Raw genomic sequence first — 72,089 nt, 5'->3', positions numbered from 1 at the left:
GGGCCCTATTTTTTCCCCCAAGGACAATACATATGATCTTCATTTTGGCCATATGTTCACAAAGGTATGTCTGCTCATCCCACTAAGAACACAACAATCATTTAATTGTCCTTCCAGTACACATAGCAGAAAAGAGCAATTGTTGATGTGCAGCAAATGCCAGATAGCTGATGCCCTTCTGCAGAACCACCAGCATCCCAGGAAACCAGGATACAAAAGAGGGGGATTACCCTCATTCAATCCATAGATGACAGAACTTTATTTTAAACCTTAAATCAATAGTTTAAATAGAAGTAGATTTCATGTGACAGGACAGAGGAAGATTTGAGGCTTTACATTTTTCAGATGTGCACTTTTGCTGTTCAGTTCAGTTCAGTCGATCAGTCGTGTCCGACTCTCTGCGACCCCAAGAATTGTAGTATGCCAGGCCTCCCTGTCCATCATCAACTCCCAGAGTTCACCCAGACTCATGTCCATCGAGTCAGTGAAGCAATCCAGCCATCTCATCCTCTGTCGTCCCCTTCTCCTCCTACCCTCAATCCCTTACAGCATCAGAGTCTTTTCCAATGAGTCAACTCTTCGTATGAGGTGGCCAAAGTACTAGAGTTTCAGCTTTAGCATCATTCCTTCCAAAGAAACCCCAGGGTTGATCTCCTTCAGAATGGCCTGGTTGGATCTCCTTGCAGTCCAAAGGACTCTCAAGAGTCTTCTCCAACACCACAGTTCAAAAGCATCAATTCTTCGGAGCTCAGCCTTCTTCAGAGTCCAACTCTCACATCCATACATGACCACTGGAAAAACCACAGCCTTGACTAGACGAACCTTTGTTGGCAAAGTAATGTCTCTGCTTTTGAATATGCTGTCCAGGGTGCTCATAACTTTCCTTACAAAGAGTAAGCGTCTTTTAATTTGATGGCTGCAGTCACCATCTGCAGTGATCTTGGAGCCCAAAAAATAAAGTCTGACACTGTTTCCACTGTTTCCCCATCTATTTCCCATGAAGTTATGGGACCGGATGCCATGATCTTCATTTTCTGAATGTTGAGCTTTAAGCTAACTTTTTCACTCTCCACTTTCACTTTCATCAACAGGCTTTTTAGTGCCTCTTCACTTTCTGCCATAAGAGTGGTGTCATCTGCATATCTGAGGTTATTGATATTTCTCCCGGCAATCTTCCAGCTTGTGTTTCTTCCAGCCCAGCATTTCTCATGATGTACTCTGCATATAAGTTAAATAAGCTGGGTGACAATATACAGCCTTGACGTACTCCTTTTCCTATTTGGAACCAGTCTGTTGTTCCATGTCCAGTTCTAACTGTTGCTTCCTGACCCGCATACAAATTTCTCAAGAGGCAGATCAGGTGGTCTGGTATTCCCATCTCTTTCAGAATTTTCCACAGTTTATTGTGATTCAAACAGTCAAAGGCTTTGGCATAGTCAATAAAACAGAAATAGGTGTTTTTCTGGACCTCTCTTGCTTTATCCATGACCAAGTGGATGTTGGCATTTTGATCTCTGGTTCCTCTGCCTTTTCTAAAACCAGCTTGAACATCAGGAAGTTCATGGTTCACATATTGCTGAAGCCTGGCTTGGAGAATTTTGGGGATTACTTTACTAGCATGTGAGATGAGTGCTTTTGTGCGGTAGTTTGAGCATTCTTTGGCATTGCCTTTCTTTGGGATTGAATGAAAACTGACCTTTTCCAATCCTGTGGCCACTGCTGAGTTTTCCAAATTTTCTGGCATATTGAGTGCAGCACTTTCACAGCATCATCTTTCAGGATTTGAAAGAGCTCAACTGGAATTCCATCACCTCCACTAGCTTTGTTCGTAGTGATGTTTCTAAGGCCCACTTGACTTCACATTCCAGGATGTCTGGCTCTAGGTCAGTGATCACACCGTGGTGATTATCTGGGTCGTGAAATTCTTTTTTGTACAGTTCTCCGGCTTCAGTCAAAGGCCAAAGCCTTTGACTGTGTGGATCACAATAAACTGTGGAAAATTCTGAAAGAGATGGGAATACCAGACCACCTGATCTGCCTCTTGAGAAATTTGTATGCAGGTCAGGAAGCAACAGTTAGAACTGGACATGGAACAACAGACTGGTTCCAAATAGGAAAAGGAGTACGTCAAGGCTGTATATTGTCACCCTGCTTATTTAACTTCTATGCACAGTACGTCATGAGAAACGCTGTAGTGGAAGAAACACAAGCTGGAATCAAGATTTCCAGGAGAAATATCAATAACCTCAGATATGCAGATGACATCACCCTTATGGCAGAAAGTGAAGAGGCACTAAAAAGCTTCTTGATGAAAGTGAAAGGGGTTATTGAAAAAGTTGACTTAAATCTCAACATTCAGAAAACGAAGATCATGGCATCTGGTCCCACCATGTCATGGGAAATAGATGGGGAAACAGTGGAAGCAGTGTCAGATTTTATTTTTCTGGGCTCCAAGATCACTGCAGATGGTGACTGCAGCCATCAAATTAGAAGACGCTTACTCCTTGGAAGGAAAGTTATGACCAACATAGATAGCATATTCAAAAGCAGAGACATTACTTTGCCAACAAAGGTTCGTCTAGTCAAGGCTGTGGTTTTTCCAGTGGTCATGTATGGATGTGAGAGTTGGACTGTGAAGAAGGCTGAGCTCCGAAGAATTGATGCTTTTGAACTGTGGTGTTGGAGAAGACTCTTGAGAGCCCCTTGGACTGCAAGGAGATCCAACCAGGCCATTCTGAAGGAGATCAGCCCTGGGATTTCTTTGGAAGGAATGATGCTCAAGCTAAAACTCCAGTACTTTGGCCCCCTGATGTGGAGAGTTGACTCATTGGTAAAGACTCTGATGCTAGGAGGGATTAGGGGCAAGAGGAGAAGGGGATGACAGAGGATGAGATGGCTGGATGGCATCACTGACTCGATGGACGTGAGTTTGAGTGAACTTCTGGAGTTGGTGATGGACAGGGAGGCCTGGCGTGCTACGATTCATTGGGTCTCAAAGAGTAGGACATGACTGAGCAAGTGATCTGATCTGATCTGTGTATTCTTGCTATCTCTTTTTAATATCTTCTGTTTATATTAGGTCCATACCATTTCTGTCCTTTATCGAGCCCATCTTTGCATGAAATGTTCCCTTGGTATCTCTAATTTTCTTGCAGAGATCTCTAGTGTTTCCTATTCTGTTGTTTTCCTCTATTTCTTTGCATTGATTGCTGAAGAAGGTTTTCTTATCTCTTCTTGCTATTCTTTGGAACTCTGCATTCAGATGCTTATATCTTTCCTTTTCTCCTTTGCTTTTCACTTCTCTTCCTTTCACAGCTATTTGTAAGGCCTCCCCAGTCAGCCATTTTGCTTTTTTGCATTTCTTTTCCATGGACATGGTCTTCATCCCTGTCTCCTGTACAGTGTCACGAACCTCAGTCCATAGTTCGTCAGGCACTCTATCTATGAGATCTAGGCCCTTAAATCTATTTCTCACTTTCACTCTATAATTTTAAGGGATTTGATTTAGGTCATTCCTGAATGGTCTAGTGGTTTTCCCTACTTTCTTCAATTTAAGTCTGAATTTGACAATAAGGAGTTCATGGTCTGAGCCACAGTCAGCTCCTGGTCTTGCTTTTGCTGACTGTATACAGCGTCTCCATCTTTGGCTGCAAAGAATATAATCCATCTGATTTCGGTGTTGACCATCTGGTGATGCCCATGTATAGAGTCTTGTCTTGTGTTGTTGGAAGAGGGTGTTTGTTATGACCAGTGCATTTTCTTGGCAAAACTCTATTAGTCTTTGCCCTGCTTCATTCCGTATTCCAAGGCCAAATTTGCCTGTTACTCCACGTGTTTCTTCCTACTTTTGCATTCCAGTTCCCTATAATGAAAAGGGCATCTTTTTGGGTGTTAGTTCTAAAAGGTCTTGTAGGTCTTCATAGAACTGTTCAACTTGTGCTTCTTCATTGTTACTGTTTGGGGTATAGACTTGGATTACTGTGATATTGAATGGTTTGCCTTGGAAACGAACAGAGATCATTCTGTCATATTTGAGATTGCATCCAAGTTCTGCATTTCGGACTCTTTTGTTGACCATGATGGCTACTCCATTTCTTTTGAGGGATTCCTGCCCGCAGTAGTAGATATAATGGTCATCTGAGTTAAATTCACCCATTCTAGTCCATTTCAGTTCGCTGATTCCTAGAATGTCGACATTCACTCTTGCCATCTCTTGTTTGATCACCTCCAGTTTGCCTTGATTCATGGACCTGACATTCCAGGTTCCTATGCAATATTGCTCTTTACAGCATCGGACCTTGCTTCTATCACCAGTCACATCCACAGCTGGGTATTCTTTTTGCTTTGAGTCCATCCCTTCATTGTTTCTGGAGTTATTTCTCCACTGATCTCCAGGTGCATATTGGGCACCTACTGACCTAGGGAGTTACTCTTTCAGTATCCTATCATTTCGCCTTTTCATACTGTTCATGGGGTTTTCAAGGCAAGAATACTGAAGTGGTTTGTTATTCCCTTCTCCAATGAACCACATTCTGTCAGGTCTCTCCACCATGACCAGTCCGTATTGGGTTGCCCCACAGGCATGGCTTAGTTTCATTGAGTTAGACAAGGCTGTGGTCCTAGTGTGATTAGATTGACTAGTTTTCTGTGAGTATGGTTTCAGTGTGTCTGCCCTCTGATGCCCTCTTGCAACACCACCTGTCTTACTTGGGTTTCTCTTGCCTTGGGCATGGGGTATCTGTACTGACTGTTAAAAAGTTATATGTAAATTCAAGAAGAAAGGGATTAGGAGTTTCTTAGTAGAGAGTAATCCCAGTTTCCTGGAGATTTAATGAGATGTGGCTCACAGAAATTTCTGGCTCCATCTGCTGTTAATTGAAAAGTTGGTAACACTCTTGTTGTGCTTCAGTGTGAATTTCCTGAATGTGAACCTAGCCATATTAAATATGAGCCTGACGGCTGTTGTCTTATCACTATCATGGTATTTATCAGACATGGAAATAGCTTCTTTTATATTGGCCTGGATGACAAGCCTATGCATTCATTACATGGGAACAAGGCAACACCCACACTTTCATATCAGCCAAATTTTTGTTTGTGATGACATTCAGCTCATAATGGCACATGTAAAGATATTTGGTACCCAGATTACTCTCCAAGGTAGCAGGTCATTGCTATTGTATCTAATCCGTACTGTCTTGTTTTATGCCTTTGGGATCCAGGCTCTGACTTGGGAATTCAGATCTTTGCTTTTCCGTGCTGACAATAAGAAGGCCATTGCCATCCAAAATTCAGACCGTTACACATAGTCCCTCTTTTTTTTCAGGAAACTTCACTCAAGCTGGTTTCTCATGGCTGACCCCCACTCATCCTCCTGTCCAGGACCTGCAAACCTGCAGATTCCTGTTACCACAACCAAAGCATGCCCAGGCAATTGGCGATGTCTTAAACAGGTCACCTAGCTCACAAAATTTCAGTGTTTCCTTGTTCCAATACAAACATTGTAAAGTCTACAGATTTAATACAACTCTCACAATTATTAGTAAGTACAGTAGCTGAAAAAGTCAGCATAGGGATAAAAGATTTGAGCAACAAAAGAAAAATATTAATCTAATTTACATAGAATCTACCTTCAGAACCCAGACAGTAAAACTGTACATCTCACAGGTTTTGATGTGTAATATTTTTATTGTTCTTTGGTCTTAAGCTTTTTTTTTTTCAGCATATTTTCTCTTTTGACTAATAAATTCCCCAGAAGTAGGTTTGTAAACCAAGTATATGGAAATTTAAGCACTTACTTTCTTGTTATTAACTTTAGGTTAGTGATGCTATTGTCAGAGAATGTGAACAGAGTTTATAAGCTACCTGTTCATTGAAAAGTATTGGGACTTTATGTCTTAGAACATAGCCATTTATATATTTGATTCTTATATGCTTGAGGAGCTCATGTACTTCCTAATTTTTAGATGTAGAATTTTATACAGACCCAAATAATTTTCTCAGGTTCATTGAGCTTTGCTTGACAAAATTATAATATATTTAAAGTGTAAAACATGATGATTTGATGTACATACATATTGTGAAAGTCTTCCCACAACTGAGTTGATTAACAGGTACATCACCTCACATTTTGATCTTTTTATGTAAGAGAGCTAAGTTCTACTATCTTAGCGAATTTCAATTATGCAATACAGTATTCTCAACTCAAGTCACCATACACTGCCTTAGATCCTTAGACTTTATTTATCTTATAATTCAAAGGTTGTATCCTTTTACCAACTTCTCATTCCTCCATCCCGTAGTTACTGGTAACCGCCGTTTTATACTCTGTTGCTAATAACTTTTGCTATGAACTTGACTTTAAAAGAAAAATATTCCACATATGAGTAATACCATTCAGTATTTGTCTTGTTTTTGTCTGGCTGATTTAGCATAATGCTCTCTGTGCTTACCTATGCTGTCACAAATGGAAGGATTTTCTTCTTTTTAAAGGCTGAATATGTTCCATTATATGTATTTTGTTATGATTTTTTTTAAAAGTTTGCCCTTGTTAAGTGGAGCATGAGGTGAGCTGATGTTCAACAATAGACCAGGAGAGAAAATGAAATAGAAGTCTACTACTCACAGGTCCTGGAGGTATTTGGCAAGCCTAGAGGGACCACGAAGAAGGCAATGGCAACCCACTCCAGTACTCTTGCCTGGAAAATCCCATGGGTGGAGGAGCCTGGTAGGCTGCAGTCCATGGAGTGGCGAAGAGTTGGACACGACTGAGTGACTTCCCTTTCACTTTTCACTTTCATGCATTGGAGAAGGAAATGGCAGCCCACTCGAGTGTTCTTGCCTGAAGAATCCCAGGGACAGTGGAGCCTGGTGGGTTGCCGTCTATGGGGTCGCACAGAGTTGGACACGACTGAAGTGACTCAGCAGTAGAAGCCAGTATTCTTGCCTGGAGAATCCCAGGGACAGAGGAGCCTAGTGGACTGCCATCTATGGGTTCGCACAGAGTTGGACAGGACTGAAGTGACTTAGCAGCAGCATCAGCAGCAGAGGGACCACATCAGGAGGTCAAGGTAGAGTGCAGACAGAGAGACAGATGTGGGGTACATGCCTTTATTAGGGTCTTTGGGTGGCATGCTTTGGGGTTCCCAGGTTAAGGCTGACTGGTCAATTAGAACCAAGAGAGTGGGAGTCTGAAAAGCCCCTCTAGGGTCATATTAAGGGGAAAACTAGAGGAAGGTTTTTCCAGTAGTCATGTACGGATGTGAAAGCTGGATGATAAAAAAGGCTGAATACCGAAGAATTGATACTTTCTAACTGTGATGTTGGAGAAGACTCTTGAGAGTCCCTTGGATTGCAAGGAGATCAAACCAGTCAATCTTAAAGGAAATCAACCTTGAATATTCATTGGAAGGACTGATGCTGAAGTTGAATCTCAAATATTTTGGTCACCTGATGCAAAGAGCTGACTCACTGAAAAAGACCCTGATGCTGGGAAAGATTGAAGGCACTAGGAGAAGCGGGTGACAGAGGATGAGATGGTTGAATGGCATCACCGACTCAATGGACATGAGTTTGAGCAAACTCCAGGAGATAGTGAAGGACAGGGAAGCCTGGCGTGCTGTAGTCCACCGGGTGGCAAAGAGTCGGACATGACTGAGTGACTGAACAACAACAAAGGGGAAGGCACTGGGAAGCAAGCAAACAGAACTGTTGATCCCAGGCATTGCTGGAGAAGTCATATTAGGAATTTATATATGACTCCATGGGCTGCAAATCAGGACATGTGCTTTCATGGGTTTAAGGTTACTGCAGGCCCTGTGGTCAAACAAAATTTAGATTTTCATTTTCTTGATGATGTCAGGTTGAGGAACTTTTAAAATACCTGTTTTCTTTGGAAAAATGTATATTCAGGTTCTTTGCCTATTTTTTATTGGTTGTTATTTTTGCTTATGAGTTGTATGAGTTCTTTGTATATTTTGGATAATAACTTCTTATTAAATATATCCTTTGCAAACGTTTTCTCCAATTCCATAGGCTGTATGTTCATTTAGTTGATGGTTTCATTTGCTACTTAGCAGCTTTTTAGTTGATGTAGTCCCAGTTGTTTATTTTTGCTTTTGTTGCCTTTGCTTTTGGCACCATTGCTGTTATTCAGTGACTAAGTTGTGTCCAACTCTTTGCAACCCCGTGAGCTGCAGCATACCAGGTTTCCCTGTCCTTCACTATCTCTCAGAGTTTGCTCAGATCATGTCCATTGAGTTGGTGATGCTATCTCATCCTCTGCTGCCCTCTTCTCCTTTTGTTTTCAATCTTTCCCAGCATCAGAATCTTTTTCAGTGAGTTAGCTCTTCACATTAGGTGGCCAAAGTATTGGAGCTTTAGCTTCAGCATTAGTCCTTCCAGTGAATATACCAGATGAATTTCCTTTAGAATTGACTGGTTTGATCTCCCTGCTGTCCAAGGGACTCTCAAGAGTCTTCTCAAGCACCACAATTCAAAGACATCAATTCTTCAGTGCTCAGGCTTCTTTAAAGGTCCAACTCTCACATGTATACATGACTACTGGAAAAACCATAGCTTTGACAATATGGGCCTTTGTTGGCAAAGTGATGTCTCTGCTTTTTAATACACTGTCTAGATTTGCCATAGCATTCCTTTCAAGGAGCGAGAGTCTTTTAAATTCATGGCTATAGTCACTGTCCTCATTGATTGGCAGCCCAAGAAAATAAAATCTGTCACTGCTTCCACTTTTTCCCTAATCTATCTGACATGAAGTGATGGCACCAGATTCTGTGATCTTAGTTTTTTGAATGTTGAGTTTTTAGCCTGTTTTTTCACTCTCTTCTTTCACCCTCATCAAGAAGCTCTTTATTTCCTCCTCGCTTTCTGCCATTAGAGTGATATCATCCACATATCTGAAGTTAGTGATATTTTTACCAGCAATATATTAAAAGAAATTATTGCCAATACCAATGTTAAGGTGCTTATCCCTGTTTTATTCTGTGGTTTTAATAGTTTTAGGTCTTACATCCAAATTTTTAATCAATTTTGAGTTGATTTTTATGTGCAGTGTAATATAGAAACCTAGTTTCATTCTTTTGCATGTAGATATCCCAGCACCATTTATTGAAGAGACTATCCTTTCCCCATCGTATATTCTTGGTGCCTTCATCAAAAATTAATTAACCATATATGCATGAGATTACTACTGGGATTTCTATTCTATTCCACTGATCTATGTGTCTATTTTTAGGCCAATGCCACACTGTTTTGATTACTAAATCTTTGTAATGTAGTTTGAAGTCAGGAAGTGTGATGACTCCAGCTTTGTTCTTTCTCAAGTTTGCTTTGACTACTCAAAGTGTTTTGTGGCTTTACATAAATTTCAGGATTGTTTGTTGTATTCCTATGAAAATTCCAATGAAATTTTGATAGGGATTTCACAGGATCTATTGACTATTTTGGGTAGCATGGATATTTTAACATTAATAATTCTTCCAATCTATGAATATGGATTATCATCCTATTTATTTCTGTCTTAAATTCCTTTCATCAATGTCATAATTTTTTTCACAATTCCACAATTGAGATTTTTTAATGTAAATATTATAAAAGTGATTCATACAATAAAAATACAGACTCATAATAGGTAATATAAGATGGAAAGTAAAAATCCTCCTTTCCATTCCTTTAATCTTCTAGCATCACAACTATAAACACAACAGTTTCTGTAAAATATTCTTTAAAATATATTGGAATATATATATTCTAACAAGTCACAAGGCTTGGTTTCTTCTGTATTGGTTTGTTTTACATAGTGTTGAGATAGATTTTAAAATATTAAGTATCATTACTTTTAGAGTAGTAATGAAAGAATTTTATAATAAATTATAGTTAACGTTGGGTTGCCAAAAAGTCCTATTTTCTTCACATTTTATGTTTTCTCTTCCTCATTAAAATTATATTGCTCAAAATATATCTGACTCCTATTCATCACCAAGATTCTATAGTCTTGTGTTGCAAGTGCAATACATATATAATTCAGCTCAGTTCAGTTCAGTCGCTCAGTCATATCCGACTCTTTGCTACCCCATGAATCGCAGCACGCCAGGCCTCCCTGTCCATCACCAACTCCCAGAGTTCACTCAAACTCATGTCCATCGAGTCGGTGACGCCATCCAGCCATCTCATCCTCTGTCATTCCCTTCTCCTTATGCCCCCAATCCCTCCCAGCATCAGAGTCTTTTCCAATGAGTCAGCTCTTTGCATGAGGTGGCCAAAGTACTGGACCTTCAGCTTTAGCATCATTCCCTCCAAAGAACACCCAGGGCTGATCTCCTTTAGGATGGACTGGTTGGATCTCCTTGCAGTCCAAGGGACTCTCAAGAGTCTTCTCCAACACCACAGTTCAAAAGCATCAATTCTTCAGTGCTAAGCTTTCTTCACAGTCTGATTCTCCCATCAATACATGACCACTGGAAAAACCATAGCCTTAACTAGATGGAACTTTGGTGGCAAAGTAATGTCTCTGCTTTTCGATATGCTATCTAGGTTGGTCATAACTTTCCTTCCAAGGAGTAAGCGTCTTTTAATTTCATGGCTGCAGTCACCATCCGCAGTGATTTTGGAGCCCAAAAAAATAAAGTCTGACACTGTTTCCACTGTTTGCCCATCTATTTGCCATGAAGTGATGGGACCAAATGCCATGATCTTCGTTTTCTGAATGTTGAGCTTTAAGCCAACTTTTTCACTCTCCACTTTCACTTTCATCAAGAGGCTTCTTAGTTCCTCTTCACTTTCTGCCATAAGGGTGGTGTCATCTGCACATCTGAGGTTATTGAGATTTCTCCTGGCAATCTTGATTCCAGCTTGTGCTTCTTCCAGTCCAGCGTTTCTCATGATGTACTCTGCATAGAAGTTAAATAAGCAGGGTGACAATATACAGCCATGATGTACTCCTTTTCCTATTTGGAGCCAGTCTGTTGTTCCATGTCCAGTTCGAACTGTTGCTTCTTGACCTACATATAGGTTTCTCAAGAGGCAGGTCAGGTGGTCTGGTATTCCCATTTCTTTCAGAATTTTCCGCAGTTTCTTGTGATCCACACAGTCAAAGGCTTTGGCATAGTCAATAAAGCAGAAATAGATGTTTTTCTGGAACTCTCTTGCTTTTTCCATGATCCAGCGGATGTTGGCAATTTGATCTCCGGTTCCTCTGCCTTTTCTAAAACCAGCTTGAACATCTGGAAGTTCACAGTTCACATATTGCTGAAGCCTGGCTTGGAGAATTTTGAGCATTACTTTAGTAGCATGTGAGATGAGTGCAATTGTGCGGTAGTTTGAGCATTCTTTGGCATTGCGTTTCTTTGGAATTGGAATGAAAACTGACCTTTTCCAGTCCTGTGGCCACTGCTGGGTTTTCCAAATTTCCTGGCATATTGAGTGCAGCACTATCACAGCATCATCTTCCAGGGTTTGAAGTAGCTCAACTGGAATTCCATCACCTCCACTAACTTTGTTCATAGTGATGCTTTCTAAGGCCCACTTGACTTCACATTCCAGAATGTCTGGCTCTAGGTGAGTGATCATACCATCGTGATTATCTGGGTCATGAAGATCTTTTTTGTACAGTTCTTCTGTGTATTCCTGCCACCTCTTCTTAATATCTTCTGCTTCTGTTAGGTCCATACCACTTCTGTCCTTTATCGAGCCCATCTTTGCATGAAATGCTCCCTTGGTATCTCTAATTTTCTTGAAGAGATCTCTAGTCTTTCATATATATATGTATATATATTATGTATGTTATCATATATATATTATGTATGTTATCAACTGCTTAATTATATATAATTAAGCAGTTGATAACATACGGAGCTTGAGCACAAATAAAGCCCACATAGGACATCTGTGTAATGTATATACTAACAGGTTGATTTTGTCATTGTTACATTTGACAGCAAGAAAAAATTAATTTGTTTCTGTTCATTGCTGTGATTAAACCAAGAGTTGGTTTTCTTTCAGCTTCAAAAAGTGGATATTCTGAATGCTTTTTATTTGCAGCATGTGATGGAATAAATTTCCAAGAACATGGTAATACTGTACCCTTAATTAGAAATTTGGCAAAACTCAAAATTATACCACCCAGTATTAAACTACTAAGGAGGATTAGGTAAGAAGCAATTACTCAAATATAAAAGGCTAAAGTGTCCATTCTTTAAGGTGCTACTTCTACATTTGCCTGAACTATGTAAAGGGATATGAAGAGGCCAATAGATGTCAGCAGATTATATGTTACTTTTTTCCAGTCTTTGATAAGTGATTTGTTTTTTTAAGTTCATTTGACATAGTGTGAACACTAGCCATGAGTACTGTGATATACCACAATGTAGAGATTATTTTTTTCTCTGTTGGCATTTAGTAAACCAACCCCTGTGCCATACAAAATTAATCTCTTCAATGGGGTAAAATCAAGACTAGTTGGTATAGTACAGTAATGTTGATGGCCACAATCAAGAGTTTATTTAGGGGAAAAATAATCAAGAGCTGTGATGCTATAAATTTCACAACTATTAAGGTAAAGGAAATGTTCCATTGAACTCCATACTCAGTTAAATGTTACTGAGATCCTACAGATCTTATAATAATTAATCATCCCATTCCTAGGAAGACTAATGGCCATAGTACAGTGACTTCGTAAAATAAAATCTGGACCCTTTGTATATTTTCTTCTAATCTTTGGAGAAATCATTGCAGTCCTCAAAAGAAATCTTCCTATTTGAAAATCCATTGCTCCTATTCCATAGACACCAATTTTGGGAAGTCTTCTAGGAAAACATGGGAAGTCTATAGCCAAAATGGCAACAGCAGTAAATGCACTGTCAATTACATGAAAACAAGAGATGCCTGGAATGTATTCTGAGTCCAGACTGACTTTCAAGAATTTTTCAAGAATTTTCCAGACAAGCATTCTGACATATCAAATTTTCTTGCAGTATATTTTATAGAACAGCCCGGCCCCAAAGATAATTACAAGATGCTCAAGGAGAACAAATGTAGAGAAAGTGGTCAAAATTGTTACCAGGGGAACTATCAAGAAAGCAAAGTCAATGAAGAATCAAGGTCTCCAAGTGTGTGAGGAAAAAGATAAGTGCTGTGAGAAAATGATCCCGAGCCCTCTGCACAGGATAAGGAGTGTAGGCAAGCCCAAGCCCTCAATGATTTCCAGCATGCTTGTTCCATTGTGGTCACTGACAAAAGATTACTTCATCTGCTTTTGAGAATTTTTCTTCTTCTCCAGGGTTTCAAAATACTTTGTCCACCAGAGAGCCCCCAATTCTGGATCCTCATGTCCCTGATGAGTCAGGGATGCCCTGCGCTGAATGTGTGCTCTGCCCCAGGAGAGGAGCTGTGGGTTCTGGCCACTTAGCCAGAGTGTCAGTTCATGGCTCAAGTGTCTCATGGATCTGAATATACTGATCTTTTACCTGCTTGGTTAATTTATTCCCAAGTGTTTTATTCTTTTTAATTTTATTGTAAATGGGATTGTTTTCTTAATTTATTTTCCTAAGAGTTCATTGTTAATATTTGGAAATGCAACTGATATTTTGTATACTGATTTTTGTACCTTTCAATTTTACTAAATTTGTTTATTAGTTCCAGTTTTTTGGTTGAGTTTTTAGGGTCTTCTGTATATAAGATTGTCATCTGCAAATAGATACAGTTTTACTTCTTTTCTAACTTAGATGCCTTTAAGTTTTTCCTTATCTAAGTGCTCTGGCCAGAAAACTTCAGGTACTATGTTGACTTAAATTGTCAATAGTATGTATCTTTGTCTTGTACCTAATCACAGAGGAAAAACTTTCAGGGTTTCAACATTGAGCATAATTTTAGCTGTTGATTTGTAATACACTGCCTTTACTATGTTGAGGTATATTCCATCTGTATCTAATTTATTGAGAATTTTTTCCTTGTCATGAAAGGTTGTTGAATTTTGTCAAAGGCCTTTTCTGAATCTATAAAGATCATCATACAATTTTCAATTTTTATTTTGTTAATGTTGTGTATCACATTTATTGATTTGTGTATGTTGAACCGTCTTTGCGTTCCAGGAGTAAATCCCACTTGATCATGGTGTAATATTCTTTTTTAAAAAGTAATTTTATTTATTTATTTTTGGCTGTGTTGGGTCTTTGTTGCTGCTTGGGCTTTTCTCTAGTAGTGGCTAGTGGGGGTCACTCTTCGTTTTGGTGCCCCAGGCTTTTATTGCAATGACTTCTCTTCTCGTGGGGCATGGGCTCCACAAGGGTGAGGGCTTCAGCGGTTGCAGCACATGAGCTCAGTGGTTGCACCTCGCCGGTCTTAGAACACAGGCTCAGTAGTTGTGGTGCATGGGCCTACATGTGGGATATCAAAATGAATCCGCCACAGGTATACATGTGTTCCCCATCCTGTACCCTCCTCCCTCCTCCTTCCCCATACCATCCCTCTGGGTCGTCCCAGTGCACCAGCCCTAAGCACCCAGTATCGTGCATCGAGCCCAGGCTGGCGAATAATGGAATTAAATGGGCTTAAAGGAATTTACTTGGTATACTTTCTCATAGATATTTTAATTTGAAGATTTAACTAGAGTGACTCCCCAAAGCTGGAGAAATTAGGATTTTTTAGATCACAAATGCAATGTAGAGATCACATTTAAGGCTGATTGTAACCATGGGAAAAATACGGGGGAATTAGCCCAAAGTCAGATAAAAGTCTCCACTTACAGAAAAGTCTTACTACAAAGCTCCCCACATTAATGAACTGATAGTTAATTACACGGTACCAAAGTGAGTTTGCCTGCTCTTCTTGAAGTGGTGGGTTAAAATAAGTGTCCCAACAGATGAATAGCTGTCACTGAATGTGTCTGTCTACATCAGGTACTGAGCTTTTGATTCAGAATGGAGTGAAACTAGGCTACATAGAATTTACTGAGGAATTTCCTTTTAGACACCATTAAAAGCTGTAAACTGAATCTTGTGAATGTTCATATTTCACCACTAGATGTCACTGGGAGATAAACAGTTACTGACCAGACTGGTGTATTGTAAGTTTTCCTATGAAAAAAATTGATTGATCTTGTGAATATATTTTTTGTTTGCTCAGAAAAATCAGATCGTGTCAGACCCTTCTTATGCTTCACATCTTCTCAGCCCAGTATTTTTTCCCCAGCCATTGCTAAGATGAAAATTGGTTAGAGAACCTAACGTCATCTGCACTGTCTATCTTCTGCATTTTCACACTAAGGCTTTTCTTATGATGTGGTTGGGACATCTGTGAGCAGCTGCTTATCATGTTTGGATGCTCAAAACTGCAAGTGTGGGGGAATGAACACTCCTTGGTGCACAGGGGAACATGGCTCTTCGGGGACATGAGTCAGGTCATGGATATGTGCTACCCTCGTAGGCCTCAGGCTTACAGCACTGAGCCACAGTCTGTGGAATTCCTCAGAGGCTTCCAGTGGGATCAGATTCTAGTTTTCTGGAGTGGTGACCACTCTGATAATACACCACTGTTTGGATTTTCTCTCCTGTTGTACTTGCCAAGTCTCCCACTCCTAATACCTGGTATCATGTCCCTAAGTAAAGTCTTACCTATAAAGCTTCCTTTGTCATTGCAGTGTCCTTTGACTTTCTCACCTTTCCTATTTTAGATCTGCTTTCTGGAAGGAACTTAAACACAACCCCTAGCCCTGATAAAGAATATTTTTAGCCCCTCATAGGTCCACTTGCAGTCAAAGAATATTTTCAGCCCCTTAGGGCTCCACTTGCAGTCAACATCTTTTCAAAACAACAAATATTCTGATCTCTATGTCCAGAGTTTAATTTTGATTCTGCTTTTGAACTTCATGTTACTAGAATCATACAGTAAGACCTATTTGTGTCTGTCTTCTATCATTCAACAACTTTTTTGTGAGGTTTATTCATCATGATGTGACATTCAGCAGTAACATTATTTTTCATTGCTATATATTATACTGTTTTAAAGTCTATTTTATCTGATATGAGTATTGCTACTCCTGCTTTCTTTTGGTCTCTATTTGCGTGGAATATCTTTTTCCAGCCTTTCACTTTCAGTCTGTATGTGTCCCTTGTTTTGAGGTGGGTCTCTTGTAGCCAACATATATAGGGGTCTTGTTTCTGTATCCATTCAGCCGGTCTTTGTCTTTTGGTTGGGGCATTCAACCCATTTACGTTTAAGGTGATTATTGATAAGTATGATGGCGTTGCCATTTATTGTTTTGGGTTCGAGTTTATACACCCTTTTTGTGTTTCCTTTCTAGAGAAGATCCTTTAGCACTTGTTGGAGAGCTGGTTTGGTGGTGCTGAATTCTGTCAGCTTTTGCTTGTCTGTAAAGCTTTTGATTTCTCCTTCATATTTGAATGAGATCCTTGCTGGGTACAGTAATCTGGGCTGTAGGTTATTATCTTTCATCACTTTAAGTATGTCCTGCCATTCCCTCCTGGCCTGAAGAGTTTCTATTGAAAGATCAGCTGTTATCCTTATGGGAATCCCCTTGTGTGTTATTTGTTGTTTTTCCCTTGGTGTTTTTAATATTTGTTCTTTATATTTGATCTTTGTTAATTTGATTAATATGTGTCTTGGGCTGAATGCAGAGTTCGAAAAAATAACAAGGAGAGATAAGAAAGCCTTCCTCAGCGATCAATGCAAAGAAATAGAGGAAAACAACAGAATGGGAAAGACTAGAGATTTCTTCAAGAAAATTAGAGATACCAAGAGAACATTTCCTGCAAAGATGGGCTCAATAAAGGACAGAAATGGTATGGACCTAACAGAAGCAGAAGATATTAAGAAGAGGTGGCAGGAATACACAGAATTGTACAAAAAAAAGATCTTCATGACCCAGATAATCACGATGGTGTGATCACTGACCTAGAGCCAGACATCCTGGAATGTGAAGTCAAGTGGGCCTTAGAAAGCATCACAAAGAAGAAAGCTAGTGGAAGTGATGGAATTCCAGTCGAGCTATTTCAAATCCTGGTATATGATGCTGTGAAAGTGCTGCACTCAATATGCCAGCAAATTTGGAAAACTCAGCAGTGGCCACACGACTGGAAAAGGTCAGTTTTCATTCCAATCCCAAAGAAAGGCAATGCCAAAGAATCCTCAAACTACAACACAGTTGGACTCATCTCACATGCTAGTGAAGTAATGCTGAACGTTCTCCAAGCCAGACTTCAGCAGTACGTGAACCGTGAACTTCTAGATGTTCAAGCTGGTTTTAGAAAAGGCAGAGGAAACAGAGATAAAATTGCCAACATCTGCTGGATCATGGAAAAAGCAAGAGAGTTCCAGAAAAACATCTATTTCTGCTTTATTGACTATGCCAAAGCCTTTGACTGTGTGGATCACAATAAACTGTGGAAAATTCTGAAAGAGATGGGAATCTCAGACCACCTGACCTGCCTCTTGAGAAACCTATATGCAGGTCAGGAAGCAACAGTTAGACCTGGACATGGAACAACAGATTGGTTCCAAATAGGAAAAGGAGTACATCAAGGCTGTATATTGTCACCCTGTTTATTTAACTTCTATGCAGAGTACATCATGAGAAACGCTGGGCTGGAAGAAGCACAAGCTGGAATCAAGATTGCCAGGAGAAATATCAATAACCTCAGATATGCAGATGACACCACCCTTATGGCAGAAAGTGAAGAGGAACTAAAAAGCTTCTTGATGAAAGTGAAAGAGGAGAGTGAAAAAGTTGGCTTAAAGCTCAACATTCAGAAAACGAAGATCATGGCATTTGGTCCCATCACTTCATGGGAAATAGATGGGGAAACAGTGAAAGTGTCAGACTTTATTTTTTTGGGCTCCAAAATCACTGTAGATGGTGTAGTGGCTTGTCAAAGTTTTCTGGTTAGGGAAGCTTGTGTCGGTGTTCTGGTGGGTGGAGCTGGATTTCTTTTCTCTGGAGTGCAATGTAGTGTCCAGTAATGAATTATGAGATGTCAGTGGGTTTGGAGTGACTTTGAGCAGCCTGTATATTGATGCTCAGGGCTGTGTTCCTGTGTTGCTGGAGAATTTGCGTGGTATGTCTTGCTTTGGAACTTGTTGGCCCTTGGGTGGTGCTTGGTTTCAGTGTAGGTATGGAGGCGTTTGATGAGCTCCTGTCGATTAATGTTCTCTGGAGTCAGGAGTTCTCTGGTGTTCTCAGGATTTGGACTTAAGCCTCCTGCCTCTGGTTTTCAGTCTTACTTTTACAGTAGCCTCAAGACTTCTCCATCTATACAGCACTGTTGATAAAACATCTGGGTAAAGGTGAAAAGTCTCTCCACAGTGAGGGACACCCAGAGAGGTTCACAGAATTACATGGAGAAGAGAAGAGGGAGGAGGGAGATAGAGGTGACCAGGATGAGATGAGGTGGAATCAAAAGGAGATAGAGAAAGCTAGCCAGTAATCACTTCCTTATGTGCACTCCACAGTCTGGACTGCTCAGAGACGTTCACGGAGTTACACAGAGAAAAGAAGAGTGAGGAAGGAGACAGAGGTGGCCAGGAGGATAAAGGGGAGAATCAAAAGGAGAGAGAGATTTAGCCAATAATCAGTTCCCTAAGTGTTCTTCACCGTTCGGAACACACAAAGAGATTCACAGAGTTGGGTAGAGAAGAGAAGGGGGAGGGAGGAGATGGAGGCGAGCTGGTGGAGAAAAAGGAGAATTCAAAGCAGGAAGAGAGCAGTCAAGCCAGTAATCTTGCTCCCAAGTAAAAATGGGTACTGAAGATTGCGTCCTTAAAGGCACAAAATTGATAACAAATACCAAAAAGCAAAGATTAAAAATCTAGAGTAGAGGTTGGATTTTTTTTTCTTTCAAAAAAAGAAAGGGAAAAAAAAAAAAAAAACAAAGTCACAAAAATGATTATATATATATATATATATGAAGTTTGCTTTAAAAAATAGGGTCTCTCTCTCTTTTTGCGAAGTAATAGTAGGTTATAAAATGAAAATTAAAGGAGTAATAGAGGACTTAAAAAATTAAAAAAAATTAAAACAAATAAAGAATGATAGTAGAAATATATCTAGACTTTCTCTGGTGTTGTTGTGAGTATTGTGGGGTCAGTTCATTTTTGGATACTTCCTTGATCCGGCTTATATTTCTCAAGATCCATAGGCCCCTTCCTATGTAGTTGGTACTAACTACAGGGTTTTAATCTATTGCACCTGTCACTTCCAATGAGGTTCCCTCTGGTTTAGCTTCTTCTGTTTGCTGGTCTCTTCAGTGTCTAATTTCTGCCCTGACACAAGTGGGTGGTGGTGGACACTTTTTTAGGCTCACTTGTTCAGTCGTGCTGTGGGGAGGGAGGGACGCTGCAAACAAATAACACTGGTGTGTGCTCACAGTGTCTCGGCCACACTGGGTTTGCCCCCGCTCACGGCGTGTGTGCTTTCCCTGTCTACACTGCTTAGGCTCTAGGTTGCTTTGCTGGGAACTCTCTGAAGCCAGCCCTGTGTTGTATGCACTTCCCAGGTCTAAGCTGCTCAGGTTCAGGTACTCGGGTAGTCCTCAGAGGGGCAGACTCAGTTGGGCCTGTGGTTTGTGCCCTTCCCAGGTCCGAGCAGCTCAGGTGACCAGGTGTTTGGTGAGCATGGTCGCTGTGACTTATCACCTCCCCCGTCCCTGCCGCTCGGTTTTCTGGGTGTACAACTGGCACACCTTCTCAGGCGGATGTTGACCATCTAGAATCTCAAGAAGTCTTAGTTACCAACAAAGCCTGCTTGCAGTTTGGTAGATAATGCCTCTCTGGGGCTGCGATTACTCCCTTCTGGCTATGGCTGCCTGTCACCGGAGGGGATGGTCTGCAGCCTGGCTAGCTCTGCTCAGTCCTTTGTTCTGTGAGTGGGTCTGATCGTGTCTTAGGTTAGGGCTTTTAGCGTAGCTCTAGTTAGTCCTTTGTTCTGTGAGCGGGCCTGGTGGTGTCTCGGGTTAGGGCTTTTCGCGTGGTAGCTATCCCACAGTCTGGTTTGCTATCCCAAGTTAGTTCCCTTCAGATTGCCCTCAGGGCATTCAGGCCCGATCCTTACTCTAAGTAATGCAGCCTGCACCTCCCTGCGCAGCCCTGGCTTGCTAGTGGTGGATGTAGGCGTCTGCTCTGCTTCTCCGCTGGGGGAGTTACTGTTGGGCACGTAATCTGTGGGTTTTAATTATTTATTTATTTTTCCTCCCAGTTATGCTGTCCCTCTGTGGTTCCAAGGCTCACCACAGACAGACCAGGCCATGAGAGTGTTTCCTGGTGTTTGGAAACTTCTCTCCTTTTGCAGACTCCCTACCTCTTTTGTCTCTCTTTTTGTCTTTTATATTTTTTCCTACCTCCGTTTGAAGACAATGGCTGCTTTTCTGGGTGCCTGATGTCCTCTGCTGGCATTCAGAAATTGTTTTGTGGAATTTACTCAGAGTTCAAATGTTCTTTTGATGAATTTGAGGGGGAGAAAGTGGTCTCCCTGACCTATTCCTCTGCCATCTTAGGATCGCCTCCCCAATATTATTTTTATGAGATTTATTCATGTTGTTACATGTAGCAGTAATTTATTGTTTTTCATTGCTACGCAGTATTTCATTGTGTGAATATACCACGATCTACCTGTTGTACTATAGATAAACATTTGAATTATGTCTAGATTTTAGCTATATTGAATAATGCTGCTTTGAACACTTTTTTGCACATATTTTGTGAACATAAACACTCATTTCTCTTACATTTATATACATATAAATGAAATTGCTGATTCACAGTTTATATACACTTTTCATATTTAATAAATACTGACAAACAGATTTTCATAGTGTTTATACCAATCTATCTTCTATCCTATTAGCATCCTCAATCATACTGATATATTAACATTTTTAATTTTGACCTTCTGATGGATGTGTAGTGCATCCAATTGTTATTTTGTTTCATTTCTCCCTGTTGACTAATGGTATTTAACATCTTTTTACATTCCCCTTAACCATTTGGATACACTCTTTTGTGGAGTACCGGTTTAAGGCTTTAGCTATTTGTGTGTGTGTGTGTGTGTGTGTGTGTGTGTGTGGTGAGGAGGAGACCACACCACCAGTTTTTCCCATCATATTGAAAAACAATTCAGTATTTAACTTACTGAATTGAAGTTCTTTATAAGTTTTTATACTAGTCTTTTGTTTGATGTGCATTGTGAGTATATCTACCAGTCTCTGGATACTCTTCACTGTCTTCAAGTTGCATTTTGATGAAAAGTATTCCTTATTAATGGATTGCAGTTCATTGATATCTTTATTTATGATTATTTTATTCTACTCTTGTAAATTATTTACCCAAACCTGGTGGTCATGATGAAATAGTCTCAGTCTCTGGTTCTCAAACTTGTGTGGACATCAGAATCATCAGGAAGCCTTTTTAAAGTACATATTGTTGAGGCAAACCTCCGGAGTTTTTAATTCTTTAGGTCAGGGAAAAGGTTTAATAACTTAATTTCTCATGACTTCCAGGTGATGCTGATTCTGCTCATCTGGGAATCCCACCTTGCAAAGCACTTTACTATTTTATCTTTAAGAAACTTAATTACTTTACCTTTTGTATTTATATCTACACTATACCTGGGACTTCTCAGGTGGTGCTCAGTTCAGTTCAGTTGCTCAGTCATGTCTGATTCTTTGTTACCCCATGGACTGCAGCAGACCATGTTTTTCTGTCCATCACAAAATCCTGTAGCTTGCTCAAACTCAGGTCCATCAAAATGGTGATGCCATCCAACCATCCCATCCTCTGTCATCCCCTTCTCATCCTGCCTTCAATCTTTTCCAGCATCTGGGTCTTTTCCAATGAGTCAGTTCTGCACATCAGATGGCCAAAGTATTGGAATTCAGCTTCAGCATCAGTCCTTCCAATGAATATTCAGTGCTTATATCCTTTACAATTGACTGGTTTGATCTCCTTGCAGTTCAAGAGACTCTTAAGGGTCTTCTCCAACACCACAGGTCAAAAGCATCAATTCTTCAGTGGTCAGCTTTCTTTATGGTCCAACTCTCACATTCATCCATGACTACTGGAAAAACCATAGCTTTGACTAGACAGACTAGTCAAAGCTAGTGGTAGTGCTAGAGGTGAAGAATCCACCTGCCAATGCAGGAGACCCAAGAGATGTGGGTTTGATCTTTGGATAGAGAAGATCCCCTGGAGTAGGAAATGGCACCCACTCCAATATTCTTGCCTGGAAAATTGCATGGGCAGAGGAGCTTGGTGGGCTACATTCCATAGGGCCACAGAGAGTTGGGCAAGACTGAGCACACAATACAATATACTTAGACTTGATTTTTGTGTGTTGTGTGAAATGGAGGTAAAACTGCATTTTCAGTGTTAGTTATTGATTAATAACACCGATATGAAGTATTAATTATGGTGTAATATGTGTCCCTATGTATATATTGTTCTGTTTTGAAGTCATGTCTGACTCTTTGCAACCCCTTGGAACCTGTCTGTATATACATAGGTCTGTCTTTGGGCCCCTTATTCTGATCCTTTCTTCTATAAATCTATCCTTATGTCCCTGCAATGTAGTAATTTTAATTACTCGAGGTTTATTATAAATCTTGATAACCAATAGAGTGACTCTTTCTACTTTCTACATTTCAAAAAGAAAATGTATTGTTTTCCTTTATATTTCATGAAGAAAAGTCAGAAAAAGAAATAAAGAAAATTCAGACTTATTTCTACATTTTAGAAAGCAGAGATGTCTATTTAAATGTAAATACTGGAGTAACAATTATTAATAAGAAATAATACAGAGTTACAGACATCTTGGAAGTTACAGGTTTCTTTCTTAAGCCATACCAACAGTCTCTGAAGTCTGGATATCTATAAGACACTTCTGTTAAAAAAACACATTTGAAAGTCAGTAAGAAGTAAAGTGAAGAAGATTTTGAAAGTGAATGTATCCGGTGTTATGGGCTGAATTGTGTCTTCCTAAAATTCATATATTGAAGCCCTAATGCCTAGTGTCTCATAATGCAGCTGTACTTGGAGAGAGGGCCTTTTAAGAAGGTAACTAAATGAAGATGAGGCTATTACGGAGGTCCCTAATCTAATCTGAATGGTATCCTTACAAGAAGAGGACATTTGCACATACACAATCAAAAGGGATGTGCATGCACAGAGAAAAGATGGTGTGAAGACACTGATGTGAGAAGATGGCCATCTATAAGCTGAAGAGAGAGACTTCAAGAGAAACCAAACCTTCTGACAACTTGACCTTGGACTTCTGGACTCTAGATCAGTGAGAAAGAAATTTTTGTTGTTTGAGTCACTCACTCTGTGGTAACTGTTATGGCAACACTAGCAAACTAATACATGCAGTGTTGGCAAACTTTTCTTCTAGATGATTAGTCATGAGGCAAAGTAGACAAGTAAACAAGCACATAAGCTTTGTAGAATAATAGTTAAAAATATAGAATTTTCATAACATATTAAAATCAACATTGTCTTAAAACAGTTTTTATAGAGGATGCTCTTAAGGCGAATTCTGAGTAGGCACAGAGCAAAAATCATCTTTGCCTACTATCCATCTGATCATGAAAGAGTTAGTCACTCAGTCGTGTCTGACTCTTTGGGACCCCATGGACAGTAGCCCACCATGCTCTTCAGTCTATGGAATTCCCCAGGTAAGAATACTAGAGTGGGGTGCCATTCCATTCTCCAAGGGGTCTTCCCAACCGAGAGAGTGAACATGGGTGTCTTCCATTGCAGGCAAATTCTTTACTCTCTGAGCCACCAGGTAGGTCCCCTATCTAATTATAAATGTCCTCAAAAATACAATGGGAAAAAAAGGGTATCAAATGCAATTGGTATAAGAATAGGCACCTAATAAATGTGTTAATTATCATCCATATTACCTAGTGATTGCTGAAACAAGTAAAATCCAGAAAGCACTATGGCCAAGAAAATGTTCTCTGACTGTCCAAGATTCTCATCAGTTTCCTGCAGAGAAGTTAGAAGTTGATATCTAACATGCCAGGTGTTATACATGGTGCTCATTATGTAGGTTCAATCTCAAATATCTTGATATCTTCATCAGTTTCCAAATTGAAAACCCCTTGAAACATTCTCATGGAGGTACAATCTCACTGCTCCTGCTTGGTTATGGTAGCCAGTATTTGGGGCTCTGAATGAACAAGACCATGTAAGCAGCACAACTATAGATAAAATGACTTAATGAGGACCTAATGAGGCTCATTGTATCCCTGTACTTTCTCTCACAAGGGAAATACTCTCTACATTTATGGTTGGTTTACCTGTTTCTTTCTCTAGAGCTTCTGTATTCTCCCATTTCTCATCTTAGTGTTCAGCATGTCCCTTGGTATTTATTAAATACTGATTGAATTAAGACATATGGAAATCTAAAGGAAAGAGCTTTGGTTTAAATTGATTTATATTCTAACCTGCCTACAATTCTGTGTTGCTCTTCACTATGAAAAATAAACATTGTTTTTCAAACTTATTAATTTGCTTTGGAGCTTTTGTCTTTCCTGAATCTAAAGATTTATGCCTTTAATTGATTCTTTAAAATTATCAGCCACAGTTTCATCAAATATTTGCTCTGCTCATTATTTGTATTCTCTCCTAATGAATTTCCTATTAGACTTATATTGGATTTCATGTTAGTGTTCATATCTCTTAAGTTTTTTGTTTGTACTCAACAGCTATTCAGCTCTGTCTTGTGCTATAAAAAATCCTTCAGCTCTCTTAATTTAGAAATATTCAAAAATTGCTTTCTCTGCTTTTTGCTTAATGCATGAATCAAGTTTTAAATTACAGTATTTGGAATATTCATGTCTAGAAGCTTAATCTTCCTGGTGTTTTTTGATGTCACTTTCTCTTCTGGTGTTGTTTCTTTTCACATCTTTAAGCTTTAAAAATACAATTTCGTCAGTGTGTGATTTCTTGAGGGATCTAGCCTTTATTTGTTTGTCTGTCTACTTTCTTTTATGCTGAATTATTTCTCTTCATATCCTGTAATTTTGGATTATGCACTCATATTTGGAAAGGCTTTATGAGTAGGAATTTTTTACAGACTGTGTTGAGCGTCCTCAAAATAAACTTTGCTTTAAATTTTACCTAGTGTTGGGAATTCCCTGGTAGTGTGGTGGTTAGAACAGGTGCTCTCATTGCCCAAGGCCCAGGTTCAGTCCTGGGCCTGGGACCTAAGATCCCACAAGCAGGTGGGCCCTCTAGAATTTTCATTCACCAAGTGTCACAGAGATATCACAAACTTGGAATCACCTTTTAATTTTTTGGTTTGTGTATTCTAAGATCACACAAGGAGAATATTTTTGAGCTCCAGTCTCAGACTTGTGATTAGTAATTCTCAGAATGAGAGGCAAGCAAACCAGCCAATGTTCAGTGAATACCTAGCTAAGCACACTTCCTTCCCTGACAATTAGGTAGATATTTGTTAGTCCATTTTGTCGCTGAGACCAGTGTATAGCAGGAAACTTAGTTTCAAATTTCAGTTTATTTGAGACAAAGTCTCAAGGCCTTGTCTCCTTTTTTATTTTTTGGCTATCTGTGCAGAAATGGCAACCCACTCCAGTGTTCTTGCCTGAGGAATCCCAGGGACGGGGGAGCCTGGTGGGCTGCCGTCAATGGGGTTGCACAGAGTTGGACATGACTGAAGTGACTTAGCAGCAGCAGCATGTGAGATCTTAGTTCCCCAAACAGGGATCAAACTCATTCCCCATGCATGGGATCACAGAGTCTTAACCACTGGACTGCCAGGGAAGTCCCAAGGCCTTGCTTCCTGATCCAAGTAACTGCAATAGCCAACCCCCTAGGGAATACCCAGGATGTCTTGTATGCCCGAGCATCATTTCCTGTTTGTATCTCTGGGTGTCTGTTTTTTTCTATGTTTGATTCCCTTATTTCATCAAGAGGGCAGCTATGTATTCAAAAAAAAGAATGAAAAGACTTTTTTTTAATCTTGAATTTCTTAGTCTATTCAAGTTATACAATGTGCCATCTTGCCAGAAATAGAATCCATAACTATAGACTTCCCTGGTGACACAATGTATAAGAATTTGCTTTCCAGTGTAGGGGACACGCATTCAATCTCTGGTCCTGGAAGATTTCACATGCCACGGAGCAACTAAGACCATGTGCCCCAGCTACTGAGCCTGTGCATTGCAACTTCTGAAGCCGTCACACCTAGAGCCCATACTCCATGAGAAGAAAACCCACCACAATGAGTAGCCCCCACCTGCTGCAACTAGCGAAAGCCCATGCAAAGCAACTTTGACTTAGTACAGTCGAAAAAATAAATAAATAAAAATTAAGAACATAGTACCGGCATTTGTTGAACAATATTTCTAACAAAAAGAAAAAAGAATTCATAACTGTGTTTCATGTTTTTATACACAGAAATCTAACAATTGTGATAAAACAACGCTTTAGATTTGAAAGTAAGTTAGAAAGGAATATTGTAATTGGGTTGAATGGGTAGGGACAATAAGAAGATGGAGAAGAGGACTGGGGGCTGAGATAAAGGTTTAGAGGAATGACTAGGAAAACACAGAAGAGTGAGAAAGAAGGAGAGAGTAGAGTGGCAAAGAGGAGAACACACAGGTGGGAAAGAGCAGGAGTCCAGTAAGGACCAAAAATCCTGGAGCCAAATTTCATATTAGAAAACGCTCAGTTTTTCCCACTCAGTCATTTTTACAGATAAGAAAACTGAACTCAGAATGCTGATATAATTTCTCCAATACACCATGTCCAGCAGGTATCCACTCAGGAGTTCATCTTGACTCTCAGTCCAAAGCTCCTTTTGGGAAAATATTTTCTGTGGTGAGAGGTGGGGTGGGTGAGAAGCACACAGATCAAATGATTGAAGAAAGAAAAGGCAAGGGAAAACTTGATGCAGAGTGGGAGGGAAAATGAGGTCAGTAAAAGATAAATTGGTATAAGAGGCAGTGGATTTCTCTAGAAGGGAAGTTGGGGTTTCTTTGGGCAGGGAGAAGGATGTAAGATGAGCCTGTGAGACAGTGTGGGGAGAGAAGCTCACATCTGGGTCCTGAGGAGAAGGAATTCAAGAGTTGTGACGGTGTTTGTTGTTTGGAGAAGCACTAAATAAGAGATGTTAGAAAGAACAGAAGAATTCTGATGGCCTAAGCACTAGTGAATCAAGAGGGAGGAACCCGGGGAGGTCTGGTCACCCAGGGAAGAATACTTGACTCCCTTGTATCCTGTCAACTTGAATTCTAATTAGGGTTTATCTCACCTATTCTGGTTTTCTCTTCTGGAGTTTCTTGGTCCAGGGAGCACATAGTTATCAGTGACTTATATGACCACCTATTTTCTCCCAATTTCCCCCCCTCCCCCCGCCCCCGCCCCAGGTCATGGTCACCTTCCCTCTGGCCCCACTTTAGCCCTTGAAGTTGACCTCTGGTTCTGCTTTTCTTCAGCTTCTCTAGTTCTCAGAATTCCTTAGGCAGCTCCTGAGAAGCCCCTGTCCTTTCTCCTCCTTCAGATCTGTCCTTCATCCATCATAGCTGAGTTTATGCTCAGGAGTGGAGTGGCCGGGGAAACTGCAGATCCATGGTAGGGCCACGACTCAATTACCAGCTGCTTCCTGCCCCCTGACTAGGATCAACTCTGCTATAGAAGTTGAGCTGAAGAATCAGGGGCTCTGCTCCACTTCTCTTTCCAGTCCTCTTCCCACTCTTCCAGTTCAGCTCCCTCTCCCTCCTCCTCCACTTTTAGCCTCTGCCTCCCTCCTCTTCCCTTCATCCTCTTCCTCTTTTGAGCTTCCTCCTCTCCTCCTCCACCTGTTATGTCCCCTGGTGACCTTGCCCAGCTCCTCACCTGTTGGTCCCAGACTCCGTTCCTCAGTTAATTAACTCTTGTTTCTCTTCTACCTATCCAAACTCAAACTGCCCCCTCCATGGTTTTCCCCAGTCCACAGTGAAGGGTGTAAGCACTGGTGGCTACACAGTTTTGGGGTCCAGTATTCTTGAGAGTCCTTTGGACTGCAAGGAGATCCAACCAGTCCATCCTAAAGGAAATCAGTCCTGAGTGTTCATTGGAAGGACTGATGTTGGAGTGGAAACTCCAATACTTTGGCCACCTGATGTGAAGAGCTGACTCATTTGAAAAGACCCTGGTGCTGGGAAAGATTGAAGGCAGGAGGAGAAGGGGATGACAGAGGATGAGATGGTTGGATGACATCACCGACTCAATTGGGTAAACTCCAGGAGTTGATGATAGACAGGGAGGCCTGGCGTGCTGCAGTCCATGGGGTCACAAATAGTCAGACACGACTGAGCGACTGAACTGAACTGAAATGAACAAAATGTAAATATGGGACCTCATATGTAAAAAGCAGGGAAAAAGGGCTTTTAATGGTTCTAAGACATAAATCTTTTCCCTTTCTTTGGAAATCAACTTCGTTCTGTCTCTCTTTGTCTTTCAAGCTATGTTTGTTTAGTGTGTGTGTGTGTGTGTGTTTGGTTTGTTTGTCTGTTTTAATTGGTTAGAGTCACTGTCTCTAGGGCAAAGGAAATCTTATGGCAAGTGCAGACTATCTTAGTTTCCTGGATGCTTTACTTTCATGACTCTTTTGTGTGTGTTTAATAACTCCTGGTTAAAATGCAATTATATTGTGTACAAGAGACACTGAAGTAAACAGTGTTTTTTTTTTTTCTTTCATGTTTTTGGTCTTGAAATAGACTTTTGTGAAACACTGAGTGTGTCAGTTAGGTGTTAACCTGATTCATGTTTTGTTGTTGTTTAACAGTCTTCCAATTCCTCTAGCATTACTTTGTTCAGTGTGGATAGAGACTTTTTCTTAATGTCTGCTTCACTCACAGGCTTTGGTATTTCCTTTGTGAAGTGCTTCAAGATTTATGACCACACTGTTGCCTCTTGTGCAGCAGTGGAAAGTTCCTACTACTCCATGCTGGCTCATCTGGTTGGGAGACTGAGTAGGAGCATTATTTTTATTCTGACTCAGTCTCATTCTTAGGCAGGTGCCTAGTCTTTCAGTTTTGGGGTTTAGGCCTTCTAAGTGTTCCACCTTGCTCTCGGCAGGATGGAACCTCTAAAAATTAAGGACAGGCTGTTTTAGTGTCGCTTCTTCACTTTTCTCCTTCCTCCAGCTGCTGTGTGTCTTCACCTATGTCCTGAAGACAACGGAGCTTTCTTCCCTTCCCCCTCCCACACTTCCACCCTCCCTCCTTTTCTGTGTGGGAGATAGTGGAGAAGATCTGGTTGGGACTTCTTGCCTATCTCAGATCTCAGTCTTGTACCATGAGGAAAGATTTCTGTGGCCTATATCCTTGATTCCAATCTTTCAGGAGACCCTGGTGAGGTCCATGGAAAAAAAGTGAATTTCCCTTATCTGTATGGAGAAGGAAATGGCAACCCACTCCAGTGTTCTTTCCTGGAAAATCCCATGGATGGAGGAGCCTGGTAGTCCATTGGGTCACCAAGAGTCAGACACGACTGAGTGACTTTCTCTTATCTGTAACTCTCAGTGTGTAGATACTCATGCCTTTAGGAGTTTACAAACAATTTTATGTGAATTATTCTCACTGGCTTGTGCAGCATATGACATCTGTTCCAAGTAAGCAAGGATTTGCATCTCATATTCCCTTGGAGGAATCTGCCTTTCCTTAACTTTTGGGTTAATTGGTGGCCCTGATACTTCAGTGATGTGATGGTTTCAAGAAAAGTTGTGATTTTGCTTGTCCAGCTTTTAAAAATTACAAATATTCAAGTGAAGCTCTTGCTAGCTTTTTATTTTCTAATCTTAATTAAAAAAAAATTCCTTCCTTGAATTAGCCTGAAATAATTTTTGTTTGCTTATATACTAAGAATTAACAAAATAAATAGCCTAAATACATCTATCCAGGTTATAAGTAGCATAAACAAATATTTTAGTGACTTTAGACAGTTACAAACACCATGAATGAGGAAGATCAGCATTTCCAGCAGACAGCAGCATATGATAAAGCAAGCATGAAGCATTCAGGTAAGACCAGTAGGAAAATAATCTTGGATAAATGACTTCATTATATTCTATTAACTTTACTTCCTATATATTCCAGTGGCTTCTTATTATGTGTTGCCCTAAAACAAGTAGATGACCACATGTATCCCCAAACAAGATTGGTTTATTCCGGATGAGCAGAGAATTGCAATTTGGCATCTGCAATCATGGTGACCCATGTGAAAGCTTGAGAGCCCCCACTTTGGGTCTCCCAACTCTATTTAATTGAGGTTTCTGTTTATTATTTTTTACATAATAAATAAGAGATTTACAGCAGGACCCTTTCTGTAAACTTCATGTTTATTAGCATATACTTTAATCTGAAGTAAAACTCTAAAGTTTATCACTTCATCAAGTAAGGGTAAGTAATGTTTTCTGATGTCTTGAATAATTTTATGTTGAAGATCACTATAACATGCCATATCATTTGATGCCTGTATCAAATTATGCCAACACTAAAAAATATTCACTGAGCACCTACCACTTGCCAGGCACTCTGTTAGATGTTGGGGATCCAGTAGAGTAGGGGTTGTTGAAGAGAAAACCACAGGCCCATAGTGGAATCACTTGGGTAAAGTGCATGATGCCAAATCTAGATTCAATATCTGACTTAACTGCATATCCAACCTTCACCAGAAATGTAATCTTAATCAACTATTTTGGGATTTTCTGATCAGCACCAATGGGATAATCTCCCTGTGAGGCCCTCTCCATCCTCCAGAGAAAGAAGAGGCAATCTACATGATAAAATTCTCGCTATTCCTGAAAGGTTGTTGTTGAATCACGCGAATACACTGGGATTCTTGGCCCCCGGAGGAGAAGAATTCAATCTGGGGCCAGAGACGAGGCTTGATCGCTCAGAGCTTTTGTGTAATAAAGTTTTATTAAAGTAAAGTATAAAGGAGATAGAGAAAGCTTTTGACATAGGCATCAGAAGCGGGCAGAAAGAGTACCCACTTGCTAGTGTTTAACAACGAAGTTACATAATCCAAAGAATGTCTGGAGGTTGTAAAGACCTCATCAGATCTACTCCCATAATTTACATTTTAAGATAACAGAAGGTTGAATCCAAAGACTGTCCTTAGGCAGAATACATTATTGTTATGTAATCCTAAGGAATGTGGAGAAAGAAAAAAAGTTTGTCCTTTCTTCCTCCTTGAGAATTCCAGACCCCTCTCTCCTTGGGGACCCCTAGACTCCCTATCAACCTGCCTAGGAACTGACTCTCTCATTCCCCCCTTTTCTTTTAGGAGAATTATGTTGCCTAGGGAAAAGGGGCGTTGTTCTCTTTCCATAACTACTTCCGAGCTGACAAGGGGCATTGTCCCTAAATTGGTGAGGCAACATATTCTCCTAATCCTCATATTGAGGATATCTGATCCAGGGGCCCCAAATAGTAGCTGGAGGAAGCTACAGCAGTAGCAGGAGTTTGAGCAACCATTTGTAACTTAAAAGCTTTCATGCGGCTAGAAACAAATCCAGTTATACAGTTACAGATGCAGGGAGCAAACAGCAAGAACAAAACAACCAGAATTATTGTAATTAAGATAGTTGTCCACCATGGGGAACTAGTTAACGTCTTCCAAATTGAGGCAATTGAGGCTTCAGGAGTATCCATGGCCCTAATCATCTTGTTCATGTGGTTAGTAAAATGAGTAACATTCGTGCTCATATCAGGTATATATGTACAGCATTGGGTATGAATAATGGCACAAGTTCCTCCTTGTGCAGCTGTCAGAATATCTAGAGCCAATCTGTTTTGTAAAACCACCTTTCTAAATTGTGCTTGTTCAGCATTAAGAGCTGAAATAGCCTTTTGAGAATCCTGTAATGCCTGTTGAGTAAAATTAGTCAAAGCATCCACTCATAACATAACACCTGTAGTTCCCAAAGAGGGAACAAACGCTGCAGCCAAATAATCATACCAATGAAATACAGACCTTGCCCACCGAGTTTTAAGGTGGGGTAAATTAGCAGGCTTTTCTGGAAGCTCTGAAAATATAAAGCCATGCTAGACCCAGGGTGCATCTCCCTATCCAACGAGGGGAAGCCATGCCCATAGGTAAGAGCCACATATCCAATAAGTCCCGTTTGGAGCAAGCCAGCGCGACTGAGATATCCAGTCCCAATTTGTACCTGGCCAGACAAAGGGAGAACCTGAACTGGGATTGGAAAACACGGGAATGATTACATTGCATGTTTCCTGAGACAAAAATCCCACTTGTTTCCAATCATTGTAATTAAGTTGTTGGCTAACTTTTGGGGATGGCTCTGTTCGTTCCCAGCATATAGAGGCAGTAGATATTAAACGTCCTTTTTCAGGAGTTAGCCATGTAACCTCATTCCATATTTGATAAACGTCAGGTAAAAAACCATTAGATGTAGACCTGTTTACCTTATATGCAGCAAAATAGTCATTGAACCGAGACAATGTATAATCAAAATTAAAAGTCACATTATGTCCATAGTTAGAGTACAAAGCGTTGCACCAGTCCATTTTAGGGTTGGTAGATGTCGTCAGATAAAGAAGAGGCATCGCATGTGATTGTTGTTGAAGGTATTCACAGACTTGGAGAAAGTCTTTTCCTTGAAGTGGGGATGTCCACCTCCGGAAGCCTTCCACTGATGAAGAGGGGAGTGCTCCACAGACCCAGAGGTTAGACTGATTGTGGAATGCAGCATAGGAGTGAGCCCAGGACAGGAAGACATTGTCTTGAGGATCCAACGGCAGACTCAGGATTTTTGGAGTCAGCAGAAGAAAACTCACATAGATTATCAGGCCCATCCACTGCCCTTTGTTTAACTCTAGAGCTCGGGTCAGAGCCACAAGCTCCGCTATCTGAACACTGGTTCCCTGGGGGAGAGATTTTGCCTCCAAAACCTGTTCAGCAGTCACCACGGCATAACCTGTTTTACGCTTTCCATCCTGAACAAAAGAACTGCCATCTGTAAATATTTCCATGTCAGGATTGTCTAATGGGGTATCCTTTAGATCCTCCCGAGCTGCATAGTTTAAAGTTAGAATTGAGAACAATCGTGATCAGGTGTTTCATTTTCCTTCTCAGGAAAGAAAGTGGCAGGATTTAAATTTCCACAAACTAAGCTTAGTTAGTGGTCCTTCTAACAACAATAATACTTAAGAAGCCTACTGTCTGTCATCCAAATATTAACCTTAGAATTTAAGATTCCACTCACATCATGAGAAGTCAGTACAGTAAGGTTTTGTCCATTAATTATTTTTAAAGCTTCAGGTGCTAATAAAGCCGCTGCCGCAATTACTCTTAGGCAGTGGGGCCACCCACGTGAAACTACATCTAATTCTCTGCTTAGATAAGCAATAGGTTGCTGGTGAGGCCTTTGGGGTTGTGTCAAAACTCCCAATGCCACACCTTTTCTTTCAGTGACAAATTAAATTCTGATCCTGTGGGCAAGCTCAGAGCTGGAACTTGCAGGAGAGCAGTCTGAAAAACCTTAAAAGCCTTTTGAGTCTCTGGAGACCAAACCAGTTAGTCGGTTTGGGCCTGCTGAGTTTCAGCTATAAGTTTATATAAAGGCCGGGCAAGTTCCCCATAACCCGGAATCCAAATGCGACAGTAACCTGTGATTCCCAAAAATCCTCTCAACTGTCTTGAAGTCATAGGTAGAGGATGATTTAGTATAAGTTTAATTCTCTCAGGGCCTATGGCCCTAGTCCCTTCTGATATGATTAGGCCCAGATATCTAACTGATTGTTGACAAAGCTGAGTCTTTTCTCTTGATGCCTTGTAACCACAGCCTGCCAGAAAGTTTAAGAAATCTTCTGAGGCTCGCAAACAAGCTTCCTCTGTCTCAGCACAGAGCAAAATATCATCTACATATTGTAACACCACCGCTTCAGAGCTATTAAAGTTTTGTAGATCCTGTGACAAACTTTGTCCAAATAAGTGAGGACTGTCACGAAATCCCTGGGGCAAAACTGTCCAGGTTAACTGAGAAGCTGGCTGGGTAGAGTCTTCAAAGGCAAATAGAAATTGACTTTCTTCCTCCAAAGGCACTGAATAGAAGGCATCCTTTAAATCAATTACTGAGAAATATTTGGCCCGTTCAGGAATTTCAGACAATAGAGTATAAGGATTAGGCACCACGGGGTGTAAAGGAACTACAGCCTCATTTATTATTCGTAAATCTTGAACTAGTCTCCATTTACCATTCGATTTCTTTATACCCAAAATAGGAGTGTTGCAAGGACTGTTACAGGGAATTAATAGTCCCTGCTCCTTTAAGTTTTCGATGATGGGTTTTAACCCTTCTTTAACCTCAGGCTTCAATGGATACTGCTTCTTATGTGGGAATACGTGCGGGTCTTTGAGCTTAACAACTATAGGAATAGCATTTTGTGCTCGACCCACAGATTTTCCATCAGCCCATTCTCTAGGATTTACATTTTGTTCAACTAAAGGGAGAGAAAGGAAGGGCTCCATATTCATGAAAACAGAGGCATGGACCTTGCTCAGTATATCCCTTCCCAAAAGGGGTGAGGGAGATTCTGGCACGATCAGAAACTCGTGTGAAAACAGCACAGAATCCCAGTTTCAAGATAAAGAATAACTGAAATAATACCTTTTGGCTCATCCAGACAGTCCCATTATGGAAGCGGATCGGGAAGAAAGTGGGCCAGGGCCTTCAGTAAGCACAGAATAAGTTGCCCCAGTATCTAAAAGGAAATCAACGGATTGGCCCCCCACAATTATTAATACCCTGGGTTCCTCAGGTGTAATTAGGACGGGAGCTTGTGTGGGGACCCCCGGACACCTTCAGTCCTGATTGTCTTGAGAGTCCGACCCTGGAGACCTAAGCCTCTGGGGGCAGTCTCTCTTTCAGTGTGATCCTTTGCAGACCGGACATGGAGCTGGGGGCGGCTTAGATGCCTGAGGGCAATCCCACTTGAGATGCCCCTCCTCTCCATGGTAATAGCAAGCCCATCCCTTTTCACCTGGGCCCCTCTGGGCATTTTTCTCAGGCTGTTTAAGAACGTTTTTCATAGCCATGGCGAAGGCTTCTGCATTTTCCTTTGTCTTTTTTTGCCTCTCTTTCCTCATATTCCCTACCATAATAGACTGTCTGAGCCAGTTGTGACAGAGTATCTAAAGACTGATTTGGTCCATGCACCCGTTTTAATAGCTTACGGCGGATATCTGGAGCTGACTGAGTGAGAAATCTATCATTTAAGATCACTTTTCCCTCTTCACTTTCGGGATCAATCTCAGAGAATCTGCGAAGGCCTTCTCTCAGTCTATCTAGGAATTTACCAGGAGCTTCCTTCTCCTCTTGTTCTATGTCTGCCAATTTGCCATAGTTTAAGGCTTAGAATGCACCTGCCTAAGTCCTTCAAGAATACATCTAACAAAATGACTCTGATCCCATCTTCCTTTAGCTGTGTTGTAGTCCCAGTCTGGTTCTTATAGTTGGGACTGCCTGATTCCCAGTGGGGAGGGCCGCTATCTCGTTCTCCCTCTTCCCTACTGATTCATTACCAAGCCATTCATCTCCATAAGCAACCGCTTTTCCCGAAACTCGAGTCTTTGACTCTGGAGTCAGCGTTTGTCCCAAGATATACATCACATCCTTCCAAGTGAGATCATAAAGCAGAGTAACACCTTTAAAAGCTCTAATATATTTTTCTGGGTCCTCTAAATAGTCTCCCAGATCCTCCTTGATTCTTTGTATTTATTGATAAGAGAAAGGCTTATTAACTCTCATAGACTGATTATTTCTCCCAGTGGGTGTTTCATAAAGACAGCTTGTGTGGCTCTTCCTCAGTCTCTCTGGCTGCTCTGTGCATATGATCCCAGGGATAGATTGGGGAAACCTGTTTTTCCTCTTCTCTTTGTCTCCTGTCCTCCATCTCATCTCTTACTTCGATGGTCTGAGTTTCTACTGAAAGCAGAGTAGTCTGAGGTCGTACTGAGACAGGAGTTGTTTGGACCTCCATGTGGGCAGTTTGAATCCCAGTTTGGAGTCCCAGGTACGGGGGCAAAGTAAGAGGACAGGAAGGAGCTGAAAGTTTCACGCCCAAATCTATACCCTTAGGACATAAGTCTGGCATATTTCACAGAGAGAAAAAGGGCAACACATATGCTACTTCTACCCATTTCCCTTGTTCCTTACAGAACCGCTCTAATTGTAGAACAGTATTATACTTAAGAGACCCTCCAACTGGTCACCATTTGCCATCCTCCAATGGATACCGTGGCCATGCAGTATCACATAGGAAGACCAGGTGTGTCTTCTTTAAGCCCTGGAGATCAAATCTACCCGTTTTTCAGGATACAGTTCAAAGGAGTGAGGCTGGAATTGTTAGCTCCCATCTGTAAGAGAGAAAAAAAGCGACCAAGGCCATTTTTCTACCGGAGGCATCCCTCCCTGCTATAGATGGGAGTGTAGACAGACGTTACACCAAAATCTTTTCCTTCCTGGTTGGACTTAGTCTGCCCCTTACCAACGCAGGCACCGTACTCGTCCCTCCCGGTTCTACCACCGAGATGGGGTGGGGATGTACCAGGGGTAGACTTGGTAGCATCCCTACTTGACGTCCAGCTCTTCACCTTTAACCTTGCTTGCCTCTGATGTCACCCAGGGTGAATCAGAGTAACCTTCTGGAATGCCTCCCAAGCTAAGACTGCTGTGGTAAACATTTGTCACCTGAGTGCCTGTGCACGACCCTGTATTTCCTGATCACAATAAGACCGAAGTGAACAGTATTTCCTGATCACAATAAGACCGAAGTGAACATAAAACTGAGATGTTCTTTCCAAGCATCACCACACCAGTATAACAGCCTTCTCTGATCCACTAAGAGCCGGTGTTACCAAAGAAAAAAACCCATTGCAGTCCCAATCTGAGTAACCTTTAACCTCAGAGATGTTCTTGGAGCTAGAGCTCCATCCAGGTTCCGAACTTTTGATTCCTAGGAAGGCTAGGCGCTTTCTTGACTACCAATTCAAGTCTTGGACCTAAGCCACAGTACGTAGTAACAGTATAGATCACAAGTCCCTTGAAAGTCTATGATCCGATAGATTAGGTTAGTACTTCTAATTCCCAAGGAGTTATGAAATGGTCAAAGAGACCGAAAAGTTTGACCGAGAAAGGAGAGTTCGGTCCACACGCTTTGCCCATTTCTGGTCGGTTCCTGAAGGAGACATTGGGTGCCTCTTGGCATTGGCAGGTCAGTATAACGCCCCGACAGGTTTCTGCCATAAGCCGTATGAGATCACTGTGGAACCGCAGAGCAGGGCTCCTTACTTGCTTCAAGCAGGGCATGCCATTCATTCACACAAGCACACGGTAGAGTTAGTAAAGCACAGCAGAAAACGTGTTCACTAAGAGAACAAAGAACTAAAGCTCCAAGCATCCTTACCTTGTCTTGAAGGATCCCGGACGAGCCCCCAAGATGAAAGGTTGTTGTTGAATCACGCGAATACACTGGGATTCTTGGCTCCCGGAGGAGAAGAATTCAATCCGGGGCCAGAGACGAGGCTTGATTGCTCAGAGCTTTTGTGTAATAAAGTTTTATTAAAGTTTAAAGGAGATAGAGAAAGCTTCTGACATAGGCATCAGAAGGGGGCAGAAAGAGTACCCGCTTGCTAGTGTTAACAACGATGTTATATAATCCAAAGAATGTCTGGAGGTTGTAAAGACCTCATCAGACCTACTCCCATAATTTACATTTTAAGATAACAGAAGGTTGAATCCAAAGACTGTCCTTAGGCAGGATACATTATTGTTATATAATCCTAAGGAATGTGGAGAAAGAAAAAAAGTTTGTCCTTTCTTCCTCCTTGAGAATTCCAGACCCCTCTCTCCTTGGGGACCCCTAGACTCCCTATCAATCTGCCTAGGAACTGACTCTCTCATTCCCTTCCCCTCAAAAAGAAGATGTCCTGGTCTAAAATACTCTTTTCTGTTGATAAATAGCTCACCTGACCTGCCCTTTTTATAAAAACCTTCCATTCTATGCTGTTTCTCTGAGTGCCTTTGTAGTTGCTAGATGGGATGTTGTCCAATTCAAGAATCATTGAATAAAGCCAGAAGATCTTCAAATTTACTCAGTTAAAACTCGCCCCCCCCCCCCCCCCCCCCACACACACACACACATAGGCTATATATGTAACACCTCAGGACAATCTCTGAAGTCAAGATCCTGTTGGGTAAACAAAACAGTTAAGGGTCACCATTTTGGAAAATGTTGTTTCAAGAATGCTTTTTGTGTGTGTGTTTATTTTTGTCTAGAGTTTATATATTATAATAAGTCTCAACACAGCAAGATTTACAATTCTTGTTTCAGTGTTTTATACCCTAAGGATCTAAAAAGTCTTTGAATAAGGTTATTGCATTGTGTGTAACATGATTCACAAGTGTAACAGATGCTTGTCCTCAGGCAGGTGCTACGTGATTGTTTGATGAGTGACTATATGTCAATGCAGGTCAAACAGAGGAGGGTTTTCTTTATGCTGCAATGCTCCTGTGATCTCTGTGATGGCTACTGGCTGCTCCCTAAGAATAATGAAGAATATGTGTCAGTTTATACTGTTTCTTAGGGAAATCATAGGGGATCCTGAAAAAGCTAATAAAGCAATGGGTGAGAACTCAGAAGCGTGAATGAGGTAGGTGGGAGTGAGAAAGGGGGAGAGAATATTTGAGGAAATATTAAAAAAAAAAAAGGCAAGAGAAAGACAGAGTAACAGAAAAGAGCAGTGGCATGAGAACTTGAAGCAGGTTGCTGGGAAGACATTTAGTTTCATGCTTTTATTTCAAGGTTGAAAAAGTCCTTACTGGTACATTCACTTTTAAATACCACATAAGACTTGGTCCATAACAGTTAGATTGGGGAAGATGAACAGGATGGAAGCTGGTGACAAGGAGAGAACTTGGAAGCCAGAGAAGAGAGTCAGAACTGGAAGAGAAATGAGCATTTGGGTAGGCGGTCTTGGGATTAGGGAAGGAGCAGATTGTTTTTTTTTTTTTTTCTTCAGACAGTGAATAAAGGGAAGGTTCATTGGTAAGAGCAGGAAGTCAGAGTAGTGGTGTTGTGTGGTAGGTTTGCTTAGAACAGAAATCAAAGACCAACTTTTCTGAGAGAAAAAAACATCTGCAAATAAGATGCTATTTCTGCAACTTCCATTGCTCCTGGCTCTCCTCGTGGGTGGAGACAATGAAGAGAATAAGAACTCTGTTCCAGAAGGTGGGTATATGTGTGTGTGAATGTGTGTGTGTGTGTGTGTGTGTGTGTGCGTGCACGCGCACGTGCATACCTATGTGTATGGGGTGGTTTCCCAAACCAGAAGATTGAGAGTATCAGCCTAGTTTCATTCTGAGCATCCCTGACGCAGACCCCTGTGCTCTCATAGCACATAGGGCCCTGGGGCAGGCATGTGTCTGCTGAGATATCTTGCCTTTCATCTAGATTCTGAGTTTCCTTTCTTTGGCACCTTTCATTCTCCAGTCTCTCCTTCTCAATGCCCCTCCTCATTGTCTTTGTTCTTTTACCACAGACTTTCAGGAGCCCGTTTCCTTCGAAGTCATCTGTGTCCTATCCTTTCACAACAGTTCTTGGGTGCAAAGTCTGGGCTCAGGCTGGTTGGGTGAGTTGCAGACTCATTGCTGGAAGAGCAACCCTGGCACTATTATTTACCTGTGGCCTTGGTCCAAGGGCAACTTCAGCAATGAGAGTTGATGGAACTGCAAAGTTTTTCTCACATGAGCTTCATTAGATTTGTTCAGGCATTTTACAGCCATGCCAGGAAATGGCAATTTGAATGTAAGTTCATTTTCCTTAACAGGGACTGGGGATATGGTAGGGGGTGTGTGGGTTTTACTGAGTTTATTTCTCTAAGAAACAGCCTCAGATCAATTCTGAACTTAACTCTCCAAACCATAGCATTGCAATTGTATCCTTTTGGCAAGAGGGTATAATCCAGACCCTGATTTCACAGAAGGTTCAAGACTTCTGCTATTTACAGACTCCTCTCTCATTGACTGCAGGCTTGTGCCTTATTATCTTGCACTTTGGTCACTTGCAAGAGCCCCTTTCCCCAGTTTCCAACTAGGCATCTATGTCTATATATTCAGTGTTATCTATATATTCAGTGTTATCTATTGTATTTCATTCATCCTGGGTTATTTTAACCCCCACTTTCTCACATTAAGTCCTTCCTTATTCTCTTGCTCATATAATTTACACTGCCTTCTTTAAATATTTTACCCTCCTCCTTATGTCATCCATCTCTTCCTATATTCCCAGTTGCCAATAATTCCCCTTTCTCTGAATATGTGATGAAAACAATCTTGCTTCATTTCCTCAAATCATCTGAAATTCTCCCTTCTGTTTCCATCATCCTTTGATCAATTTTATCTTTTTTATGCCCTCTTTTCTCTAATTTTCTTTGCCAGATCGCTTTGAGGTACAGATAGCAAAAGGCTGTGAGCTGCAGGCTGGGGAAGCCCCAGTAGGCTTTATGAGGGTTGCTTATCAAGGATCAGACTTCTTGAGCTTTCAGAACAAGTCATGGGTGTCCTCTCCAGAGGGTGGAAGAGGGCTCAGGTCCTCAGAAGACTATTCAATTTGTTCCAGAGAACCCAGTAATAATACACAAGCTGCTCAGTGATACCTGCCCACGTTTCCTCTTGGGTCTTCTTGATGCCGGGAAGGCATATCTCCAGAGACAAGGTTAGTCCCACACCCCTTTTCATTAATATTTTGTTCTAAAATCATACCTTTTCATTTCCTAACAAGGAACTAAGAGGGGGAGGGGACAATGGGTGACCATCCTAGATATGGGAAAGTGAAAGTTGCTCACTTGTATTTGATTCTTTGCAACCCCATGGTCTATTACAGTCCATGGAATTCTCCATGCCAGAATACTGGAGTGGGTAACCTTTCCCCTTCTCCAGGGGATTTTCCCAACCCAGGGATCGAACCCCGGTCTCCTGCATTGCACGTGGATTCTTTACCAGCTGAGCCACAAGGGAAGCCCAACAATTCTGGAGTGGGTAACCTATCCCTTCTCCAGAGGACCTTCCTGATCCAGGAATCAGGCCAGGGTCAATGTGGGAAAGTGTGCCTATCTAAATTGATGTGAAAATCTGAACTTCTCGGTCTGCATTAGAGTCCTCATCTGACTATCTTCCCTGTCCTCTGCAGTACGACCAGAGCCTGGCTCTCCCTTGGCCCCAGTCCTGGCCCTGGACAACTGACGCTGGTTTGTCACAGTCTCTGGCTTCTACCCAAAGCCTATTTGGGTGATGTGGATGCGGGGTGAGCAGGAGCAACAGGGCACTCAGAGAAGTGACGTCTTACCTAACTCTGATGGGACATCGTATCTTCGGGTTTCCTTGGATGTGGAAGCCATTGAGGCATCTGGCCTGAGTTGCCGGGTGAGGCACAGCAGTCTAGGAGGCCAGGACATCATCCTCTACTGGGGTGAGGAAGAACTGGAGCCTCTGCTGGGATGGGAATAGGTGGTCCTCAGGCAGACTAAGAGAGCCAAGTGAAAAATTGGGGATTCTAGGGACTCCAGACCCAAAAGGAATAAAAATAAAATAAAAAATATAGGAGTTGAAAATGAGAACCCTAGAGACATAGGGAAACTTGAGGTTAGATGAAGGAGGGATGAGAGAAGAAATAGGGAAGAAAGAGAGGCTGTGGTGACACTCCAGTAACAAAGGAAGAGCACAGAAATGCAGTAAAACAGTGGGTGGGTTTGTGAGGACACCTGTGTGTGTCCTGTCTGCAGATCATCACAGCTCAGTGGGCTGGATCGCCTTGGCAGTGATTGTGACCCTGGTGCTCATGGCAGGTCTTGCATTTTGGCTTTGGAAGCACTGGTGAGTTCTTTGTGTGCATCCTTCCTGCCCTTTTTCAAGTTCCCACTTGTCTGTCTATCCTTTTTCTTCTCTATCTCATCAGTTTTCCTCTTTGCAGCCCTCTTCCTTCTTAGCAGTCATTTCTTACCTCCACTCCATGTAGAGTAACTTCCATCTTTGTTCTCATTAGGACACACCGTGAATCCCCAAGCTCTGTTCTCCCTTTGGAATGAGATCCCAGCTGCCCAGGAACTCAGGACACATTTAAACAGACTTAGGTGATGATGGCCTTTCCACTCTCCTTACAGAGAGTTTTTAATTGTTGTGTTTTTTTGCTTAATGATCAGTTGTCAATTAAGCTAAATGCATTTTTGCAGAATTTGTCATTCTAACCTGTGTTGGGGATTTTAAATTCTGAATGGAATAAGGCCCTAGGATCCTTCACGTATTCAAATGTGAGTGCATCATCAGGCTTATTTCAGATGTTACTTCCTCCAGAGGGTCTTCCCTCATTCACAAGTGGAAGCTGTCTCTGCCTTGTCTGAACTGCCATTGTAATTTAACTGAACTTTTAAAAATCCTCCTCACTGTACACACTTTGTTGTAGCTGTTTATTTCCCCTTTCCCTTCTATTTTATAAGCTTCTTGAGAACAAAGTCCATGTCTTTTTACTATTTGTATCTATGGCAAAATGTCTTATCTGTATGTAGTATATTGTAAGTAAAAATCTGGGCTGAATTTATTCTGAATTTATGATCTTAAAAAAATTTTTCTTCTTCCTGTCATCTTTGTAGTAGTTGAGACATTTGATGCTCTTCTGGTTAAAGGTCTTTTCACTTGGCCAAGGGACTGCACTTAGTGATCTTAGTTTTTAGTCATTTCTCTGAGCAGTTGAGGAGAAACAGTTTTATATTTGACCATTCTTATTTTTTAACTCTAGAGATTAATTTGGATGAAAATATTTCTTTATATTGAGAGTCCATTGTACTGCAAGTATATCAAACCAGTCAATCCTAAAGGAAATCCATCCTGAATGTTCATTGGAAGGACTGATGCTGAAGCTGAAGCAACAATACTTTGGCCACCTGAGGTGAAGAGTGTACTCACTGGAAAATACCTTGATCCTGGGAAAGATTGAGTGTAGGAAGAGAAGGTGATGACAGAGGATGAAATGGATGGATGGCATCACTGAGTCAATGAACATGAGTTTGAACAATAGTGAGATAGGGAACGACAGGGAAGCCTGGGCGTGCTGCAGTCCGTGGGGTCGCAAAGAATTGAACATGAGAGTGATTGAACAAATTGATTTATAAGTACCTAAATAAAAAAGCAGAAGGCAGAGTGTAGACTCATATTATTTAAAATGTTTCAGTGATAAGGAACAGAGTTATCACCTTGTTAGACATATAGAATCTTGGACCTCAGCTGAGAATTCCTGAAACACAATTTGTATTTCAGCAAAACCAGCAGGGTTTATAAATGCATTAAAATTTGAGAAGCACTGATATTGGTGACATCCACAGCTGGGTATTGTTTTTGCTTTGGCTCCATCCCTTAATTCTTTCTGGAGTTATTTATCCACTGATCTCCAGTAGTACATTGGGCACCTACTGACCTGGGGAGTTCCTTTTTCAGTATCCTATCATTTTGCCTTTTCATACTGTTCATGGGGTTGCCAAGGGAAGAATACTGAAGTGCTTTGCCATTCCCTTCTCCAGTGGACCACATTCTATCACAACAGACTGGTTCCAAATAAGAAAAGGAGTACATCAAGAAAATACCCATAATACCAAAACTGTCACCCTGCTTATTTAACTTATATGAAGAGTACACCATGAGAAACGCTGGGTTGGAAGAAGAACAAACTGGAATCAAGATTGCTGGGAGAAATATCAATAACCTCAGATATGCAGACGACACCACCCTTATGGCATACAGTGAAGAGGAACTCAAAAGCTTCTTGATGAAAGTGAAAGAGGAGAGTGAAAATGTTGGCTTAAAGCTCAACATTCAGAAAACTAAGATCATGGCATCTGGTCCCATCACTTCATGGGAAATAGATGGGGAAACAGTGGAAACAGTGTCAGACTTTATTTTTTTGGGCTCCAAAATCATGGCAGATGGTGATTGCAGCCATGAAATTTAAAGACGCTTACTCCTTGGAAGGAAAGTTATGACCAACCTAGATAGCATATTCAAAAGCTGAGACATTACTTTGCCAACAAAGGTCCGTCTAGTCAAGGTTATCATTTTTCCAGTGGTCATGTATGGATGTGAGAGTTGGACTGTGAAGAAAGCTGAGCGCCGAAGAATTCATGCTTTTGAACTGTGGTGTTGGAGAAGACTCTTGAGAGCCCCTTGGACTGCAGTCCATTCTGAAGAAGATCAGCCCTGGGATTTCTTTGGAAGGAATGATGCTGAAGCTGAAACTCCAGTACTTTGGCCACCTCATGTGAAGAGTTGACTCCTTGGAAAAGACTCTTTTGCTGGGAGGGATTGGGGGCAAGAAGACAGTGGGGCGACAGAGGATGAGATGGCTGGATGGCATCACTGACTCGATGGACGTGAGTCTGAGTGAACTCCGGAAGTTGGTGATGGACAGGGAGGCCTGGCGTGCTACGATTCATGGGGTCGCAAAGAGTCGGACACGACTGAATGACTGATCTGATCTGATCTGATCCACAGTAGTAGATATAATGGTCATTTGAGTTAAATTCTCCCATTCCAGTCCATTTTAGTTCTTTGATTCTTAAAATGTCGATATTTACCCTTGCCTTCTCCTGTTTGACCATTTCCAATTTGCCTTGATTCATGCATTCAAGGTTCATATGCAATATTGCTCTTTACATCACTGGACTTTTCTTCCATTACCAGTCACATCCGCAACTGGGTATTATTTTTGCTTTGTCTCTGTCTTTTCATTCTTTTTGGAGTTATTTCTCCACTGATCTGCAGTAGCATATTGGGCACCTACCGACCTGGGGAGTTCATCTTACAGTGTCCTATCTTTCTGCCTTTTCTTACTATTCATGGTGTCTTCCCTGGTGGCTCAGAGGGTAAAGCGTCTGCCTGAAATTCGGGAGACCCAGGTTGATCCCTTTGTTGGGAAGATCCCCTGGAGAAGGAAATGACAACCCCCTCCAGTACTCTTGCCTGGAAAATCCCACTGACAAAGAAGCCTGGTAGGCTACAGTTCATGGGATTGCAAAGAGTCAGACACAACTGAGCGACTTCACTTTCACTTTCACTGTTCATGGGGTTCTCAAGGCAAGAATACTGAAATGGCTTGCCATTCCCTTCTCTAGTCAGCCACGTTTTGTCAGAACTCTCCACCATGACTCGTCCATCTTGGGTGGCCCTACATGGCACTTCCAGATATTCAAGCTGGTTTAGAAAAGGCAGAGGAACCAGATATCAAATTGCAAACATACACTGGATCATCAAAAATGCAAGAGAGTTCCAGAAAAACATTTACTTCTGTTTTGTTGACTGTGCCAAAGCATTTGACTGTGTGGATCACAACAAACTATGGAACATTCTTCAAGAGATGGGAATACCAGACCACCTGACCTGCCTCCTGAGAAATCTGTATGCAGGTCAAGAAGCAACAGTTAGAACTGAACATGGAACAGCAGATTGATTCCAAATCAGGAAGGGAGTCCGTCAAGGCTGTATATTGTCACCCTGCTTATTTAACTTATACGGAGAGTACATCATGAGAAATGCTGGACTGGATGAATCACAAGCTGGAATCAAGGTGCCTGGGAGAAATATCAATAACCTCAGATAAGCAGATGACATCACCCTTATTGTAGAAAGCTAAGAAGAACTAAAGAGCCTCTTGATGAAAGTGAAAGAAGAGATTGAAAAAGTTGGCTTAAAACTCAATACTAAGAAAACTAAGATTATGGCATCTGGTCCCATCACTTCATGGGAAATAGATGGGGAAACACTGGAAACAGTGACAGAATTTATTTTTCTGGGCTCCAAAATCACTGCAGATGGTGACTGCAGCCATGAAATTCAAAGATGCTTGCTCATTGGAAGGAAAAATATGACAAACCTAGACAGTCCATTAAAAAGCAAAGACATCACTTTGGTGACAAAGATCCATATAGTCAAAGATATGGTTTTTCCAGTAGTCGTGTAAGGATATGAGAGTTGGACCATAAAGAAGGCTGAGCACTGAAGAATTGATGATTTTGAACTGTGGTGCTGGAGAAGACTGTGAACTGTGGTGCAAGAGAAGGGCTCTTGAGAATCCCTTGGGCATCAAGGAGATCCAACCAGTCCATCCCAAATGAAATCAGTCCTGAATATTCACTGGAAGGACTGATGCTGAAGCTGAAGCTCCAATACTTTGGCAACCTGATGTGAAGAACAGACTCATTAGAAAAGACCCTAATGCTGGGAAAGTTTGAAGGTGGGAGCAGAAGCAGATGACAGAGGATGAGATGGTTGGATGGCATCACCAACTCAATGGACATAAGTTTGAGTACACTCTGGGAGTTGGTGATGGTTAGGGAAGGCTGGCGTGCTGCAGTCTCTGGGATCACAAAGAGTCAGACATGACTGAGCGACTGAACTCAACTGAACTGAACACTGGAATCCAAGAATCACATGATAAAACAATGCTTTAGATTTGAAAATGACTCAGAAAGAAAGATGAGATTAGGTTTTAGGGTAGGGACTATGAAAAGATGGAGAAGAAGACCAAGAGTTGAGATAAGGGCTTAGTGGATAATGAAGGGGAGACACAGAAAAATGAGAGAGGAGGGAGAGGCAGAGTAGTGAAAGAGGAGAACACACTGGTCAGAAGGTGTAGGAGCATAGTAAGACACAAAATTGTTGGAGCCAGACGTGTTGCTTGCCATATTCAGTTCTTTTCACTTAATCATATTACAGATAAGAAAACTAAGATCAGAATGCTATGATCGCTCCAATATACTACTATATCCAGCAAGTGTCTATCCAAGAGTTTATCTTGCTCTCAGTCCAAAGCTCCTTTTGAAGTGTGAAGCGACAGTCACTCAGTCGTGTCTGACTCTTTGCCACCCTGTGGACTGTAGCTGGCCAGGTTCCTCTGTCTATGGAATTCTCCAGGCAAGAATACTGGAGTAGGCAGCCATTCCCTTCTCCAGGGGATCTTCCTGACTCAGGGATCAAACTGGAGTCTCCCTCATTGAAAACAGATTCTTTACCATCTGAGCCACCAGGAGTGCAAAGTACTTGCTGTGAGGGGTGATAAGCAAACAGACCAGATGAATGAAGCCAGAAAAGTGAAGGGGAATCTTGAAGCAGAGTGGGAGGGAAAATGACGCCAGTAAAAGGCACATCATTGTAAGAGGCAGTAGATTTTTCTAGCAGGGAAGCTGAGATTTCTTTTGGTGGAGAGGAAATGTAGGATAAGCCTGTGAAATAGTGTAGGGAGGGGTGCTCACACCTGGGTCCTGAGGGGATGGAATTAAAGAGCTAGATTGTGTATGGAGGAGCACCAAGAGACAATTGTTAGAAAGGATATGAGATTGCTGGTGGCATAAGCACCAATGATTTAAGTCTTGACCAATGCATCAAGAAGGATCCTCAGGGAGGTCTGGTAACCCAGGGAAGAATACCAGACTCCCCTAAGATATCCAACCAACTTGATTTATAATCAAGGTGTATCCCAGCATGCCCAGATTTCTCTTCTAGGTTTTGCTGGTCCAGGGAGCAGATCTCTTAGTTCTTTTCTTTCTTTTTTTCCCCTCTGGTCACAGTCATCTCACACCTGTCCCCACCTTATCCCTTGAGTTTGGCTTCCAATTCTGGTTTTTCTCAGCTCCCCCGTTTCTCAGTATTTCTCAGTCAGCTCCTGAGAAACCCCTATCCTTTCTCCTCCTTCAGAGCTGTCCCTCATCCAACATAGCTCAGTGTATGCTCAGCAGTGGAGCTCCCTGGGAAGCTGCAGGTCCACAGTGGGGCCACAACTCAAGTACCAGCTGCTTCCTGTTCCCTGATTAGGACCAACGTTGCCCACAAAAGCTGAGATGAAGAATCAGCAGCTCTGCCCCACTTCTCTCTCCAATCATCCTCCTGATCCTCCCTCTCAGCTTCCTCTCCTTCCTCCTCCCATCCCACCCTCTGCCACTCTCCTCGTCTTTCTTCTTGTTCCTCTCTACTCCCCTCTTCTTCCTCTTCTGGGCTTCCTTCTCTCCTCCTCCATCTGTTATGTCCTTGGTCTCTCTGCCCTGCTCCCAACCTGTTGTTTCCAGCCTCCATTCCTCAGGTAGTTAACTCTTCTTCCTCTTCTTCCCACCCAAACTCAAACTGCCTCCTCCTTGCAGTTTGACCAGATATATCCCCAGACAAGATGGGTCTATTCAGGAAGAACAGAGAATTGCAATTTGGCATCTGCAATCATGGTGAGCCATGTGAAATCCTGAGAAACCCCACTTTGGGTTTCCTGACTTTATTTAATTGAGGTTTTTGTTTATTAATTTTTACATCATTAATAAGAGATTTACATCAGGATCCTTTGTGTAAACATCATACTTATTAGCATGTACTTTAGTAAAAAAAAAAAAACAAACCTAAAGTTTCTCATTTCATCAAGTAAGTTTTTTTGCTGTTGTTCAGTTGCTAAGTCGGGTCTGACTTTGGGACCAATGGGCTACAGCACACCAGGCTTCCTGTCCTTCATTATTTCCCAGAGTTTGCTCAAGCTCATGACTATTGAGTTGGTGATGCTACTTAACCATCTCATCCTCTGTCACCCTTTCTCCCTTTGCCTTCAATCTTTCCCAACATCAGGGTCTTTTCTAGTGAATCAGCCCTTTGCATCAGGTGGCCAAAGTCTTAGAGCTTCAACTTCAGCATCAGTCCATCAAATGAATATTCAAGGTTGATTTCCTTTAGGATTGACTGGTTTTGATCTCCTTGCTGTCCAAAGGACTCTCAGGAGTCTTTTCTAGCACCACAATTTGAAAGCACCAGTTCTTTGGTGCTCAACCTTCTGTATGGTCCAACTGTCACACCTGTACATGATTACTGGAAATCCATAGCTTTGACTCTACGGACCTTGATCAGCAAACTGATGTCTTTGTTTTTTAATATGCTGTCTAGGTTTGTTTTAACTTTTATTTCAAGGAGCAAGCATCTTTTAATTTCATGGATGCATTCACCATCCACAGTGATTTTGGAGCCCAAGAAAGTAAAATCTGTCACTGCTTCTACTGTTTCTTCTTCTATTTGCCATGAAGTGATGGGCCCAGATGCCATGATTTTAGTTCTTGAATGTTGAGTTGTAAGCCAGCTTTTTCACTCTCCTCTTTCACCTTCCTCAAAAGGCTCTTTAGTTCCTCTTCATTTTCTGACATTAGGGTGGTGACATCTGCATATCTGAGGTTGTTGATATTTCTCGCAGAAATCTTGATTCCAGCTTGTGATTCATCTAGCCTGACATTTTGCATGAGGTACTCTGCATATAAGTTAAATAAACTGGGGGACAATATACAGCCTATGGTACTCCTTTCCTAATTTTGAACCAGTCAGCTGTTTCATGTAAGGTTCTCACTGTTGACCCACATATAAGTGGACCTTAAGAAGTGTTACTACAAAGCTAGTGGAGGTGATAGAATTCCAGCTGAGTTATTAACTAAAAGAGGATGCTGTTGAAGTGCTGCACTCAATATGTCAGTAAATTTGAAAAACTCAGCAGTGGCCACAGGTCTGGAAAAGATGTTTTCATTACAGTCTCAAAGAAGGGCAGTTGAAAGAATGTTCAAACCTTGATTCAATATCTAACTTAATTGCAGTTTCGGCCTTCATGAGAAATGTAATCATAATCAACCATTTTGTAATTTTGAATTGGTACCAATGAGATAATCTTCCAGGTAGGCTCTCTCCACCTTCCAGAGGAAGAAGAGGCAATCTACATGATAAAATTCTTGCCATTCCCTTCCCCTCAAAAATATGTCCTGCCTTAAAATAACCCTTTCTTTTCTTTTGAAAATTGCTCCTCTGCAACACCTTTCTTCCTATAAAAACCCTCCTTTTTATACTGTTCCTCTGTGTACCCTTCCAGCTGCTAGAAAGAATGCTGCCCAATTCATGAATCATCGAATAAAGTCCATTAGATCTTCAAATTTACTCAGTGAAAACAATTTTTTAAACAGGCTATAGATCAAATACCTCAAGGCAACCTCTGAAGACAAGATCCTGTTGGGTAAACAAAAGAGTTAAGGGCCACCATTTTGGCAAATGTTTCAAGGAGGCTTTTTTTTTTTTTTTTTCCCTTTGTTGTTGTTTGTTTAGAGTTTATACTTTATAATAAGTCTCAGCACGCCAAGATTTACAATTCTTGTTTTAGATGTTTTTTCTCCCAAGGAATTTAAAACATCCTTGAATAAAGTGATTGTATTTTCAGCCACTACATAACACAATTCACAGGTGTAATAGACGTTTGGTTTAGGCAGATGCTAAGTGATTCTTTGGTGAGTGAATACATGTCCATATAGGTCAAATAGAGGAGGCTTTTCTTTACATGTTTCAATATTCCTGTGGTCTTTGTGATGGCTACTGGCTATTCCCTACGAATAATGAAGAATATGTATCAGTTTATACTGTTTCTCAGAGAACTCATAGGGGATTCTGAGAAAGCTAATAAAGGAACCAAGACAAGTCAGAGATATGAATGAGGTGGGGTGAAGGTGAGAAAGAGGAAGAGAATATTTGAGGAAATATTCAGAAAAGCAAGAGAAAGACTAACTGACGGAAAAGAGCAGAGGCATGAGAATATTAGATATGATGCTAAGAAGATGTTTAGTTTCATTCTTTTATTGTATGAATGAGAAAAGAGGCCTTACAAATACATTGACTTTCCAACAAGATTTGGTCCATAGCAGTTAAATTATAGAAAGGTGAGCAGAATGGATGTTGGTGACAAGGAGAGAAACTGGAATCCAGAGAGGAGTATCAGAACTGGAAGGGAAATGAATATCTGAGTATGTGGTCCAGGGCTTAGGGAGGGAGCAAGCTTTCTTTTTTCAGTCAGTGACTAAAGGAAAGGTTTGCCTGTTGGCAGGAAGAGGAAGTCAGAATAGAGGTGTTTTGGGGTAGGTTTGTTTAGAACAGAAATCAAAGACCTACTTTTCTGTGAGAAAGGACATCTGCAAATGAGATGCTGTTTCTGCAACTTTCATTGTTCCTTACTCTCCTCCCAGGTGGTGACAATGAAGAGGGTAAGAGCTCTTATCCAGGAAGGTGTGTGTGTGTGTGTGTGTGTGTGCACGTGCATGCATGCATGTGTGCCTGTGTAATGGTTTCCCCAAGCTGGAGATTGAGAGTTATCAGCCCCGTTCCATTCTAAGTATCCCTGACTCCAGGTCTCTGTGCTCTCTTGAAGGCTGCATATAACTAACTCTTGGGACCCTGGGGCAGCCAAATGTCCACTGAGATATCGATGGCTTGCCTTTTCTATTATATACCAAGTTTCCCCTCTTTGGTACCTTTCTTTCTCCATTCTCTCTCCTTCCCAATGTCCCTTCTCATTCTCTTTGTTCTTTTCCTACAGGCTTCCAGGAGCCAATCTCCTTCTAATACATTTGGATTTTATGATTTTACAACCATCCCTGGGTACAAAATCTGGGCTTAGCTTAGTTGGGTGACTTGCAGACTCATGGCTGGAAAAGCAGCTCTCACACAGTCATTTACCTTTGGCCTTGGTCCAAGGGCCACTTCAACAATGAGGAGTTAATGGAACTGCAAAGTGTATCTCACAGGAGATTCACTATAGTTTTGCAGGTATTTCACAACAATGCCAATAAATGGCAACTTGAATGTAAGTTCAGTTCCCTCAGTGGGGATTGGGGATACAGTGCGAGGTGTGTGTGTGTGTGTGTATATCTCTGAGTTTCTTATTTCTCTAATATACATCCTCCAATCAATTTCCACTCAATTCTGAACCTTACCTCTCCCTACCATGGAACAGCAGTTGGGCAAGGGTGTAATCCAGACCCTGTCTTCCTATAATGTTCAAGACTTCTGCTACTTACTTATACATTTCCCTCTCATTGACTGCAGGCTTGTGGTTTATTATATTCCAACAGTGGTCACCTCTGACAGCCCCTTTCACTCAACTCTGACTAGATACCTTCAGTTTCCTCACTCTATGATGGACTCCTTAAAGTGTGACTTTCTTCCCCATTCAATCTCTTCAGCAATCTCTATTTACACACTCAATATAACCTATTGCATTCCACTCACTCTTGATTAATATACTCCACACTGTCTCACTAAGTCCTTCCTTATTATGTTATTATCTATTATCTACATCCTTTATATTGCCTTCTTCAAACACTTCTCATGCCATTCATCTCTTTCTCAATCTCCAACTACCACCAATTTCCTTTTCTTTGAACTTTTGTCAAGCCAATCTTGCTTCATTTCCTCAAATCTTCTAAACTTCTTCTTTCTGCTTCCAACATTTTTTGATTAACTTTTTCCTTTTAATGTCCTCTTTTCTCTGATTGGTAACTCCTCTTCCCTAGATCCCTTTGAAATACAGATAACAGAAGGCCATGAGTTGCATGCTGGTGAAGCATCAATAGACTTTGTGTAGTTTGCTTATCAAGGATCAGAACTGCTGAGCTTCCAGACAAGTCATGTTGGTCAGCAGACTATTCAGCTTTTACAGACACACCCAGGAAATACATAAGCTGCTGAATGACATCTGCCCGTGTTTCCTCTTGGGTCTTCTTGAGGCAGGAAAGGCATATCTCCAGAGATGAGGTCAGTCCTGCACCCTCTCTCCACAAATTTTTTGTTCTAAAATCACACCTTCTCATCTTCCTAACAAGGAGCCAAGTGGGGGAGGGGATAATGGGTGACGACTGCTAACGGTGGGAAAAGTATGTCCATCTAAAATGACATGAAGCTCTGAACCTCTGAGTCTGTACTAGAGTCCTCATCTGACTATTTTCTCTGTCCTATGCAGTAAGACCAGAGGCCTGGCTCTCCCTTGGCCCCAGTCCTGGCCCTGGCCATCTGATGCTGGTTTGTCATGCCTCTGGCTTCTACCCAAAGCCCATTTGGGTGATATGGATGCGGGGTGAGCAGGAGCAATAGGGCACTCAGAAAAGTGATGTCTTGGCTAAAGCTGATGGGACCTGGTATCTTCGGGTTTCCTTGGATGTGGAAGCCAGTGAGGCATCTGGCCTGAGTTGCCGGGTGAGGCACAGCAGTCTAGGAGGCCAGGACATCATCCTCTACTGGGGCGAGGAGGAACTGGAGCCCCGCTGGGATGGGAATAGGTGGTCCTCAAGCAAAGAAGGAGAGCTAGATGAAAAATTGGGGGATTCTAGGGACTTCAGACCCAAAGGAATAAAAATAAGAAATACGGGAGTTGAAAATGAGAGCCCCATAGATATAGGAAGGAGGTTAGATGGAGTCATCTCTGATGAGGGATAGGAGAGGAAATAGGGAAGAAGGAGATTGTTGAGGCAGATACTTGAATAACAAATGAAGAGCACAGAAATGCAGTAAAACAGTGGGTCGGTTTGAGAGGACACCCTTGTGTGCACATCCATCCGCAGATCATCACTGCTCTGTGGGTTGGATCATTTTGACAGTGATTGTGCCCTTGGTACTCCTAACAGGTCTTGTATTTTGGCTTAGGAAGCACTGGTGAGTTTTTGTGTCCGTTTTTCCTACCCTTTCCCTCAGTCTCCACTTGCTTGCCCATCTTTTTTTTCTCTCTCTTTTCTCAGTTTTCCTCCTCCCAGCCCCTTTCTTCTTATCTATCAGCCCCTTCCTTCTCACCTCCATCCCATGTAGAATGACTTCCATCTCTATGCTCATCAGGACACACTGTGAACCCCCAAGCACTCTTCTCCCTTTGGAAAGAGATCCCAGCAGCTCAAGAGCTCAGGACACATGTAGACATAGGACAGTGATGATGACCTTTCCACTCTCCTTGTATACCTGTTTTGGTTGTTGTTTATTTCTACCTAATGATTGATATAAGTTAAATGTAATTTTGCAGAATTATTTTTCTATCCTGTGTCATATGGCTTTAAAATTCATAATTTAAATTCTGAATGGAATTAAGCCCAAGGGCCCTTCATGTATTTAGATGTGAATAGACCATCATGCTTATTTCAGATATCACTTCCTGAAGAAGACCTTCCCTGATTCACAAGTGGGAGCTGTCTCTGCTTCATCTAAAGTGCTATCACAATTTAACTGGATTTTGCTAAATCTTCTCCCCATTTTAGACCTTTTGTTGTGGCTATTTAAGTTCCTTTTCCCTTTTAATTTTTAAGCTTTTTGAGAGCAACATCCACGTCTTTTTACTATTTGTATCCCTGTCAAATTGTCTTACCTGCATGCACTATGCTCTCAGTAAAAGTCTGTGTTGAGTTTGCAACAAATTTATATTCTTCTAAAACTCTTTTACTTTCTGCCATCTTTGTTGTGTTGAGACATCTGATGCTTGTCTGGTTAGAAGTCTCACTTTGGCAAGAAATTTTGCACTTTCCTAGTTATTTAGTGATTTCTTTGAGTCAAAACAGATGCAATTTTCCATTGACCGCTCTTTTAAAAAAAAATTTTGTTTTACTGAAGTATAGTTGATTTCCAATGTTGTGTGAATTTCTGCTCTAGAGCAGTGTGATTTAGTTATATATATACACATATATATATACATATATAAAAGAATATTAGAATAAATATATTTCATATTACATATATTTTATTTATTTATAATATATTAATTATTATATATCACTTAATTAATATATATTAATATATATTTCATATTCTTTTCCATCATGGTTTATCACATGGAATCGTGGTCTATTGAATACAGCTTATATCATTATATCACTTATATCATGGTTTATTGAATATAGTTCCCTGTGATATGCAACAAGACCTTGTTTATCCATTCTATAAACAGTGGTTTGCATTTGCTAACCCCAAAATCTCAGTCCATCCCTCACTACTCTGTCTCCCCCTTGCCAATCACAAATCTATTCTGTATGCTTTAGAGTCTGTTCCTATTTTGTAGATAAATTCATTTGTGTCATAGTTTAGATTCCACACATAAGAGATATCACATCGTATTTCTATTTCTCTTTCTGACTTACTTAACTCAGTATGATAAGCTGTAGGTCCATCCACGTTGCTGCAAATTGCATTATTTCATTCTCTTTTTGTGGTTGAGTAGCGTTTCATTATATACATGTACCACATCTTTATTCATTCATCTGTTGATGGACATTTATGTTGTTTTCATATCTTGGCTATTGTAGGTAGTGCTACTCTGAACATAGAGGTGCATGTGTCTTTCTGGATTAGAGTTTTGTCTGGGTACATGCCCAGGAGTTGGACTGCCAAATCATGCTACTGCTAAGTCACATCAGTCGTGTCTGACTTTGTGCGACCCCACAGACAGCAGCCCACCAGGCTTCTCTATCCCTGGGATTCTCCAGGCAAGAATACTGGAGTGGGTTGCCATTTCTTTCTCCATTGTCTGGAAGGTAATCAAAAGTAATTAAACCCAGAAGCAAGCTGAGAAAAAAGAAAAAAACAAAACAAAACAAAACAACAACAACAACAAAAACACAAACCCTAAAAACCCCAGAACTACTTCAATCATAAGACAGCTCTAATTTTAATTTTTGATGAACCTTCAGACTTTCCTCTGACCATTCTTATTATCTAACTCTGGAAGCCTATTGGTGTGAAAATTTTGCCCCAAGTGTTTAAACAGAAAGAAGAAGGTGGAATGTAGGCTCTAATTATTCAGGGTGGCTTAGGGACAGGTAGCAGAACTTGTTAGAAATATCAAGCCTTTCAATTCTGGTTTCCTCAGTGTGTATGCCCAGCAGTGGGATTGCTGGGTCATAAGGCAGTTCTATTTCCAGTTTTTAAAGGAATCTCCACACTGTTCTCCATAGTGGCGGTACTAGTTTGCATTCCCTCCAACAGTGTAAGAGGGTTCCCTTTTCTCCACACCCTCTCCAGTATTTATTGCTTGTAGACTTTTGTATCACAGCAAAACCAATACAATATTGTAAAGTTTAAAAAAAAAATTTAAAAAAAAGAAAAAAAAAAAAGAAATATCAAGCCTTGAGTCAATGGACTTCATCTAGTAGGTCTACAGGTGTAAAGTAGAAACTTTCCAAAGAGGAACAAAAAGAAGACAAATCTACATTTGGAACACTGGCATCAATGGCAGACACCCCCAGAAAGATCCATCTGACAAAGCAGAATGGTCATCACCCCTTTTTTCCATAATACTGTGGAATGGACTTTAACAGTGCATTACTGTTGCAGAGAAGGAGTAATTGTTGCAGAGAAGAACTAATTTTGAATCCATGTTGGAAACTGTTTCTTTGACCTGTTTTTCACTGGTACTGTTATTGAGTTCAGTTCAGTTGCTCAGTCGTGTCCGACTCCCTGTGATCCCATGGACTGCAGCACACCAGGCCTCCCTGTCCATCACCAAAACTCAGGTGTATGGAGCTGGTGATGCCATCCAACCATCTCATCATCTGTCATCCCCTTCTCCTTCTACCTTCAACCTTTACCAGAATCAGGGTCTTTTCAAATGAGTCAGCTCTTTGCATCAGGTGGCCAAAGTATTTGAGTTTCAGCTTCAACATCAGTCCTTCCAGTGAACACTAAGGACTGATCTCCTTTAGGATGGACTGGTTGGATCCCCTTGCAGTCCTAGGGATTCTCAAGAGTCCTCTCCCACACCACAGTTCAAAAGCATCAATTCTTCAGCACTAAGCTTTCTTTATAGTCCAACTCTCACAACCATACATGACTACTGGAAAATCATAGCCTTGACTAGATGGAACTTGTTGACAAAGTAACATCTCTGCTTTTTCTTTTCTTTTTTCTCTTTATTTTTTTGGAGGCTAATTACTTTACAATATTGTATTGGTTTTGCCATAGATTGACATGAATCCACCATGGGTGTACATGTGTTCCCCATCCTGAACCCCCTCCATTCCCCCTCCCCATCCCATCCCTCTGGGTCATCCCAGTGCACCAGCCCCGAGCACCCTGTATCATGCATCGAACCTGGACTGGCGATTCATTTCACATATGATAATATACATGTTTCAATGCCTTTCTCCCAAATCAAATGACCCTCGCCCTTTCCCACGGAGTCCAAAAAACTGTTCTATACATCTGTTTCTCTTTTGAGTTATTATTACCATTTTCTAAATTCCATATATTTGTGTCAGCATATTGTATTGGTGTTTTTCTTTCTGGCTTACTTCACTCTGTATAATAGGTTCCAGATTCATCCATCTCATTAGAACTGATTCAAATGTATTGTTTTTAATGGCTGAGTAATATTCCATTGTGTATATGTACCACAGCTTTCTTATACATTCACCCGCTCACGGACATCTAGGAGGCTTCCATGTCCTGGCTATTAAAAACAGTGCTGTGATGAACATTGGAGTACACGTGTCTCTTTCAATTCTGGTTTCCTCAGTGTGTATGCTCAGCAGTGGGATTGCTGGGTCATCAGATCAGATCAGTCGCTCAGCCGTGTCTGACTCTTTGCGACCCCATGAATCGCAGCATGCCAGGTCTCCCTGTCCATCACCAACTCCCAGAGTTCACTGAGACTCATGTCCATCAAGTCAGTGATGCCATGCAGCCATCACATCCTCTGTCGTCCCCTTCTCCTCTTGCCCCCAATCCCTCCCAGCATCAGAGTCTTTTCCAAGGAGTCAACTCTTCACATGAGGTGGACAAAGTACTGGAGTTTCAGCTTCAGCATCATTCCTTCCAAAGAAATCTCAGGGCTGATCTCCTTCAGAATGGACTGGTTGGATCTCCTTGCAGTCCAAGGGACTCTCAAGAGTCTTCTCCAATACCACAGTTCAAAAGCATCAATTCTTCGGCACTCAGCCTTCTTCACAGTCCAACTCTCACATCCATATATGACCACAGGAAAAACCATAGCCTTGACTAGACGAACCTTTGTTGGCAAAGTAATGTCTGTGCTTTTGAATATGCTATCCAGGTTGGTCATAACTTTCCTTCCAAGGAGTAAGCGTCTTTTAATTTCATGGCTGCAGTCACCATCTGCAGTGATTTTGGAGCCCAGAAAAATAAAGTTTGACACTGTTTCCACTGTTTCCCCATCTATTTGTCATGAAGTGATGGGACCGGATGCCATGATCTTCATTTTCTGAATGTTGAGCTTTAAGCCAACTTTTTCACTCTCCACTTTCACTTTCATCAAGAGGCTGGGTCATATGGCACTTCTATTTCCAGTTTTTAAAGGAATCTCCACACTGTTCTCCATAGTGGCTGTACTAGTTTGCATTCCCACCAACGGTGTAAGAGGGTACCCTTTTCTCCACACCCCTTCTAGCATTTATTGCTTGTAAACTTTTGGATAGCAGCCATTCTGACTGGTGTGAAATGGTACCTCATTGTGGTTTTGATTTGCATTTCTCTAATAATGAGTGATGTTGAGCATCTTTTCATGTGTTTGTTAGCCATCTGTATGTCTTCTTTGGAGAAATGTCTGTTTAGTTCTTTGGCTCATTCTTTGATTGGGTCATTTAGTTTTTTGGAATTGAGCTGCAGGAGTTGCTGGTATTTTTTTGAGATGCATTCTTTGTCAGTTGCTTCACTTGCTATTATTTTCTCCCATTCTGAAGGTGTCTTTTCACTTTGCTTATAGTTTCCTTTGTTGTGCAAAAGCTTTTAATTTTAATTTGGTCCCATTTGTATATTTTTGCTTTTTTCCCAAATATTCTGGGAGGTGGGTCATAGAGGATCCAGCTGTGATTTACGTCGGAGAGTGTTTTGCCTATGTTTTCCTCTAGGAGTTTTATAGTTTCTGATCTTACGTTTAGATCTTTAATCCATTTTGAGTTTGTTTTTGTGTATGGTGTTAGAAAGTGTTCTAGTTTCTTTCTTTTTCTTTTTTTTTTTTTTTTTTTACAAATGGTTGACCAGTTTCCCCAGCACCACTTGTTAAAAAGATTGTCTTTTCCCGATTGTATATTCTTGCCTCTTTTGTCGAAGATAAGGTGTTCATAGGTGTGTGGATTTATCTCTGGGCTTTCTATTTTGTTCCATTGATCTATATTTCTGTCTTTGTGCCAGTACCATACTGTCTTGATGACGGTGGCTTTGTAGTAGAGCCTGAAGTCAGGCAGGTTGATTCCTCAGGTCCCATTCTTCTTTCATAAGGTTGCTTGGGCTATTTGAGGTTTTTTGTATTTCCATACAAATTGTGAAATTATTTGTTCAAGCTCTGTGAGAAATACCATTGGTAGCTTTATAGGGATTGCATTGATTCTATAGATTGCTTTGGATAGTATACTCATTTTCAACTATATTGATTCTTCCAATCCATGAACATGGTCTATTTCTCCATCTATTAGTGTCCTCTTTGATTTCTTTCACCAGTGTTTTCTATATATAGGTCTTTTGTTTCTTTAGGTAGATTCATTCCTAAGTATTTTATTCATTTTGTTACAGTGGTGAATGGAATTATTTCCTTAATTTCTCTTTCTGTTTTCTCCTTGTTAGTGTATAAGAATGCAAGGGATTTCTGTGTGTTGATTTTACATTCTACAACTTTACTATATTCATTAATTAGCTCTAGTAATTTACTGGTGGAGTCTAAAGGGTTTTCTATGTATAGGCTCATGTTGTCTGCAAGCAGTGAGAGTTTTACTTCTTTTCCAATCTGGATTACTTTTATTTCTTTTTCTGCTCTGATTGCTATGGCTAAAACTTCCAAAACTATGTTGAATAGTAGTGGTGAGAGAGAGCACCCTTGTCTTGTTCCTGACTTTAGGGGAAATGCTTTCAATTTTTCACCATTGAAGATAATGTTTGCTGTGGGTTTGTCATATATAGTTTTTTATTATGTTGAGGTATGTTCCTTCTATTCCTGATTTCTGGAGGCTTTTTTCTTTTTTTATCATAAACAGGTGTTGAATTTTGTCAAAGGCTTTCTCTGCATCTATTGAGATAATCATATGGCTTTTATTTTTCAATTTGTTAATGTGGTGTATTACATTGATTTGCGGGTATTGAAGAATCCTTGCATCCCTGGGATAAAGCCCACTAGGTCATGATGTATGACCTTTTAAATATGTTGTTGGATTCTGTTTCCTAGAATTTTGTTAAGAATTTTTGCATCTATGTTCATCAGAGATATTGGCTTGCAGTTTTCTTTTTTTGTGGCGTCTTTGTCAGTTTTTGGTATTAGGGTGATGGTGGCCTCATAGAATGAGCTTGGTAGTTTACCTTCCTCTGCAATTTTCTAGAATAGTTTGAGTAAGTTAGGTGTTAGCTCTTCTCTAAATTTTTTGTAGAATTCAGCTGTGAAGCCATCTGGTCCTGGGCTTTTTTTTTTTGTTTGTTTGCTGGAAGATTTCTGATTACAGTTTCAATTTCTGTGCTTGTGATGTGTCTGTTAAGATTTTCCATTTCTTCCTGGTTCAGTTTTGGAAAGTTGTACTTTTCTAAGAATTTGTCCATTTCTTCCAAGTTGTCCATTTTATTGGCATATAGTTGCTGAAAGTAGTCTCTTATGATCCTTTGTATTTCTGTGTTGTCTGTTGTGATTTCTCCATTTTAATGTCTAATTTTGTTGATTTGATTTTTCTCCCTTTGTTTCTTGATGAGTCTGGCTAATGGTTTGTCAATTTTATTTAACCTCTCAAAGAACCAACTTTTGCCTTTGTTGATTATTGCTATGATCTCTTTTGTTTCTTTTGCGTTTATTTCTGCCCTAATTTTTAAGAATTCTTTCCTTCTACTAATCACTACAGCCATGAAATTAAAAGACGCTTACTCCTTGGAAGGAAAGTCATGACCAACCTAGATAGCATATTCAAAAGCACAGACATTACTTTGCCAACAAAAGTTCGTGTAGTCAAGGCTATGGTTTTCCTGTGGTCATGTATGGATGTGAGAGTTGGACTGTGAAGAAGGCTGAGCACCAAAGAATTGATGCTTTTGAACTGTGATGTTGTAGAAGACTCTTGAGTCCCTCAGACTGCAAGGAGATCCAACCAGTCCATTCTGAAGGAAATTAGCCCTGGGATTTCTTTGGAAGGAATGATGTTGAAGCTGAAACTCCAGTACTTTGTCCACCTCATGTGAAGAGTTGCCTCCTTGGAAAAGACAATGATGCTGGGAGGGATTGGGGGCAGGAGGAGAAGGGGACGACAGAGGATGAGATGGCTGGATGGCATCACTGACTCAATGGACATGTTTCTGGGTGACCTCCAGGAGTTGGTGATGGACAGGGAGGCCTGGCGTGCTGCGATTCATGGGGTCACAAAGAGTCGGACACGACTGAGTGACTGAATTGAACTGAACTGAACTAACGCTGGGGTTCTTCATTTCTTCCATTTCTGGTTGCTTTAGGTGTAGAGTTAGGTTATTTATTTGACTTTTTTCTTGTTTATTCAGGTAACCCTGTATTGCTATGAACCTTCCCCTTAGTACTGCTTTTACAGTGTCCCATAGATTTTGGGTTGTCGTGTTTTCATTTTCATTCATTTCTATGCATGTTTTGATTACTTTTTTGATTTCTTCTGTGATTTGTTGGTTATTCAACAGCGTGTTGTTCAGCCTCCATATGTTGGAATTTTTAATAGCTTTTCTCCTGTAATTGAGATCTAATCTTACTGTATTGTGGTCAGAAAAGATGCTTGGAATGAGTTCATGTTTTTTTTTGAATATACCAAGGCTAGATTTATAGCCCAGGATGTGATCTATCCTGGAGAAGGTTCCATGTGCACTTGAGAAAAAGGTGAAATTCATTGTTTTGGGGTGAAATGTCCTATAAGTATCAATTAAGTCTAACTGGTCTATTGTATCATTTAAGGTTTGTGTTTCCTTGTTAATTTTCTGTTTAGTTTATCTATCCATAGGCGTGAGTGGGGAATTAAAGTCTCCCATTATTATTGTTTTACTGTTTATTTCCCCTTTCATACTTGTTAGCATTTGCCTTACATATTGTGGTGCTCCTATGTTGGGAGCATATATATTTATAATTGTTATCTCTTCTTCTTTTGTTGATCCTTTGACCATTATGTAGTGTCCTTCTTTGTCTCTTTTCACAGCCTTTGTTTTAAGGTCTATTTTATCTGATATGAGTATTGCTACTCCTGCTTTATTTTGGTCTCTATTTGCATGGAATATCTTTTTCTAGCCCTTCATTTTCAGTCTATGTGTCCCCTGTTTAGAGGTGGGTCTCTTGTAGAAAACATATATAGGGGTCTTGTTTTTTTTTATCCATTCAGCCAGTATTTGTCTTTTGGTAGGGCATTCAACCCATTTACATTTAAGGTAATTATTGATACGTATGATCCCATTGCCATTTACTTTATTGTTTTGGGTTCTAGTTTATACACCCTTTCTGTGTTTCCTGTCTAGAGAAGATCTTTAGCATTTGTTGGAGAGCTGGTTTGGTGGTGCTGAATTCTCTCAGCTGTTGCTTGTCTGTAAAGCTTTTGATTTCTCCTTCATATTTGAATGGTATCCTTGCTGGGTGCGGTAATCTGGGCGGTAGGTTATTTTCTTTCATCACTTTATGTCTTGCCATTCTCTTCTGGCCTAAAGAGTTTCTATTGAAAGATCAGCTGTTATCCTTATGGGAATTCCCTTGTGTGTTATTTGTTGTTTTTCCCTTACTGCTTTTAATATTTGTTCTTTGTGGTTGATCTTTGTTAATTTGATTAATATGTGTCTTGAGGTGTTTCGCCTTGGGTTTATCTTGTTTGTGACTCTCTGGGTTTCTTGGACTTGGGTGACTATTTCCTTCCCCATTTTACGGAGGTTTTCAATTATTATCTCCTCAAGTATTTTCTCATGGCCTTTGTTTTTGTCTTCTTCTGGGATTCCTATGATTTGAATGTTGGGGCATTTAACATTGTCGCAGAGGTCTCTGAGCTTGTCCTCATTTCTTTTAATTCTTTTTTCTTCTCTTTTTCGTTTATTTCTACCATTCTATCTTCTGTTCACTAATTCTATCTTCTGCCTCCATTTTTCTACTGTTGGTTCCCTCCTGAGTGTTTTTGATCTCATTTGTTGCATTATTCATTATATATTGGCTCTTTTTTTGTTTCTTCTAGGTCCTTGTTAAACATTTCTTGCATCTTCTCAATCCTTGTCTCCAGGCTATTTATCTGTAACTCCATTTTATTTTCAAGATTTTGGATCATTTTCACTATCATTATTTGGAATTCTTTATCAGGTAGAGTCCCTATCTCTTCCTCTTTTGTTTGATTTGGTGGGCATTTATCGTGTTCCTTTACCTGCTAAATATTTCTCTTTCTTTTCATTTTGTTTATATTGCTGTCCTGGGATGGCCTTCTGTATTCTGGACGTTTGTGATTCCTTTTTATTATGGAGGTTCCTTGCTGTGGGTGGGGTTGGACGTGTGGCTTGTCAAGGTTTCCTGGTTAGGGACGCTTGTGTCAGTGTTTTGGTGGGTAGAGCTGATTTCTTCTCTCTGGAGTGCAATGAAGTGTCCATTAATGAGTTTTGAGATGTCAGTGGGTTTGGTGCGACTTTGGGCAGCCTGGATATTGATGCTCAGGGCTATGTTCCTGTGTTGTTGGAGAATTTGTGTGGTATGTCTTTCTCTGAAACTTGTTGGCCCTTGAGTAGTGCTTGATTTCAGTGTAGGTAAGGTGGTGTTTGATGAGCTCCTGTTGATTAATGTTCCCTGGATTCAGGAGTTCCCTGGGGCTCTTAGGATTTGGACTTAAGCTTCCCGTTTCTGGTTTTCAGTCTTATCCTTAGAGTAGCCTCAAGACTTCTCCATCTATACAGCACCGATGATAAAACATTTAGGTTAATGATGAAAAGTTTCTCTACAGTGAGGAACACCTGGAGAGGTAACACAGATTTACATGGAGAAGAGAAGAGGGAGGAGGGAGATAGAGGTGACCAGGAGGAGAAGAGGGGGAATCAAAAGAGGAGAGAGCAAGCTAGCCAGTTATCACTTCTCTATGTGCTATGCACAGTCTGGACCCCTCAGAGATGTTCATGGAGTTACAGAGAGAAGAGAAGAGGGAGGAAGGAGACAGAGGTGGTCAGGAGGATAAAAGGGGGAATCAAAAGAGAGTGACAGTTCCAGCCAGTAATCAGTTCCCTAGGTGTTCTCCACAACCTGGAACACCCAAAGAGATTCACAGAGTTGGGTAGAGAAGAGAAGGAGGAGGGAGGAGATAGAGGTGACCTGGTGGAGAAAAAGGAGAGTCCAAAAGGGGGGAGAGCAATGCAGCCAGTAATATGGCTCCCAAGTAAAAATGGGTACTGAAGATTGGGTTCTTAAAGGTACAAAATTGATAATAAATACCAAAAAGCAAAGATTAAAAATCTAGAGTAGAGTTAGATTCTCAAAAATACAATATTAAGGGCGGTCCTAAGATGGCAGAGGAATAGGACAGGGAGACCACTTTGTCCCCCAGAAATTCATCAAAATAACATTTAAACGCTGAGTAAATTCCACAAAACAACTTCTGAATGTCGGCAGAGGACATCAGGCACCCAGAAAGCAGCCCATTGTCTTCGAAAGGAAGTAGGAAAAATATAAAAGACAAAAAAAGAGACAAAAGAGGTAGGGATAGATCTCCGTCCCAGGAAGGGAGTCTTAAAAAGAGAGAAGTTTCCAAACACCAGGAAACACTCATTGCCGAGTCTGTGGCGAGCCTTGGAACCTCAGAGAGCAACATAACAGAGAGGAAAAATAAATAAATAATTAAAACTCACAGATTACGAGCCCAAAGGTAACTCCCCCAGCGGAGAAGCAGCGCAGACGCCTGCACCTGCCACTAGCAAGTGGGGACTGGGCAGGGAGGCGCGGGCTGCATTGCTTAGAGTAAGGATCGGGCCTGAATGCCCCGAGGGCAATCTGAGGGAACAACTCAGGCTAGCAAACCAGACTGTGGGATAGCTACCACGTGAAAAGCCCTACCTAAGACACTGCCAGGCCCGTGCACAGAACAAAGGACTGAACAGAACCAGCTGGCTGCAGACCATCCCTCTCGTGTGACAGGCAGCCAGAGCCAGAAGGGGGCAATTGCAGCCCCAGAAAGACATTACCTACCAAACTGCAAGCAGGCTTTTTTTGTTAACTAAGACTTCTTGGGCTTCTGGACAGTCAACATCTGCCTGAGAAGGTCCCCGGTTGTACACCCAGAAAACCGAGCGGCAGGGAAAGGGGGAGATGGTAAGTCGCAGCGACCACGCTTGCCAAACACCTCATCACCTGAGCTACTAGGACCTGGGAAGGGCACAAAACGCAGGCCCAATGGAGTCTGTGCCTCTGAGGACTACCCTAGTGCCTGAACCTGAGCAGCTTAGACCTGTGAGGTGCATGCAGCCCAGTGCAGGCCTCGGATGGTTCCTGGTGGAGCACCCTAGAGCCTGAGCTGTGTGGGCAGGGAGGGGACATGTGCTGTGAGCGTGGACAGGCCCAGTGTGGCTGAGACACTGCGAGCACATGCCAGTGTTATTTGTTTGCAGCATCCCTCCCTCCCCACAGCGCAACTGAACAAGTGAGCCTAAAAAAATGTCCACCGCTGCCCCCCTTGTGTCAGGGCAGAAATCAGACACTGAAGAGACCAGCAAACAGAAGAAGCTAAAACAGAGGGAACCGCCTTGGAAGTGACAGGTGCAATAGATTAAAACCCTGTAGTTAGTACCAACTACTAGGAAGGGGCCTATAGATCTTGAGAAATACAAGCCAGACCAAGGAACTATCCGAAAATAAACTGACCCCACACTGCCTGCAACAACACCAGAGAAAGTCCTACATATGTTTTTACTATTTTTATGATCATTTTTTTTAATTAAAAAATTTTGTTAAGTCCTCTATTACTCCTCTAATTTTCATTTTTATAACCTAGTATTACTTTACAAAAAAAGACCCTATTTTCTAAAGCAAACTTCATATACATATTTTTTAAAATAATTTTTGTGACTGTTTTTTTTTTCTTCTTCATTTTTTCTTTAATATCATATTTTTGAAAATCCAACCTCTACTCTAGATTTTTAATCTTCGCTTTTTGGTATTTGTTATCAATTTTGTACCTTTAAGAACCCAATCTTCAGTACCCATTTTTACTTGGGAGTGAGATTACTGGCTTTACTGCTCTCTCCCCCTTTGGACTCTCCTTTTTTTCCACCAGGTCGCCTCTGTCTCCTCTCTCCCCCTTCTCTTCTCTACCCAACTCTGTGAATCTCTGTGTGTTCCAGATGATGGAGAATACTTCAGGAACTGATTACTGGCTGAATCTCTCTCCTTTTCATTCCCCCCTTTTATCCTCCTGACCACTTCTGTCTCCTTCCTCCCTCTTCTCTTCTCTGTATAACTCCATGAACATCTCTGAGCGATCCAGACTGTGGAGCGCACATAAGGAAGTGATAACTGGCTAGCTTGCTCTCTCCTCTTTTGATTCCACCTCATCTCATTCGCTGGTGGTTCAGATGGTAAAGCATCTGTCTGCAATGCAGGAGACCCAGGTTCGATCCCTGGGTTGGGAAGATCCCCTGGAGAAGGAAACGGCAGCCCACTCCAGTATTCTTGCCTGGAAAATCCCATGGACGGCAGAGCCTGGAAGGGTACTATCCATGGGGTCGCAAAGAGTCGGACATGACTGAGAGAAGGGAAGATCAAGAAGATCATTTCATTCGGGTCACATCTAACTCTCTCCTCCCTCTTCTCTTCTCCATGTAACTATGTGAACCTCTCTGTGTGTCCCTCACTGTGGAGAAACTTTTCCTCTTTAACCTAGATATTTTATCAACAGTGCTGTATGGAAGAAGTCTTGAGACTACTGTAAAAATAAGACTGAAAACCAGAAGCAGGAGGCTTAAGTCCAAATCTGAGAACATCAGAGAACTTCTGACTCCAGGGAACATTAATCGACAGGAGCTTATCAAACGCCTCCATGCTGCTGCTACTGCTGCTGCTAAGTCGCTTCAGTCGTGTGTGACTCTGTGCAACCCCATAGACGGCAGCCCACCAGGCTCCCCCATCCCTGGGATTCTCCAGACAAGAACACTGGAGTGGGTTGCCATTTCCTTCTCCAATGCATGAAAGTGAAAGTGAAGTTGCTCAGTCGTGTCCGACTCTTAGCGACCCCATGGACTGCAGCCCACCAGGCTCCTCTGTCCATGGGATTTTCCAGGCAAGAGTATTGGAGTGGGGTGCCAATGCCTTCTCCGAACGCCTCCATACCTACACTGAAACCAAGCACCAACCAGGGGCCAACAAGTTCCAGAGCAAGACATACCACACAACACAGGAACACAGCCCTGAGCTTCAATATACAGGCTGACCAAAGTTACTCCAAATCCATTGACATCTCATAACTCATTAGTGGACACTTCATTGCACTTCAGAGAGAAGAAATCCAGCTCCGCCCACCAGAACATGGACACAAGCTTCCCTAACCAAGAAACCTTGACAAGCCACCGATACAACCCCACCCACAGGAAACTCCACAATAAAAAAACTCCACAAACTGCCAGAATATAGAAACTCCACAATAAAAAACTCCACAAACTGTCAGAATACAGAAAGGCCACCCCAAACACAGCAATATAAAAAGATGAAGAGACAGAGGAATACCCAGCAGGTAAAGGAACAGGATATATGTCCACCAAACCAAACCAAAGAGGAAGAGGTAGGGAATCTACCTGATAAGGAATTCTGAATAATGATAGTGAAAATGATCCAAAACCTTGAAATTAAAATGGAATCACAGATAAATAGCCTGGAGACAAGGATTGAGAAGATGCAAGAAAGGTTTAACAAGGACCTAGAAGAAATAAAAAAGAGTCAATATATAATGAATAATGCAATAAATGAGATCAAAAACACGCTGGAGGCAACAAATAGTAGAATAACAGAGGCAGAAGATACAATTAGTGAAGTAGAAGATAGAATGGTAGAAATTAATGAATCAGAGAGGGAAAAAGAAAAATGAATTAAAAGAAATGAGGACAATCTCAGAGACCTCCAGGACAATATTAAATGCCACAACATTCAAATCATAGGAGTCATAGAAGAAGACAAAAAGAAAGACCATGAGAAAATACTTGAGGAGATAATAGTTGAAAATTTCCCTAAAATGGGGAAGGAAATAGTCACCCAAGTCCATGAAACCCAGAGAGTCCCAAACAGGATAAACCCAAGGCGAAACACCCCAAGACACATATTAATCAAATTAACAAAGATCCAACACAAAGAACAAATATTAAAAGCAGCAAGGAAAAAACAACAGATAACACACAAGGGGATTCCCATAAGAATAACAGCTCATCTTTCAATAGAAACTCTTCAGACCAGGAGGGAATGGCAGGACATACTTAAAGTGATGAAAGAAAATAACCTACAACCCAGATTACTGTACCTAGCCAGGATCTCATTCAAGTATGAAGGAGAAATCAAAAGCTTTTCAGACAAGCAAAAGCTGAGAGAATTCAGCACCACCAAACCAGCTCTCCAACAAATGCTAAAGGATCTTCTCTAGACAGGAAACACAAAAAAGGTGTATAAATTCGAACCCAAGACAATAAAGTAAATGGCAATGGGATCATACTTATCAATAATTACCTTAAACGGTAATTTAAGGTATTTAAATGGGTTGAATGCCCTACCAAAAGACAAAGACTGGATGAATGGATACAAAAACAAGACCCCTATATATGTTGTCTACAAGATACCCACCTCAAAACAGGGGACACATAGAGACTGAAAGTGAAGGGCTGGAAAAAGTTATTCCATGCAAATAGAGACCAAAAGAAAGCAGGAGTAGTAATATTTATATCAGATAAAATAGACTTTAAAACAAAGGCTGTGAAAAGAGACAAAGAAGGACACTACATAATGATCAAAGGATCAATCCAAGAAGAAGAGATAACAATTATAAATATATATGCACCCAACATAGGAGCACCGCAATATCTAAGACAAATGCTAACAAGTATGAAAGGGTAAATAAACAATAACAAAATAATAGTGAGAGACTTTAATACCCCACTCACATCTATGGATAGATCAACTAAACAGAAAACTAACATGGAAACACAGACTTTAAATGATACAATGGACCAGTTGCTCCTGCTGCTGCTGCTAAGTTGCTTCAGTCATGTCTGACTCTGTGCGACCCCATAGACGGCAGCCCACCAGGCTCCACCATACCTGGGATTCTCCAGGAAAGAACACTGGAGTGGGTTGCCATTTCCTTCTCCAGTGCATGAAAGTGAAAAGTGAAAGTCGAGTCGCTCAGTCGTGTCTGACTCTTTGTTACCGCATGGACTGAAGCCTACCAGGCTCCTCCGTCTATGGGGTTTTCCAGACAAGAATGCTGGAGTGGGTTGCCATTGCCTTCTCCAAATGGGCCAGTTAGACTTAATTGATATCTATAAGACATTTCACACCAAAACAGTGAATTTCACCTTTTTGTCAAGTACACACGGAATCTTCTCCAGGATAGATGACATCCTGGGCCATAAATCTAGCCTTGGTAAATTCAGAAAAATTGAAATCATTCCAAATATCTTTTCTGATCACAATGCAGGAAGATTAGATGTCAACTTCAGGAAAAAAGCTCTTGAAAGTACAGACATATGGAGGCTAAACAACAGACAACCAACAAATCACAGAAGAAATAAAAAAAGAAATCAAAATATGCATAGAAAAGAATGAAAATGAAAACACAACAATCCAAAACTTATGGCACTCAGTAAAAGCAGTGCTAAGGGGAAGGATCATAGCAATCCAAGCCTACCTCAAGAAACAAGAGAAAAGGCAAATAAATAATCTAACTCTACACCTAAAGCAAATAGATAAGGAAGACATGAAGAACCCGAGATCATAAAAATTAGGGCAGAAATAAATGAAAAAGAAATAAAGGAGACCGTAGACAAAATCTATAAAGCTAAAAGCTGGTTCTTTGAGAGATAACTAAAGTAGACAAACCATTAGCCAGACTCATCAAGAAACAAAGGGAGAAGAATCAAATCAACAAAATTAGAAATGAAAATGGATAAGTCACAACAGACAACACAGAAATACAGAGGATCATAAGAAACTACTATCAGCAACTATATGCCAATATAATGGACAACTTGGAAGAAATGGACAAATTCTTAGAAAAGTATAACTTTCCAAAACTGAACCAGGAAGAAATAGAAAATCTTAACAGACCCATCTGAAGCACAGAAATCAAAACTGTAATCTGAAATCTTCCAACAAACAAAAGCCCAGGACCAGACGGCTTCACAGCTGAATTCTACCAAAAATTTAGAGAAGAGCTAACACCTATCCTACTCAAACTCTTCCAGAAAATTGCAGAGGAAGGTACACTTCCAAACTCATTCTATGTGGCCACCATCACTCTAATACCAAAACCTGACAAAGATCCCACAAAAAAGAAAACTACAGGCCAATATCACTGATGAATATAGATGCAAAAATTCTTAACAAAATTCTAGCAAACAGAATCCAACAACATATTAAAAAGATCATACATCATGACCAAGTGGGCTTTATCCCAGGGATGCAAGGATTCTTCAATATATGCAGATCAATCAATGTGATACACCACATTAACAAATTGAAAAATAAAAACCATATGATTATCTCAATAGATGCAGAGAAAGCGTTTGACAAAATTCAACATCCATTTGTGATAAAAATCCTCCAGAATGTAGGAATAGAAGGAACATACTTCAACATAATGAAAACCGTATATGAGAAACCCACAGCAAACATTATCCTCAATGGTGAAAAATTGAAAGCATTTCCCCTAAAGTCAGGAACAAGACAAGGGTGCCTACTCTCACCACTACTATTCAACATAGTTTTGGAAGTTTAAGCCACAGGAATCAGAGGAGAAAAATAAATAAAAGGAATCCAGATTGGAAAAGAAAAGTAAAACTCTCACTGTTTGTAGATGACATGATCCTATACATAGAAAACCTTTTAGACTCCACCAGAAAATTACTAGAGCTAATCAATGAATTCAGTAAAGTTGCAGGATATAAAATTAACATACAGAAATCCCTTGCATTCCTATACAGTAACAATGAGAAAACAGAAAGAGAAATTAAGGAAACAATTCCATTCACCATTGCAACGAAAAGAATAAAATTCTTAGAAATGAATCTACCTAAAGAAACTAAAGACCTATATATAGAAAACTATAAAACATTGGTGAAAGAAATCAAAGAGGACACTAATAGATGGAGAAATATACCATGTTCATGGATTGGAAGAATCAATATAGTGAAAATGAGTATACTACCCAAATAATCTATAGATTCAATGCAATCCCTATCAAGATAACCAATGGTATTTTTCAGAGAACTAGAACAAATAATTTCACACTTTGTATGGAAATACAAAAAACCTTGAATAGCCAATGCAATCTTGAGAAAGAAGAATGGAACTCGAGGAATCAACCTACCTGACTTCAGACTATACTGCAAAGCCACAGTCATCAAGACAGTATATTTCTGACACAAAGACAGAAATATAGATCAATGGAACAAAATATAAAGCCCAGAGATAAATCCACGAACCTACGGACACCTTATCTTTGACAAAGGAGGCAAGAATTTACAATGGAGAAAAGACAATCTCTTTAATAAGTGGTGCTGGGAAAACTGGTCAACCACTTGTAAAAGAATGAAACTAGAACACTTTCTAACACCATACACCAAAATAAACTCAAAATGGATTAAATACCTAAATGTAAGACCAGAAACTATAAAACTGCTAGAGGAAAACATAGGCAAAACACTCTTCGACGTAAATCACAGCAGGATCCTCTATGACCCACCTCCCAGAATATTGGAAATAAAAGAAAAAATAAACAAATAGGACCTAATTAAACTTAAAAGCTTTTGCACAACAAAGGTAACTATAGGCAAGGTGAAAAGAAAGCCTTCAGAATGGGAGAAAATAACAGCAAGCAAATCAACTGACAAAGAACTAATCTCCAAAATATACAAGCAACTCCTGCAGCTCAATTCCAGAAAAATATGACCCAATAAAAAAAATGGGCCAAAGAACTAAAGAGACATTTCTCCAAAGAAGACATACAGATGGCTAACAAACACATGAAAAGATGCTCAGCATAACTCATTATCAGAGAAATGCAAATCA

General features: G+C 40.9%; 1 long non-coding RNA gene and 2 pseudogenes across 1 annotated transcript; 2 read left to right on the top strand and 1 right to left on the bottom strand.

Moving 5' to 3' along the window:
- Positions 1 to 11,847: 11,847 nt before the first annotated feature.
- LOC109556717 (phosphatidylinositol-glycan biosynthesis class W protein-like) lies at positions 11,848 to 13,456 on the bottom strand (annotated as a pseudogene).
- A 27,230-nt stretch (positions 13,457 to 40,686) lies between these two features.
- Positions 40,687 to 43,420, top strand: LOC109556983 (uncharacterized). The gene is made up of 3 exons (XR_011565237.1): positions 40,687 to 40,772; positions 41,839 to 41,929; positions 42,099 to 43,420. It is a non-coding gene; the product is annotated as an uncharacterized lncRNA (long non-coding RNA).
- Positions 43,421 to 50,013: 6,593 nt separating this feature from the next.
- Positions 50,014 to 54,527, top strand: LOC109556711 (T-cell surface glycoprotein CD1a-like; annotated as a pseudogene).
- The last annotated feature ends 17,562 nt before the right edge of the window (positions 54,528 to 72,089 follow it).

This window comes from Bos indicus, chromosome 3 (assembly GCF_029378745.1).
Source record: "Bos indicus isolate NIAB-ARS_2022 breed Sahiwal x Tharparkar chromosome 3, NIAB-ARS_B.indTharparkar_mat_pri_1.0, whole genome shotgun sequence".
NCBI lineage: Eukaryota > Metazoa > Chordata > Mammalia > Artiodactyla > Bovidae > Bos > Bos indicus.
This window is presented reverse-complemented; position numbering and strand designations above follow the sequence as displayed.